At 42.8% G+C, this 71216-nt stretch overlaps 2 protein-coding genes and 1 long non-coding RNA gene across 8 annotated transcripts; 1 reads left to right on the plus strand and 2 right to left on the minus strand.

The window, feature by feature from the left end:
• Nucleotides 1-4160: 4160 nt before the first annotated feature.
• Nucleotides 4161-26061, minus strand: SLC16A4 (solute carrier family 16 member 4). 5 transcript variants are annotated; one of them, XM_059927514.1, is made up of 11 exons: nucleotides 24461-24540; nucleotides 24118-24239; nucleotides 23675-23817; nucleotides 23275-23376; nucleotides 20080-20212; nucleotides 19211-19354; nucleotides 18872-19033; nucleotides 17070-17585; nucleotides 14936-15147; nucleotides 13774-13867; nucleotides 4161-4780 (listed from the first exon to the last, which is right to left on the minus strand). In XM_059927514.1, the coding sequence occupies exons 5-11, from the start codon at nucleotides 20195-20197 to the stop codon at nucleotides 4620-4622; spliced, it is 1407 nt and encodes a 468-aa protein (XP_059783497.1). In that variant the 5' UTR covers nucleotides 20198-20212; nucleotides 23275-23376; nucleotides 23675-23817; nucleotides 24118-24239; nucleotides 24461-24540; the 3' UTR covers nucleotides 4161-4619. The 5 variants fall into 5 exon arrangements, with proteins under 5 accessions (XP_059783497.1, XP_059783503.1, XP_059783508.1 ...); XM_059927520.1 differs by lacking the exon at nucleotides 24118-24239 and having other exon boundaries at nucleotides 24461-24550; XM_059927525.1 differs by lacking the exon at nucleotides 23275-23376.
• Nucleotides 26062-34780: 8719 nt separating this feature from the next.
• LAMTOR5 (late endosomal/lysosomal adaptor, MAPK and MTOR activator 5) lies at nucleotides 34781-39175 on the minus strand. Its single transcript, XM_059927529.1, is given in 5 exon segments — nucleotides 34781-35109; nucleotides 36033-36150; nucleotides 38065-38126; nucleotides 38981-39064; nucleotides 39066-39175. Coding segments are annotated over 5 exon segments (420 nt in total). The 5' UTR covers nucleotides 39161-39175; the 3' UTR covers nucleotides 34781-35048.
• Nucleotides 38910-52578, plus strand: LOC132368800 (uncharacterized). Of its 2 annotated transcripts, none has more exons than XR_009504165.1 (4): nucleotides 38910-39523; nucleotides 44765-45132; nucleotides 51515-51819; nucleotides 52452-52578. It is a non-coding gene; the product is annotated as an uncharacterized LOC132368800 (long non-coding RNA). The 2 variants fall into 2 exon arrangements; XR_009504164.1 differs by having other exon boundaries at nucleotides 51515-51798.
• Nucleotides 52579-71216: the final 18638 nt, after the last annotated feature.

A 71216-nucleotide genomic window follows, 5' to 3' on the forward strand; every position in this document is an offset into this window, starting at 1 on the left:
GTAAAAATAAATTGAATTTGTGACTGTTGGTAAACATGGATAGAAAAAACTTTAGTCTCTAGCTGCCTGCTGTCAAGTATCCAGACGTGCAGATGTGTCTTTACTCCTTAGTAAGGGTGGCCAGCTTGTCCTGGTTTTAAAACGGAGAGTCATAGATCCCAGGAACTCACTGATTTCCAGGCAAGCCAGACAGTTGGTCACCCTGTCTTATTCTCTGCATGCCTGAAACAATGTCACTAGGTTGTTATTGATCATCGTTTTGGATAGAAGTAGATTTTTACGATATGTTAGCTTCTGTTGGAATGTACCAGAGAGTAAGTTCTTCTTTTTAAAGAAATGATAGTCTTATTTGTCTCAGTGATCCTAGGTAATGCCAGCTTCCCTCTCATAGAAATAAAACATGAATTTTAAACTGATTGATTTAAAAGGTGTTTACAAGGACTGTTGTTGTTTTTCATTTGTGTCCCCATGTTAAGACCATGGGTGATAAATGTGAGACATTTAGGTAGATATTTGTGGTGAATGAGTAGCCAAATGAGGCAAATATATATGTATATATGTCTTAAAGCCTTATACAAGTAGATTCTGTTTTAAGAGAAACACTCAAGGCTTTTAAGAAGTATTGGGCTTTGGTTTTATAATGAGGTCCTCAGAGAAACTAGGTTTGGATTTTTAAAAATTACATCTAAAATCAAATATTAATACACGGTGTGCTTTTTTTTTTCTCATGGAAAAAGCCAGTTTTACAATTAGGCAAGTTTATGTGCTAAGGAGCTAATTTTTTGCAAACAAACATAGCATCACATATGTTAATATGTCTAGATTATTTGAAAAATATCACAAATTATTTCAGTCCATTTAAGTATAATTGTTGCTTTTATTAAATTTTAAACTTTTAGAAAATCATTAAAGAAGAAAAGCCAAGGGCTGTGATCTAATCAGCGTTGTTAATTAGTTTTCAGAATTGGCTCCATTAGGACTAGCTTTGTAACTTTAGGCAAATAACTTGGTCTTAATTTGCTTTTGTCCTTAGGTGTAAGACAGGAATATTAATACCAATCCATCTTCCTCACAGGATTGACATGATGCTGATGAGGTAATAGGTGGGAAAGAACTTTAAAAACGTAAAAGTACTATAAGGTGGAGTTTTATTTATTTATTTATTTATTTATAAATTTATTTATTTAATTTATTTTTGGCTGCATTGGGTCTTCATTGCTGCATGCAGGCTTTCTCTAGTTGCCGCGAGCCGGGGCTACTCTTCATTGTGCGTGGGCTTCTCATTGCGGTGGCTTCTATTGTTGCGGAGCGCTGGCTCTAGGCGTGCAGGCTTCAGTAGTTGTGGTGCGCGGGCTCCGTAGTTGTGGCACACGGGCTTAGTTGCTCCGTGCGGGTAGAGTTTTAGTATCAGAAATAGTATTTCATGAACAACGTATATAGAAAATTCCTTTTCCAGTGGTGGTATGACATTTTCTTAGAGTTAGAGCAGCAAGAAATGGTCTCTTAATAGTTTTAAATATCTCAGCGAGTAACTGTGAAGAAAGTATTACTGAACTTTTATGTTCAAATTATCATGGCTCTACTAAATATGTGTATTTATAGATAATACTTTATAAACATTTCAACTAATATTTTAGTATTGAGGAATTATAAGTGGCACATACTTAGGCATTACCTTCTTTGGTCAGGGTTGGTGAATATTGGAAGACCTAAAAAAGTTCATTATCTTTAACAACTACATTCTTATTGCATTGTAGCAGATGTGTTTTGTGGCTTTAATTTGTTTGTTTGTTTTGGTTCTTAGGTATTTTGCATCCTCTTTTTCATTTCAATCTAGATATTAAAAGTTTTTGCCAATTTGAGTTAGAACGAATTTATTATAAGATAACTGCTTAGAATTAAATTAGCTTCGTAATCTTGTGACACTGCCAAGAAGCCAGGGTTGTCTGAAGGGGAAAGTGTAGGGTTTTCTGTCAGTTTGTGTTTGAGTTATGACTCCTCTACTTACTGGGTGTTTAATTACTTTGACCTTAAGTTTATTCATGTGTAAAATAGTCATCATAGTATTTTCTTCTAAAGTTTGTGAATATTAAATTAAGATTAAATGTAAAATGTATCTGCCTCAGTGACTAGTATGTATTAGATGTTGAAATAAAGTTCTTCACCAGCCTACTTCTCCAAACACATGCTAAGCCTGTTTGTTTCCTCTTTGTCCCATGGGATATCTTCAGGGGGAAGGAGATAGAAAATCAGTGTACTCTTGCTTTTCTTGAAACCCTGTATCTGTCCGAGATAGTATTTCTAGATTATGGTTACTTAGAAATGTGTTAACATCTTATACTATTGTTCAAGGGCAGGAGTAAATGAATAGGAACATTTAAAGTTAATTGTTAATATAGTGAATACATTAGTTATGAAGTCTTCAGCTTCCTGTAGTCTAGGGAGTCAGTCTTTCTTGATTCACACCGCCCAGGTTTAGAGGGGCTATTAGCATGGAGTAGGATGAAGAACTGCTCTGTTGTGTAAGAGTCATAAAGCCTATGTAAATCAGAATTCAACTTGGAGTTCTTTAGTTGGTTCTACTTTTACTGTTTTGTGGGTTATTTTTATTTTTTATTTTTGGCCGCGCAGCTTGCGGGATCTCAGTTCCCCAACCAAGGATTGAACCCAGGCCATGGCAGTGAAAGCCCTCAATGCTAAGCACTAGGCCACCAGGGAACTCCCTGTAGTTGGTTCTGCTTAAAATGTATAGTTTGCTTTCATAGGAGGAAAGAATCTAGTTGCCCTAGGTAGTTAAAGTCTTTTGAGAACAGTTATTGCTCAAGAGGGAAGGGGGGACGGATGAGAGTGGTTCCTAGTAAATCATTGATTTTCTTAATCTTGTGCTTTGATGTAGAAAGAAGAAGAAAGGAAATTATCAGCTACTGTGTATGAAGGGTATTTTGCTTGGTACAAGTATGTTTTCATTTAATCCTCATAGTACAGCTGTGAGGTAGCTTGGTGGTATCCTCATTTTACAGAGGAGGAAATTGGGACTCAGAGAGGCTAACTTTCACGAGGTTACATAGTAACAAGTAGCAGAGCTTGGATTTATTATTATTTTTGCTGTTTGTGTGAGGGGGTACTGTTTCTGCTCTATTCATATTGTCTTACATCTGAAATGTAAAAAGAATGTTAGACATTTACATTTAAGTGTAAAACCTATACATTTTAAATGGGACCAACTACAGTTTTTAAGATAACCCAGATTTGAACCCAGATTAATTTGGTTCCAGAATTGGTGCTGGCCCTTGGGACATACATCCATCTTGTTGATCTTGCAGACTGATGGAAAAGATTGACATGTCAGCTCATATAGTGCTCTGTTAAAAGTTAGATGAGATTACAGAGGAGAGAATGACAACGCTGGGGGAGGTTTTCCAGAGGCTTTTGGTGCGTCAGATTGTGAAGGATAAGTGAGACCGTGCCTGGTGGAGAATGGCAAGCCATTGGGATTGTAACTGGTGGCACAGCTTGTACAAAGGCACACGTAGAGAGTGAGAGGGTGTGGCATTTTGGAGCTAAAACCAGGCTTTCAGTTAAGGATTTTTCTCTATAGGGAATTAATAGATATTTCAAAGCAGAGAGGAATGGAAAGATGGAATAATAATAGTAATAATAGTCTTGAGGACCATTCTGAAGGAGATTCTAGAGGAGGTTGGTATTGCAGAGAACTCTAGGGTGGTCTTTTTTTCCTTTTAAAATCACCCAGATAATGAAGAGCTCTCTATCCCCATGTAGTTGCTTAGTCTAAGTGACATTAATTAGTTAACATAATTATTCCATATTTAAGAAACATCTTTTGGTTTATCTCCCGTTAAGAGCCACCTATTCAACTTTCATATAAAACTTGTTCTAAAGATATGTCTAGATATTTAGCTTGAACCTTTCAGATAATTAGATATAGTGAAAAAGTAACATTGGATGAGCTTTGTGCTTTGATGTAGCACATTGTTTGGATGATCATACTATTCAAATGATCTTGCAATAAAGGTTTGTTGTTTGTGGGGTTTTTTTTGTTTTTTAGCAGTTCTTATTTATTTTTTATTACATAGCAATGCATGTTTATTATAGAAAATTTAAGAAACAAAATAATGAAAAGAAAACAAAGATTATCTCTAGTTAAGAAGCAAAGATAAACTATTTGGGGGTTGTATACTCTTCCAGTCACTAAACAATGTTTCAATGTTCATTCAGATTTCAGAGTTCAATGGCTCTGTTTAATACTGCTTTATATGAAGGAAAATGGTTTTCTGTCTTTACATATTTTTGCAACTGAATTACCATGGCACAACTGAGAGTTTGGTTAATTTATTATTACAGTACATTCTGATTTTCATTTAATATCTAAAGTAGCTGCTTCAACTGATTAAAATTTTAGCCTCTTTGATTAAATACTAACAAAGAGTTTAATTTAAGTTGCTATTACTCTTTTCTTCCCACCAGTTAGACATTCTTCAGAGTGCTAAAGCAAAAAGGAACCTTAAAAAATTATGTGGTTCACCTTCTTAGTTTACAAATGCGGGTACTTTTCTTCCATGCTTTTGTTTCCAGTGACTTTTAGTTTAGACTTTGTTTTGTTAAGCTCTCACTTGATTGCAGTCCTCTCTCTTTCTGGTCAGACTGTTTTTCCATCTCTCAGCCAATGGTACAAAGAAAAGGGAAACTGAAGAGAGGAGATAGCATATGCCGGAGAAGTAGAAGGAGCCGGTGTATGTCTGGGTATAATCATATAACCAGCCTATAAGGAAGGAAGGATTTCTGTTAGTGATGCAAACCTTTCCATTAGTAGTTCTCAGCCATGAACTGTTCCTTGAAGGAAGGAGCCTCCTGTACTTACTAGTTTGTATTGTGACCCATTAGAAAGTTAGTCAAGCTGCTTACCTGTCTTATTTTCTATTGATGAAGTTAAATCAATTCCATCTGAGTTAGGGGTTTAAACCTTGGGTTAAAAGTAATTGTGAACCCAGAGCCCATCTCCAGTCTTGTAATGGAAGTTGGAGAAAATTAGGAACACGTACCATTTCATTTTAACAATGAATTTTATTAGAAGACCACTATTCTTATGAAGAAAAATATTGTGAATTATTATTTTCCAAAGAAAAAAGTGAGAACTGATTATTATCTTTTTTCCTTCACTGAACAGACATTTGAATTCTTACTATGTTCCCAGCAATGTGCTAGGTGTTGAGGATATGATAATGAGCCAAAACAGACATGGTCCCTGCCCTCATAGACCATATAGTTTACTGGGGATTTGGTATTAACCACATAAATTACACCTGCGATAAAGGCTGTGAGGGGATGGATGGTTCAGGAGGTTATGAGAACAAATGAAAAGGAACTGACTTACTTGGCCAAGTGGGTTAAACAATGACGATAATTCCTCCTGAAATCAAAGTGCTCTTTTAAAGCAAGAATTGGGAGGGTCCTCAAATCATTGGGCTAATGGCACATACTAGAACTTCTTAAGTGAAACGCTTTTTTAAAAAAAAAATGTGAGTTTGTGGTGGCAAAGAATATTTGTGCAAGGCACCAACGTTTATACATTATTGCAAAAGTCAACCCTGTGGAAAAGGCAAATAATGTCTCAATATTATTATGAAAATAGTTTTGACCTCAGGCTCCCTAAAAAGGGCTCGGGACCTCTGGGGGGGGTCACATTCTTTTCTAGATTATTGTATGCATATTATGTTTGTAGATACAAACTTACAATATGCCTTTTATAAGTTTTTATATTTAAAATCTTGAAAAACCTTAAGTCAAGGATGTTATTCTGATCATTTATTCAAAAAATTTTGGTACTCTATGCCAGCACAGTTCTGGTTACTAGGGATAAACCCATGGACAAAAATGGATGAAAATATCTGTCTCCATGGAGCTTACATTGTATCTTTTGATTTTCACTTGTATCTTGGAACATGATTTCTCACTGGATGTGTAGAGTATACCCTTTTTTTTTGTCTGATTGTGTATGTCTTTACCTCCTCTCCTTTTTATTCTCTTACTTGGCTCTGATAGAGACTTTCAATTTTTGTTTGTTTGCTTCATTAGCTTTTTGTTTCCTTTTCTTAATGTAATGGATGAATGGAATGTTTTATTTAAATTCAGCTAACTTTAAGTTGCTTTTGTTTTATCAGTGAACTCAATTAAATGTTTCTTGGAGTTAAGCAAAATAGTGAAACCGACTGGGACAAGTCTTTGTATTATGTTGATTGACCTTTAGATATCTAAGAAACGGTTGACCAATCTGTCAGTTTTTCTAGAAATTTCTGTGAAGGAGGAACTGTGGAAAGCAGCAGCACCCCCTCTTATCCTTTGTCATTCTTGCCTTCGTCCCTTAGTATAGCAATTTACCAGTTTATATATAACCTGTGAATTGTAAGACACGGGTATTTGAAGCAACACTCTAGGAAAAGACTACAAATTCTTGGACAGGGAGGTAGATAGTGCTGCTAAAAGGTCAGGAGGGTAAAGCTAAAAATAGTGAAACTGAGTTGTTTTATAAATCCTGGAGGGACTAAAACAGTTTAAGAGAAAACTGCTTATAAGCCTTTCATTTCACACACATTTAAAGTCAGAATGTTGTTTCTGAAACGTGAAAGATTAAGATATATTTAGTGTATTTTCTTACCAGGGCAGGGAGTTACTTAGCATGCTTTAGAACAGTTTCCATGTATTTCCATGGAAAGTTTTTATTTATTTATTTATTTATTTTTGTCGTGTCGCACAGCTTGCAGAATCTTAGCTCCCCAACCAGGGATTGTACCTGGGCCCCTGGCAGTGAGAGCGCCGAGTCCTAACCACTGGACTGCCAGGGAATAACCAATGCAAAGTTTAATGAAATAATTTGTTTTAAATCTGTTTCTCCCATTCATGCTTGATTATTGAGAGATTAGTATATTTTAAAATTCTGTCTCTAAGATCTAATTGCCATTCCGTACGATAATAATGTGAAGTTGAGTATTTAGTTTTAAGATGTTATTTATAATAGCAAATATGAGGTGAAATGTAAGATGCAGGACTATACTGTACTATTATTAATTAATTGTCCTATGAAAATATTAGCTTCATAATCAAGCTTAAATTTAAGTGGCTACTAGGTAAGTTAAATTCATAGCTTTGCTGCTCTAACCAAACATCTCTATTTGGTTGGAATAATTAGCCTTTCCCCACCATTGAAAGTAAAAGAAGACTGTATAGGGAATTCGCTGGCAGTCCCGTGGTTAGGACTCCTCGCTTCCACTGCAGGGAACACGGGTTCGATCCCTGGTCAGGGAGCTAAGATCCCACACGCCACGCGGTGCGGCCAAAAAAAAAAAAGACTGCATATTTGATCTGATTTTATTAGGTCTTTGTACTTTTTTTATAATAGCATGAAATAGATGTATACAAATGCACTTTCAACCCTGAACAGTTTCAGGGTTATTGTTGGTAGTTCAGAAACCACTGCATTCTAATCATTTTCAAATGGAAATACACGCATAAGTTGACATTCAAAAGACTAGGTTTCTTTGTGGTCATAGCAAAAGCATTGTGAGTGGCAGAGAATACCAGCCACAGTCCAGGAAAGCGTGCAATGGATCTGAGCCTCCACTCCATGCTAAGGAATACTGTATGTAGCCAGCATTCTGAGGAGTACGCTGCCTACTGGTGCAGACTTCCTAAGCTGAAGTCCCCTCTAAGCATTTCCTCGGTGTCTCCAGACTACCTGCATCAGATTCACTTAAGATGCATGTTAATTGTGCAAATTCATTGGCTTCCTAAGCATACTTCTTCCTAGGTGGCACCCAGTTGATTCTTACATACAATAAAGTTGTTGTCCAAATTACTTCTTTATAGCTGTAAACCTTGTTCTGGGTAGGAATATCTAATAATGTTTCCTGTGATAATTTAAAACAACTAAGAAGATAGGCCTCAGCCTATCTTAAACAGCTTTGCAAACCAGTTTTCTTACAGTCAACAAAAAAGTGATTGGAATAATCTTTTAAGTTTGATGTTTAATATAGAATCTAAATTCATTTTTTTAAATGTCAACATTTTAAAAATGATACTCTATATCATTGTATGGGTTAAGCCATACACGTTTAAAAATGAGATTAACATCTTGTCTAAAAAGTATTCATATCTGATATCTCAGAAGTTGATATTTAGCTGAGTTATGAATCCTTTTCAATAGGATTACTACTGTAAGTTTATTATTGGTCATCATGTTAAGATTTGAAATACCCCTAGAAGGCCCTTAATTCCAAAGTTCCTTGATGGTAGTTCAAATTAGTTTTTGAGGATTCTGTAAGTGGCTAGCCAGTGTTGAACCAGAGCTTCTAGCTGTTAGGCTGTAGAATAGTGGCAGACTTCCAAGGTGTGCAGAGACAATGATCTTCTCACATTCTTGGGGTCACTGGAGCTGCCGCCTGGCTGTTAGCAGCCTTGTCATTTTGCTTTGGGTGTGCTGTATGTGCCATGAAGGGAAAAATCTTGGGAAACATGGTTTAGCAAATATAAACCTCAGTGCCTTTTAAGACAGGAACTCTCTAAAGGCCTCATGATAGAAATTTGCCGTAAGATTTACTGGTAGTGCTATAAGTATTGGCTCTGTGTTGTAAGTTTTATTAAGAGGATTGTGGTCTGTGTTAGGATTTTGAAACTTGATTCCTTGGCCTTGCAAGGAAAGGACTACCTCCCCTCTCTCCTTTTTAAACCACAATAGAGAGCTATTTGGAATTTATTTTTGATGCTTTTGTAGGGATTCATTAATCCTAGGAATGCTGTGTATCAAAGTAAAATTCTGTGGGGTTTGTTGCTTATAGGGAAAATAACCTCTGGATAAAGAAATGATTTACATTGTTTCCTTTTGCCTCTTCAGGGTATATAATATATTCCTCAGGATTTAAAGGACAGAGAACTTTGTTCTGCCTTCTCACTTGTCCCCCATACCCCCAATCTCCAAAATGGATTTATAGCAGACCAAAAGGTTGAGTTGCTTGTGTGTTTGTTTTCCAAATAAAATTTCAGGCCGTAGAGGAATCTCAACTGATAGGCCAAGATGACTGATAAAACTGTAGCGGGCATGGTTGATAAAAGGTGGAGTGAGGACTGGGTGGAATATTTGTTTAACATTGTATCTGAAATGAGGATGGAAATGACCTGTCATTTCATGAGGAGATGAACTTGTCTGTGTTAATCGGACAGAGACAAGCTTAGATGGATGAATTTCCATTTTAGCCATTGTCTTTTCTTGTAAAATGCAGATAAAGAGTTAATGCAGGACTTCCCTGGTGGCGCAGTGGTTAAGAATCCGCCTGCCAATGCAGGGGACACGGGTTCGAGCCCTGGTCCGGGAAGATCCCACATGCCGCAGAGCAACTAAGCCCATGTGCCACAACTACTGAGCCTGCGCTCTAGAGCCCGCAAGCCACAAGTACTGTGTCCGCGCGCCACAACTACTGAAGCCCGCGTGCCCAGAGCCCATGCTCCGCAACAAGAGAATGAGAAGCCCACGCACCGCAACTAAGGGTAGCCCCTGCTTGCTGCAACTAGAGAAAGCCCGTGCACAGCAATGAAGACCCCACTCAGTCAAAAATAAATAAAACTAAATAAATAAATTTATAAAAAAGAAAAAAACTTGGAAAAAGAGTTACTGCAAAATTACCAGTTTTGCTCCATGGTGTTTCTGATGAATTGTGAGGTTGAATAATAATAGCAAGAGAGAGATGTACTTCTTCTTTAGGAACTAGTTACCTTTAGCTTATTCTGGAGTACAATCAACTTAGTTATTTGGCATTGGAAATAACTTTCCTTGAATTTATTGAAAAAAATTATTTTTGTGAAATATCTGCTTGATTGAGTGAAGCTTTACTATATTTTAAGGTCGTTTTTATTATACGAAAGCTTAGGATGCCTTCATTTAAAGGTAAGAAAATGGAGACATGGGTTACAGTGGCTCAACCAAATTTTTAATTAATGAAGTGGAAGAAGAATGCAAATTCTAACAATTCTCAGTTTTAGACATTTTAGACTAAGTCCTAATGTTAAGCAATGTATGTGGCTGACAGAGTGAATGCTATACCATGATCCAATAAGGTATGAAAGAACATTGAACAAATAATTTTGTCTTCTCTGTGTCCATGTGGCAGCTAGTAGAGTTCTCTGCTAATAAGTTGCTTAATAATTATTGAATGAATACTGAGTTATAATCAAATAATTATTTGTGAACCAAACAAAAACCAAATGAATGAACAAACCAAACCAAACAAACATGTAGATACAGAGACTAGAGTAGTTGTTATCAGAGGGGAAGGGGCAGGAGGGAGGGCTAAATGGATAAGGGAAATCACCTGTATGGATGGAAAATAAATTTTTGGTGGTGAAAACAAAAACAAAATTATTTATGGCATTTTAAGGGAGTTTTCAGAGATTTGTGATTTAAATTTTTTATATTAAAAGAAATATTAGCATAATATATGCACTCATCAGTTGGGAAAGGGAGTTGTATGTGGAAGAGAGGGGAACTACATTTGGTGGTTTTGTTTTATAGGCAACTGATATGGGCTGTTGGTGGTTTTATTTTTAAATGAAACTGAACAGCCCTTAGCATTTTGAGCTCATACGTCAAATACCTCGGGTACAAGACTAGGAATTTCACATAAGTAACTTATATCTGTCTTGTACATTGGAGAATATGATGATATACTTGGCTTTTTTTGCCCAAGGCACTATTTTTTTATTTAGATTGCTTTCTGCAGGTGTACTTTTGTTAACAGGGGTCTATTAGAAATGTATATTAAGTTTTAAAAATATTAATACTTTTTATTTTTCCACAACCTTCCAAGGCTTCCGTCTTGGTGTCAGTGTATAGTTCTGGATGCCATCTACCAGCAAAAAACAGCATTTGGGTTTGGATGAACAGTGACATTTGGCCTACCCTTGGGTCTACTGACCACCTAGGTCAGGAAACCTAGAACAACCCCGAAACTGATGCAGTCTGAAGCAGGCCATGTTATTAACTAAAATTGAATTTGTTGCTGAGTATTGGCAAGAATAGGGAGGGCTGTGGGGTGGAGCGGGCAGGGTGGTCGCTTGTGGGGAGTCGAGGGGGATAATTTTTAAACTATTATTTATTTCAATACCTGTCAGTTTTAACCAAGATCTGATGAAGAATTTTGTTGCCACTATATTTCTTATCATAATCACCATTACAAAAGATGTATAAATAATTTTCTTGCCCATATGCTCTATTTACGTTTTTTTAAAGAAAAAAGTAACTTTAAAATAAATCTCGGTTATATGATTCCTTGGGTTTCCTATGCTTTATTTTCCCCTTTCCTTGAATTTTTAAAATATGCTGTATAGAACTAACTTGTTTTTCTTTTTCATTTCCATACAGGAAGGAGAAAATTATTATTCATATACCATTTTTAACTAGTCTTTTGACTGAGGATTATTGTGAAACATTTTACTGTTTGCTAGATTTCTCATTTTAAATGCCTGTAATCTTTTATAGGAATTTCAACTTTTGTAATTTGGTAATAACAAGTCTAGGTAAGTAAAATATGAGGATCTCATACAGTTCGGAAGATCTAAGTTTGGTTTAGAATTTAATATTTTATAACTAGTAAGCGTTTCGATTTAGTTAAAGCTAAAGACAGTGACATAACTTGCCTGTACCGGTTGAGGGATGAGTGGATCTGTAACTCAGTATTTCTGATGTTCTTTAGTAGTTGCTGCTGGAGTCAGAAGCTAGGAACAAATCTAATGGCCTTTGTAAAACCCTCTTGTCACTTCACAGAGCAAGGACCTACAGGAGCAAGGGCTCTCCCGAAGTCTCCCTTCAGCAAGAAGCCTAGCACTACATTGTAGTCAATGAGAGACCATGGTACAGAGCAGGAAACTTAACTGAATTATATATTATTATCATAATCTTGTTTAAGATACTCTGAGCAACTCCCAGACTAAAAACCTGTGCTTAAGATTTCAGCAATAGCCTTATCACTTCCTTTGACTTTTGTAGAACTTAAAAAATTTATGATTGCCTAAATAATATTTTCAGAGTTAGCAGGTAAAAATTCTACCATGAGCTCTGTCTTTATCCTCACATACAGTGCTAGGGTATCATGGACATTGGGTAATAAAAGGCTTGTAACTTTTTTTTTTGACTCACTAATAGTAAGAAATGTGTTTTACATCACATATGTTTTCTGTTACATAGGTGTGTGTGCGTGTGAAATAAGTTTCACAATAAAGTGATGCACTCTGATTTCTAATCTGCTCGTGGTCCTTTTTTATTAAAAAAAATTTTTTAAAGATCATGACCAACAAATTGGTTTCAAGACCCACACATACATCTATAGCTTTTTCCTTTTAAGTAATACTCCTCACAAAACTTGCTTTGTCTTCTCATACATTGAACTCTCTAAACATTTTTAAATGTATACAAAAACATTTATCTCTAAACATGTTGTAGTTTTGTTATTTGCCTTCATCATTTGAATAAGATATTCTGTGCCCTGGTATTTGTTACTTCCCTACACTTTTGGCCTAATAGGCTTGAAAAGTTCCAAGGCGTCGTTAGGACAGCCAGTGAAGAAGGGTCAAAATTGAAAAAATTCATCAGCAAACTGTATTTGAACTCTGTTTCCTGTATTTCACTGACCTGGATACTAGCCATAGAGTAGCTCTGCTAGCCGCCTCTGGTGCTTGGTCTTTTACCACTCCTTGTATAACAATTCTGGGCTATAAAATTCTAGCCTGTTTTCCAGTTACGAAGTATTGGCTGAGTTAGACCTCATGGGAAGAGGTGTGTTCATAAATGCAAATAAGGACTTAGTTGTGTATTTGAGTAATTTTTTCCTTTAGATAGGTATACCTAAATTGAAACTCAGATAGTGGTACATTATTTTACCTTCAGTAATAATTTCTTTTATTAAGTTCTTATACTTTTGATATTTGCCTTTGTAAGTCTTAAGTTTATAGAGGTGCAAATCTAACATCATTATAAAACTTAGTTAAAAAAAAATGATAGTGGGACAAGATCAGACCCTTTTTCTGTCTTACTTCAGGACTGAGGGAAGCAGAAGCAAGTTTTAGGCTGAATTCCTTTTTGTGGATGATTGGAAATGCTGTAGTAATTTGTAATTCAACTATATTGAGAACCTATAGTGTAAGATACTAAAGCTTAAGTCTGTTTACTAAGGAAATTTGTATGAGTAGGCAGTCTTTTAACAGTCTTAGATTAAATGTTCAGCAAGCACAAAATGTCCCAATAGGTGAAAAGTGAATGTAAAACAATGCTTCAGTCTTAAAGTTGACTTAAAAACAGAACTCCCCCAAGTTTTACTCTACTTGTATTTAATGTTCACCAGTGGCCCCACATATCCTCTCCAGATTCTGGCCTTTAGTCCAAGACAGCTTTTGTTTGTTTTTGTTTTTAACCATCATAGGTCTTTGGGCATCTGATAAAACTCTGGATTGTCTCCCCAGAGAAGTATATACACACACAATCCCTGCTCTAAGACTCCCAAGAGAATGTAAGAATCTGCCTAGTGCACATCTGTTGAATTAACCCTCAGATTCTCCTAGATTAGTGATGGAGCTGTGAGAGTTGTTATAGGAACAGCAGAGATAATCATCAGTTTCTTTTAACCTGATAATGTTGTTACATGTTACCATTAATCATGGATCAGCATTTTGTTTCATTGCTGTTGAAGTTTACTCAGAATGTGGGTAAGCTGTTACCTGCTAAAGGTGGTCCAGAAAGGACAGCCATCCCAGCAAAGAAACTGGCAAGCCCCAAGAACCTGTGTACCATAGAATTCCCAGACAGATCAACCTGCAGGGATTAGAATCCAATGTTAGCCATATTGAGGGTGAAATTCTGTGGAGACCTTTGCCTACAGAGGGGCAAATACTGTGTATGTCATCTGAAACTGTGAACAGTTGACTTCTGAGGTGATTTGGATGGCATTTTACCCTGATACTATGAAAGAGCTGAGGCAGATAGGGAATAGTAATTTCAGTAGGCAGACAGTGTTTTCATTTTATTAGTAAGGAACGTTGGTTTTTGTTTCTTTTTTAAAATCTTTTAATTGGTTCAGGGATTCTTTTTTCCCCTGAACCTCACTGCTCTTCTCTGTTAGGAAATAGTATTTACAGTTGGAGCTGACAGTGGTATTATTGAATCCACCTATGGCTGAATACCAACCATCAGTTTATAAGAAATCAGATATCACAGGAGTTGATTTCAGCTTTAGAAAGTTTGATTTTTGCTTAAGCCTCATATAAGATCCTGCAGCACTTATGCTAATATTGATATCAGGCCAGAAGATTCCGGGGGATTCTGTTGCAGCACACTGGGGGCCTAGTTCTAAGAACCCATGGGGTTCCAAGAAAAACCCAGAAGTATTTGTATAACTCAGTTCCATTCAGGTCTAGGACTTTATGTCAATTTGGGGTAAAGATGGAGAGGAGTTAAAAACACAATGTCCTTATTAAAGTATACAGAACTTCTCTCAACAAGAGAGAAGCCAGTGCTGGTCAGGAAGCCCTTTTTTCTTTTAAGGAACTCTTCCAAGATGTGTCTTAGAACCAAAGAAATTTCTGGAGCTGAAGGAAAGAAGTGAACAGAAGTCTAACCTGGGAGACTGATAAGCAAAATGGAATCCTTCTGACCCCTATTTTGCTCTTCTTTCCTGTCCCACGTGGATAGTCCTCTCGCCCCCCGCCCCCCGCCCCCCCCCCAAGGTAAGATGAATAGCTGGTTAAGATACAGCTACAAGGTTTCTGAGTATGTTTGTTTTTAATTATAAAATTAATACAAAATATGTTTTCTCTTTTGGGGAGGTGATTGTTAACACTTTTACTAAATGATGTAAGAACATTAATGAGTGCGTCTACTCACCAGTACAGGAAGTATCAATGCCAGGTAACCACCGGAGAAAATGGCAAAGAAGATGGTATAGGTCATAAGTAGTGGAAATGTGGTGGCAAAAGGAGCAAGCAGGTTAGTGATGCCGCAGAGGATGAGGTAAGACTTGTGGTAATGATACTTCTTGATCCAGTTTTGATCAGCAACCCATCCGGAGATAATCTGACTGACTGTCTCAATGATACCTGGAACAATATTGAAAAAGGTCTTATGAAATCCTAATTCCATTTTCCTAGCCCCTTTGAAAACTGTAAATGCATAAGGCATCTTTTCCTAAGTAATATGACTTCATCCTGAGGCTGGGACATAAGAGAAAAAAAATGGTTCCATTTGTCTATCAATAGATTCTATCATTTACTTACCTATTCCAGACACATCAATAAAATACCAAAAAGGCTCCTTCATAGTTGGGTAGAGTACTCACCAGTTGTTTTTTCTGATTGTGTTTGGGAAACTCATACCACCAAACTGGGAATACCAGGTTATAGAGAACGCTGGGCTCAGTAGGCCTCCCTTGAAGAGGTGAGGAAGTGAGATTTCTTGAAGATTAGGAAACCCACAGGTTAGTGTCCTGGGGAAGTCATATGGTGGACGACTGGAGTATAAAAAAGTCTTACGGTGAAGAAGAAAAACATGTTGAGACTCATAATTGCATATGAGGTTTTGGTAATTAAGTCCTCCTCCAAAGGCTATTATGCTTAACTTGAAAATATGTAGAAAGTCTGGAAATGGGAGATCATCTCTTGAACACTGGAACTATGGTGTAACTTGAATAAAATTTAAGAATAACATTTTTCACTTAGTTTTATGATAACAGAACATTCTTATCCTTTATCCTAGTATATGTTAATGTAGCAGTTAAATACTGAAAGAGATTTTCACCAAGAGGAGCATGAGCTGCAGTTGTTTTATACTTAAAATTCTTGCTATGGTTCAAACATAAATTGCTCCACAAAAAGGAATTAAAAATTCATACTACCATCTCTATATCTATTTTTACAGTTATTTCCTAGGATACGTATTGAAACTTTATTATGTTCTTTGGTCCTGCTGTAAAGCCCTAATCTGATCTAAATTGATACTACCAGCCACTTCAGTGGAAAAAAAATCAGTTTAGCTATGTATCTTTTTCTTGTGTACGCAAGTTTTATTTGACGGAAGCAGTTGGAAATGGGGTGCAATCAGTTTTGCAAGGGCTTGGTAAATAGTCTTTTCCAGAAATTAGCAAGAGAAAAGTTAATGTTGAGCTACTGAGAATTTCCAGATAGAGCAAACCAGTTCCATTTCATTCATTTTCATTTTTTTAGACTCCCTATTTTGTCAGTTGAAAGAATCCCTATCTTCTAGATCAAGCATTCTGTTTCCATACATTTTTATAAGTACTCAACTAAAATGATTGTTCTTTTCATTCTAGTTCATTTTAAATGTCAGCCTACCCATTAATGACTAGCCTTAGTATGCTTATTTATCTTATCCTCTTACTTTGAGTTAAAGGGGGAAAAATTCTTAGCTACAAATACTACTAGAACATTATTGAATGCTTACAGTAGTTCAGATACTATTCTGAACTCTACATGCATTACTTGCTCAATCCTAATAACCTTCTGAGAGTAGATGCTATTATTCATATATTACAGACAAGGAAATTGAGACACAGAGAAGGCAAGTAACTTGCCCAAGGTCACACTGTCATACACTGCAAAAACTTGAAGCTGGAAAGTCTAGCTCCAGAACCAATCCTTTCAACCACTGCACCGTGCAGCCTACCTAGGATTGTTTTTGCTTGCTAAAATGGCTGTTGTCACTGAGCACCAGCTTTCTAAAGTTCGGTACCCAACAAATACTTAGATACTGACATAGGAAAATAAGACTTGCTTTGGGGTCCGCTGTCTGGTAGGGGAAGAGCCTGTGTGCAAGATGCAGTGACAGGTTGGAGGGAAAGTCCTGCTGCTCCCACCAGCCTCAAAAAACTTGCTTTTCTGGCCTTCCCACAACTCCTTTTTTAAAAAAATTATTCTTAAGCTTTTTAAAAATAAAATTTAATAAATTTTTGTAAAATTAAGTTCATTTCTCCTTTTGAGGGTGAAGTTGAAGTAGACTTTCTTACCAGCTACGGAAACGAGGTAGGAGGCATCCATGATATTAATCCCCAGTGTTTTGGCTCTGGCTACCAGGTGAAAGGTAGGGATGAAATATGCCAATTGACTGAGGAGAAAAGACCACGTAAATATGTAGAAAAAAGGATTCTTAAGAAGAGAAAAATCAAAGAGTTTTTGTTTGCAGCTCCACAAAATAGCCTTTTCCCCATAACTTTCTTCATGAGTTTTTCGGAAGAGTCTGTTCCTGTTGGGTTCATTGTTGAACTCTTCATTTTGATTTTGTGAGACTGTTAAACTTATACCAGGTTGTCCATCCTGCATAGTATTGTCCCTGATGGCAGACTCTTGTATCTCATTGCAGCATGATGTTTCTGTCCCACACGCTGCCTCTGGACCACTTGCAGACAAACTGCTACTTTTATCTTTAATATCGGAATTGCTCTCGCTTTTGATATGGATGGGTCTCAAGAGCATGCTAGAAGGCACCAAATGCAATGTGATTGCTCCAAATAATATAAGGGCACCTGAACAGGAGAGAGAGAAATTGAGAAGTTAAGCTAAAAATTACCTCTCTCATTTCACAATACTCTGTATGCTTAGGCTCAGAAGAGGCCCCACCACTAAATATTCAATCATAGTGCAATAATTCCTGAAAACACTGCTTTGTCCTTGTATTTAGCTGAAAGTATCTAAATCCATTGACTTAACTGTTAGCCATACACACTGATGTATCCTTGTGAAAACAGGGAGTCCTTGGAGATAGAAAAGGGGAAAGCTGTGCCACTAGGGGGCATGGAAGGAGAGTTATTTGTGCTAAAGGAGAAAAATGGTTTGGGGTGGGGGGAAGTCATTTCAAATGTTAGAAAATTACAATGTGTTTTAAATATCCTGAAGTGAGGGTGTAGATTTAGGTACAGAAAATACAGAATTAGGTAACGGGAATCATTTGGAAACTGCCTTAGAAGAGGAGATAGCCTTTCATCCCATGATGTTTTAAATTTCCTCGAAAGAAGACATGCCAGTGTTGCCTTTGAAGCTGAGTAGTTGCTTGACTTCAGCATGTCCTGACCAAAGCTGTGACTTGGGTGTGTTGCTTCTAGAGAGAGAATTAGCTGTAGGTTCTGCTATCCTGTCTTATGGATTTGTCAGCTGGTCTTGTTCCCCATGAGACTACTGGTGGTTTTTTTAATCAGGAAAGGAAAAGTTCAACAAGACTGCTCTGTAGATAGAAATAGGCTTATATATTCATGTATATGTACATATACATAGATTTTTTCCCCCAATACTTTGAGGTTATTTTAATCCAAATGTTTTATCTCAGGTATGAAGAAAATTGTGGAGTGAATGGTTTTTATTCATTTGTGAAAATTTATAGTTGACAGTATATAAAAGATTAAGTATTAAGGAACATAATCCTCTTTTCACTCAGTTTTTTTCCATCTATTTTAGTGAATCTGATGGAGGAGACTTTTATTTAAATGCAGATTTTTTTCTTAAAGAGAAAATTTGAAGAGAATGCTTTGAGTAGAGGATCCTTGTTTCCCCAGGAGTACCACTTTCCCTGCAAAGGTGTGTTTCCCCAGCCACATAGATTGCCCTCCATCCCCTCAGACTTGAACTCTATGGTGAAGTCTGAGTTGCCTGCGTGGCGGGCAAAGCCTGCAAGTAGTTCAGGGTCTCTTTTGCCATATATTCTCCAAGGAAGAATACTTTACTTTAGAATCATGCTCACTTCCTCTCTAGTCATCAGAGAGAGGGCTCAACATTAAATCTTACAGAGTTGATGGTTCAGAAACTTAGAATGACTCACCTGTCCAGTCATATAGATCTATCAGGACTTTTGTAAAAGGCGCTAACAGAAATGTCAGTCCCATCCCTGAACGGGCAATAGCTGTAGAAAGAGCTAATCGTTTTTTGAAGTATTTGGTAGTGACCACAGCAGCAACTTGGTACAAGAAAGCAGAACCCAAACCTAAAAGAAAAACATAATAGCTTGGGATCACTTTCACATTAAGTGGCTTGGTACTGGACAAGATATTCTCCTGGACCTGAGATAATATAAGTAGGCCTTTTGAACTCATGGAGAGTAAAAGGGAAGGTTCCTGGTTCCATTTTTTTTTTTAAGTCTTAACTTTTACAATGGACTCACCAGGTAAAAATCCCATAGTCACACAAAGAAAGGGAATGCTTGTAGCCCAGCTGCTGATCAGATATCCACCAGTAACAAGGAAAGCCCCAAGAATGGAGGCAGTTTTCTCTCCAATTATGTCACAAATAACAGCAACTAGGGGACCTTGGGAAAAGAAACAAATGCTAGTTAAATGTGCTCTGGCATCCCTTATCTTCTGGTGTGCAATTTAAATGGGCAACTGAAGGGAAATAAGAGGACTCTACATTTGTGTATCCTTCAAAAAGTTGTCTGTATTGAGTTTCTTAATATTCCCAGCCCCACACTATTTTGCTTTTAGGAAGAAGTTTTGTTGTTTTTTGTTTGTTTTAAAGAAAAGATTGTAAATAAGCAGGTTTGGAAAGGAAGCTTGCTGAAAATGCATTATGAAACCTCTGCAAAAAAAGGTTGCCTCTAGTGACCTATGACTAGAACAAAGTTCAGTTATTTATCTACACCATGTTCTTGCTCCAACTAGAACTAAAGGAAGAGGAATTGGTTCTATCTCTTAGAGCTTTATGGTCAGAGCTTTATGGTCGACATTCCAGTTGAGAGACTGGCTCACTGAACCTATATTAAGAGACTGTTGAAAGAAACAAGGCATGAAAATTGAATCATGGAATTAAATAGTTGGATTCTTCACCTTTCTTCGTTTAAGCACTAATTTTTCTAGTTTTTCCAAGTCAAGCGGAGGCTAAACACTGCAAGTCCTTTTCTCAGCTTTACATATTGATAAATGAACCTGAGTTTTAGCAAAGCTTCAGTCTTGAATGACTGACAGATGAGTCTTCTTGGAATTGCCCTTTGGTGGTCCTTTTCCTTGGACAGCAAGCTTATTGATGGCTTTATACCTGCAGAAAAACGAAGTGATGACATGATGGATCCAATCCAACCAGTTTGCTCTGAGGTGCCTTCAAACTCTTCTTGAAAAACCACAAAGAAAATTGCAAAAGTCTTGGTCATCCCCATCACGAATACATTTACCTAAATCAAAGCAGACCAAAGAGTCCAAGTCAGGTGGTGAGTAAGCCATTACAGGAGAGGTTGGAACTGCTGGAGGCTATGATTCTCTGTTCCACCTGTATTTTACCCGTTTGTTTGCCAGTTCCTCTTTGTAACATTTTATATTTTGGGGGGGGGGGTTGTCCACTTAGAGTGTCTAATCACTTTACATGAAAGCATCTCATTTAATTCTCATTACAAAGGCATGGAATAGGTGTGTCAACATTGTATTAGAAATTCAGGAAATTGAGATTTAGCTTAAAAGTTGCTCAAGATGGGGATGCTGGAGCTAAGACTTGAACCCAGATAGACTGACTCCAGACCAACCACTATACCATCCTGTTACAGTAGCATCTGTTAAAAACAGCTAATTCCAGTTACCTTTGTGAGAGATGTGTGTTGGTCCAAAAGAATTGTTCTGTCAGTCCTTAGTTAGCTTTGCTTTAACTCTGCTTTTGAGCTGAGTACCCTCCCTCACCTGGTATATAAATACGGCAACCATAATAATTTATCACCCAGTTGAAGCTCTTTGAGAGTGAAAAGTAGCGCTGTTAATTGATGCCTAGACAGCAAGGGTAATGAGGATGTATGGTCACCTTACGGCTGGGTCATGTGCCCCACCCTTTTTTTCCTGTCCCATCTAACCCTTTTGCCCGCACCACCCTCCTTCCTTCCACTAGGGGGAGCTCCTCTTTTGAGGTCAGGTTTTCTTTCAGTGGAGTACCAGCATTTGTTTTTTGGAATTCTGATTAGAAGGGGGGCAGTGAGGAGCAAGGTTCTGAGGGGAACTAGAAGGGAGGCCTAGCCAGGCTCTGCAGTCAGTCAAAGCCCAGGAGCCACATGTACTCACTTTTGTCTCTAGGGGCTTCCTAGTGGCCCCTTTCCTTTTTTTCAGTGGCCTTGGTGTTTCAAGGCCACTTTCTCTGCTTTCAAGCTGGCTATGCATTGTGGAAGGACCACAGATCCTGGGTTCCTTTTCACTGATTCTTCCTCTGTTCACCTGGTAAATATTTCCCCCTGTGGTTCTGCACTCATCTCATTTTATACCTGCCCCATAGACAACCATTCAATCTCATGGTTTTAATTACCACCCTTGAACTCGTGGTGTAGTTGTGAATACTGTGTTCCATCTGCAATCAGCCTGCCTCGGCCAGAATCCTGGCTCTGCTTCCTATTAGCGGTGTGACCTTGGGCAAACTGCGGAAGTTAAGCTTCCTCTTTTATAAAGTAGAGATAAAGTAAATGTCACCTAGCTCATAGAACTGTGAAGACTGAGAAAATTCTGGTAAAGTAATACTTAGCACTTAATACTCAAACTGTTAACTATGTTTTTGTTATCTTGTGTAACCACTCTGCTTTCCCAAGAGCTGGAGACTCATATTACTGTCTACCATATCTTTCTAACTCAGGTTAACTTATCCAAGACTAAACTCATCTTTCTCTTATCCCATGCCTACTCTTCCTTTTCATTTCTCTTGATTGGTACCATCCACCCACTCACCCAAATCAGAGACCTGCCTCCACTTAGGAACCTTCTTCCCTCAGCCTCTACCTACTGAATAAAATAACCAAGGCCTTCCCCTCCATCCTCACCGCTAGACTCTTACTTCAGACTAGTATTATTTCTTGTCTGGAGTAAGGGACTAGGAATTAGTGGTGGTGCTCCAAGGTTGCAAAAGATGGGGTGGTGAGGAGGAAGTCCCTTAATGTATTTTTTCCCATTCTGATTTGATAGAAGCTACAAGACTTTCCTTATTAGAGTGAACAATGCTATGGACACCAGGGCTATATATTCAAAAATGAAAAAAGCATTTTATCAAGCACTTTGTAATCATAACATGCCTCAAAGGCACCTCTATCAGGAAGCGAGGCTAGAGAATATACATGAACCTTAAATGACCCAGACTTGTTTCTTTTAGTTTAAAATACAGGGCGGTGATTGCCTCCTCTCATGAGCAGGGAATGTGACAGTGAGGCATCATTCTATAAAATTACCCTTCCTCTTTTTCTGTGGACATGGGTTCTGTGCTGGCATCTACAGGATGCTGGCCTCTACGTTCTTAGCCATCTGAGTTTGGCTAGCTACTGGTCCCCCCAATTTAGCACCTTTCCTCTCTGGTCTTTCCTTGGTGTCTGGGCATAGCAGCTGTAAGTGGATATGACTTGTCTCTAATAACTGGGTCTGTGCCTTCCACTGTGTATATCAAGAAGGCCAAGGACATAGCCTTTGTAGCCACCCTGCCTCCCTCCCTTAACTTGTAACCTTCCAACTTTGTTTCTGTTTTGACTCAGAGCTATTGAAAATCTTTTCCCCAAGGTCCAGATATTCCCTTAGTTAACTAAGCAGACTAGATAAATCTTTATTATACTATTTCATCTCATGTTTTGGACCAAGGTTGATGGGTTTCAGTCCTGTTCCAGAGTCCACATCAGACACTGTACATGGGCTTACCCCATCATCCATCCTCCCATCTGTCAACAGGTATTTATTGAGTGCCTACTGTGTTCCAGGCTATTTACTCGGGCTTACAGTAGTGAGCAAACAGACATGGCCCCTGTGCTCATGGAACATTCAGTCCTGGGACACAGGCTGAATACAGAGAACAATCATGCAAATACGTAGTTATAAAGTATGGTAAGTTAGAATGAGTCATTTTTTTAAAAAAGTAGGGAGCTCCTGAAGAACATGTTGTAACTGGGTTTTTCACTCACCTTTTCAGGAGCTCATCTATTATAGAAAAGTAGACTTTTAACTTATGCAGACACAAAAGCATCGTCATCTTAAGTACCCACATTACCACTGTGGGTGATTGGCCTGAGTTAACTGTTAACATTTTGAGGACCCAAAATGTTTTTTGTGTGTGTGTGCTTTTATAAGTAGCATCACACCCAAAAAAGTGGGACATTGTTTATTAATCTGGTTGTTAGACAACTTTTCTTACCAGCAACTAAATTGGTCAAATAACTTCCTATCCTCAGAGGATAATACAGGAAAAGGAAGGGTGGTTACTGGGGAGAAAGGTGGGAGAATTAGAGATCCTCACCAACAATGCCAGTTCTGCAAAGCCTGTGATGTGGGGAGGTGGCCCAGCAACAGGAAGGCTCTCAGACTTAGGGTGTCCTTAGTTTCCTTTTTAGTAACACTTCTGGGAGGAAAAAAAAGAGATTCCACATTCTTTGGTAATGAAGCTAATGTTTAACAAATAGTCCTGTGGTTAGGAGTTTTGTATTATGTATATCCTGGCTGAGGACTTCTTCCCCTCCTTTCCCCTTCTCTGTCATAAGGGAGGAGGTGTGGTATTTCTACACTGTGGGCCTCAGGGTAGTTAGTAGTCACCAGGACCTGCACTCCCTTCCCTGGGAGCTTCTTACTGTAGGGCTGGGCTGGGGAGGAGGATCAGGAGGGAAGGGTATCTTTGTGAATACATCTCAAAGTTAACTTACTTGGGAACACTTAAGAGGAATTGGGGAGCTGGTGCCATTCTCAGGGTTGTTTGGGATATGGCTGTGATGGGATTCACCAATCCCATCAGAATGACCATGCTGATTCACATCACCACTGTCTCACATAACGACCCCAAGAGCTTCTGGGAGGATGAAGGAAAGAAGTTAATTAAAAAACAGAGTGCGGAGTCCAGCTGCTTATGGATGAAGGAGAAAAATCAGGCTCCAGTTTCAGAATCCACATCATTCTCTCCCTTTCCAGACATGTCAGAAATATACATTGGGCCTAACTCTAGCATAAGTTATGGTTGGCGGGGATGAGTTGGGAAGTGGACAGCAGGCAGAACAGAAGAAAAGTCCCTGCCCCCTAGGAGAGAAGGAAGTTGCTTCCAGCAGGGTTACATCTATGCTGGGTTGAGCTGGGGAAGCCCCTCCCCACTCACCCGTGCAAAAGCACTTTTTAGCAGTTTGCAGTGCTGCTTCTGGGATGGTTAAATGTACGATTGTCCCCAAATCCTAATTGCCATGCAGCCAGGGCAGGGCTGCTGATGGTAGCTGGAGCACTCTGTAGGTTTAAGGAGGGGTAGGAGACAGGATGGAACGCTTCTGCTTTCACTCAAGGAGGACATTTTCAACTTTCTCTTGGGTTCATTGGCAGTTCCTGGCCTTGCTCTAACCCCCTTTCCATTCAAATGTCAAGGATTTCATAAGTGATCTTAGTCTGCTCTGAGCCTTTCTCAGGGAGCCTTCTTTCAGGCAGTAGCAAAGGGGAAAGTAAATTCTTACCAGGAAGAAATGAAACACAACCATCCATCCCCAACCTCCATCCAGGGTTTTCATGTAGGGTCGGACCTTCCCCTCCCTCTTCAGCATGATGCTTCGTTTGTTTTAAATGCGGAAGATCCCTGTGACGAATCCAAGACAGAGTTGACTCAGTTGACAAACTGATCTGAACTTTTATTTCCTCTCAGTATAAAACCACTTGTACTGTCATTTTTTTTCAGCCCACCTCTAAAAATAGATGATTTCTTCTCATTTCTAAAGTTTACAGACTCTCTGGAGTTTATAGACTCTCTGATCTCAACCTCAAAAATATAAGCAGGGCTTTGTACCATTTGGGGGATTTTTGTGGAGGTCTGCTGCCTGGCTTCCCCTGGAAGTCCACAGGGAGCTGACAGTTCTCTTGGAGTATGTCCTTAGTTACATATAAAGTCTGCCCGACTAGACTGTCCCCTTATCCTCATTTATTCCATAATCATGATCCAGGCAGAACCATGGGAGAAATGAGAAAAAGATAACAAAAGGCTGTGATGTGAGGGACATCAAAGCCACCACAGAAATCCCTCTTCCACCAGTTTGAATGGCCTCTGAAAGATGACCACTCAGTTCACTTCAGGCAGAAATAGCAAAGGAGTTGATCACAAAGCCTGACCTCACTGATTGTGGAGTGGCCATTCCTCGCACTGTTCTCCCCCCAGGTCTGCAAGCCAAATCCTAGGGCAAGCTGTGCACCACCCTCTGGTCCTCTGGGTAAGCTCTTGACTTTAGAGAAATAAAAAAGGGATGGGGAACTTCAGGTCTGGAAATTCCCTTTCACAGCACTTGCTAAAATGAAAATATTCTAAGGGGCTAAATAGACATGACAACAACATGCAATGACTGTTCCTCGAATGGATCGCAGGCCAGAAAAAAGTTGGAAAGGACTTTAGGAGCTGCGTTGGGGAAATTGGAATGAGGACTGTATAGCAGACCAGGTTAGATCTCTTGGGGGTGATGGTGGTCTCGTGGTTCCGCCGAAGAATGTGCTTGTTCTTAGGAGGCGTGTGCTAAGAAGCTCAGGAGTGAAGTGTCATTGAGTCTGCTACCTTCTCACAAGTGGTTCAGTAAAATAAATATATATAGGGAGAAAAAGCAAAGAGAAAATGTAGATATTCTGAGGGAGAGGGCGGCATTCTTTATTTGCCACCGGCAGGTAGGCAGGCAGGCTGTTTCTTCCTGGGAAGGAGAATCTGCCGGCACGGCGTGTGGTATGGCCGTCTGTCTGGTGAGCAGGCCGCGCAGGGAGAGATGCTGGTTGTTCAAAACATTATAGAGGACCAACCCCAACACACAGTCCCATTTTCATCCTACCTTTGATGTGGTGTGTAGCAAGGGAATCCTCCACAGACTTGAGGCAATCTGGGAAGAAAAAGAAACTATACAATTTTCCAGAATGTTGCTCTTTTTCTAAGGCGTTTCATTCTTCTGCCCTGTGAAAACAAGCAAGCATTGTGAGAGCCCAGGGTTAGAGCCAATTTAGGCACTCCTGCCAGTGGACTTTACTTCCTGAGGGGAGGAGGAAAGACTGTAATTTGACATCATCCTGGGCCCTCCCTCCACCCAAAAGCAAGCATCGGAGTAAACCAAGTAGAAAATCCTTTGGGTAACTGTTGTTGATTAAACCTGGAGGCCGTCACACTAAGGTGGCTCTAATGCCAAGTTGGCCTATGTCAGCAAACCAAAATCGAAACAGGGTTATGAAATGGAAACCAAAGGGTGACCAATCACAAACAGCCAGTCAGGAATTAAGCTGTGGCCCATTAATGACTTCCTTGCTTCGCTTCTGCCTTCTCTCTATAAAAGCCTCTCCCTGAGCTCCCGTTGGTGGAGCGCTCCTAACACCTTCCAGTTTGACACTGCCCGGTTTGAATCCATTTTTGTTCAAATAAACTCTTAAAATTTTTAATATGCCTCAGTTTGTCTTTTAACAGTTCTGGTGTCAGAAGAGGGAACAAAGGAAGGAGACCCCGAGCAGCCAGAGGTAGGTATCTGCTGAGCCCATTGGCTCGCTGGTTTCTAGCTGCCTCTGGAGGTGTGGGTAAGTCTCTCTCCCACCCTAGCTCCACAGCTTTTGCAGTATGAACTGTCAGACTTCAGTTGAGCATTTCTTTTTCCAGACTGGGTCCAGAAACTGGTTGGAGTCAGCCTGGGTCCGGGGTCAGACTGGGTTGGACTTAAACTGGGCTGGTCCTGTGTGAGGTCTCAGGTGAATGAAATTTTGCTTTAAGGGTGAACAAGTAGGCTAACCTTACCAAAGATAATCTTGTACTACAGTAGCCACAGTTTATCCACTTATGAGGTGCCCTAGAGAAAAAGGGATCCCAGCCAACACTTACAATAAGAGTAGAGGGAAAATTTTTCTTCCTCCTCTACAGTTTCTGGTGACCAGGATGACACCTGCTGGGACACCCCACTTGCTTTAGAGCCCGCTGATGGGATCCCGGGAAAGCTGGCAGAAGCCCATAAAGGGTGAGAATTCTTACCAAAGTCAGTTCTCCTGGACCTCCACCTGTGGTGCCTGGTTCAGAAAGGAAGGTACAATTTCACACTGTTCCATCCATTCTAGATTCAGATTGGTAGGAGAAAAATGTTCATAAGAATTAGATCTTTGGGGGCTTCCCTGGTGGTGTAGTGGTTAAGAATCCACCTGCCAATGCAGGGGACATGGGTTCGATCCCTGGTCCGGGAAGATCCCACATGCCGCGGAGCAACTAAGCCCGTGTGCCACAACTACTGAGCCTGCGCTCTAGAGCCCTCGAGCCACAACTACTGAGCCCATGTGCCTAGAGCCCGTGCTCCGCAACAAGAGAAGCCACCACAATGAGAAGCCCACGCACCGCAATGAAGAGTAGTCCCCGCTCGCCGCAACTAGAGAAAGCCCACATGTAGCAACGAAGACCCAATGCAGCCAAAAATAAATAAATAAAATTTATTTAAAAAAAAAAAGAATTAGATCTTTGAATGGTGGCTTGTGAACTTTCATTTAAGTCCCCACTGGTTCTTGGTCTTTTTCCTCCCAGGGACAGCTATAACTTTCTCATTTATCTTGTTTTATGTCCTGAGAACTTGGCTTGGCTTTCTGCCCATCAGGGCACACAGGTTGGCAGTTCTTATGTGTGCAGGCAGCTCAACTGTTACATTGGGGACCCCCAAAATATGGCTGGACAGAAATGTGGGTCACCAGCTACCAGGGGAATTGTCTAAGTCTTTCTTTCTTTGATTATCTTCGGGAGTGGCTCTGGATCTTGGGGCTGGGGGAGTAATACCTTTTGCACTTTCTTTGGGGATGTCTCTTGCATCCATGGTTAAACCACAGTTTTGTTTTTGAGTCATTTGATAGGGATACCTTTGGTTTAAAAGTAAAAGAAAAGTTTGTTCAGTATTGCCAGGAATAGTTACTGTTTGTCCCACCTAAAACGTGTTAATAAAATATTTAAAAGGATTTTTTTAGTGAACTTTGTGGTTAGAAGTTGGCCACTCTGGGGAGTTCCTTGATGGCCTAGTGGTTAGGATTTGGTGCTTTCACTGCGGAGGCCGGGGCTCGATCCCTGGTCGGGGAACCATCCCACATGCCATCCCGCTTGCTGCGTAGCGCGGCCAAAATGCAAAAAAAAAAAAAAAAAAAAAAAAAGAGTTGGTTACTTTGGAAGCTGATATTCAGAGCCTGATAGGAACTGTTTTTAAGGGCTTCTCCACCAAGCTGAAATGAAATTATGTACCCAGAGGGAAAGAAAAACATTCTGAAGCCACTGTGGAAGAATTCACTAAAACATTCAAAAGATGCACAGCTCCAAATCTGGAACATAGGAATCTTTTAATTTTCTTCTTAGTTGGAAATCTCCCTGACATAAAGAAGCAAATTGAAGATAATATAGTTGGATGGGTGGGTTCACTGGGCCTCTTGATATCATTCAGCTGGCAACCCAGTTCTTTGAGGAATAAAGAACAACTACTTGTCTTACAAATCGAGTTTTGACAAGAACAGAAATGCAGCTCTAGAAACAAAAGTCTGTCCTTTTTACCAATCTCAAAACCTTCCCTATTCAGCTCAAAAGGCTTGCAGATATTATAAAACATCTGGATTTAGGAAATAAGAGTCCTTCTTGGTGGAACTTGCATCCTTTTTCTGTGCCTTTGAGCTTTGAGATGTAAGCGTTCTGCATCTCAAGTGTTTAGAGCCATTTCTTTGAAATGTGGACTTCAGGGAGGTGATTCTTATTAGAAGGACAAAAGCAAAAGTATGTGGGGGGCGATTTGGAAACTAGGTGAAAGTTCTACTAAGTTAAATTATGGATATTCATTGACTAGATCATTTCCAAGTAAGATAAAATACTGAAACATTAAATACTGAACACAAGTTTATCTACTTTTGGTATTTTGTCTACTTTGGCTTCTTAAATTTCTCTCCATCAACAACCTCAAGAGAGTCTTTTTTTTTTTTTTTAACTTTTGGGTTTATTTATTTTTGGCTGTGTTGGGTCTTCGTTTCTGTGCGAGGGCTTTCTCTAGTTGTGGCAAGTGGGGGCCACTCTTCATCGTGGCGCGCAGGCCTCTCATCATCACAGCATCTCTTGTTGCGGAGCACAGGCTCCAGACACGCAGGCTCAGTAATTGTGGCTCACGGGCCTAGTTGCTCCGCGGCATGTGGGATCTTCCCAGACCAGGGCTCGAACCCGTGTCCCCTGCATTGGCAGGCAGACTCTCAACCACTGCGCCACCAGAGAAGCCCCTACTTTGGCTTCTTATTACAGAGGAACTAAAGATATTTGGGTTTATTGGTAAAGGTGTTTTATGCCACATTGAAAAATTTACTGTGAGGAAGAATATACTTCTGGAAATTATGAAATATATTTATAAATGTACCAATCCACAGAATGCTAGTGTAACAGTCCACAATTGCTTACTTCTTAGTTTTCACTAGAAAGTAAGGATTCTAAGGGTTATGAATTCTAATTGTTATATGTAATTTAAAACTACTAAAATATAGGGGTGAAAGGAAACAACAGTGTGTGAAAAGTAGGAAGGAAAGTAGAATGTGTCTAGGGGGTAAGGAAAGGTATGGAAGGACTTTATTAAAAGTCTTTTTGTCATTTGCAGAGTTATTGTTTTACTCTGATGCTTTCACAGAAGTGATTCTTTGTCTTTAGAGATTCATGGAAAGATCTAGAATACAGGTTTCTGATAAGTTTAAGAACATAAAAGTGAACTGGGTAATAATTTTCAGAGTTAATGAAAAAACTGGATTCAACCTGAACAAGAATTAATAACGTATGATTAAATGAACTGATGAGGATGATTATAATGTTTTTTACAACTTTTTCTTTGAAGCACTGCTGATTCCTTAATGTTTTGTTTTCCAAATTTAAGGAAACCTTTCTCTCTTAAGCTATTTATGACTTAAGGCAATTTTGGTAAATTATACCTTTGTAAACAAAAGTGAAACATTTTTTTCCCTACCTGATCCCTCCAGAATTTGGAAATTTGTTGTGTAGTCTTATTTTCATGGCAATATAGTGATTTACATAAGCCCAATAAGAATATGTTCTTATAACAGGACACAATTGGAAGCCTCGGTTATATTACCAAGGCTTTGACTGGAATATCATATTTGAGAATATGCATAAAATCAGATATGACCAGACAGTTTTAAGGAACTAAGGTTGACTTTATGGAGGCAATAAAGCTCCTAAGAAAAACTGGCCTGGCATCTTGTTTATAGGGTTCCTAGAAACCTTACCAGGTGAGTAAGGAAGGTCACTTCCTGGCAGGCCCGAGAACCTCAGGATATCTTGGGGACCTTGAGAAGAGAGGAATTCACCCAAATCTATAGGTATTCCAGATGAAGTCTGAAATGACAAATCCTTGGCTTGACTTCTTAATCTGGAGATTAATTAAGATTAATCTGGAGAGCCTTTAAAAGTTCAATCTAAGATTCCTTATGAAAAGTCCTAGCAAAACAGATTTAAAAAGAGCCTATATGGTCAATTACTCTTCCTACTGCACCTCTGTAAATAATCAGCCCAAGTTTTATTAGACTAGACTTATTTTGCAAACAAATTAGTCTTACTATGATTATCTTTGATAGAAATGGGGGTGATTATAAAAAAAATTATGTTGCAGTAGAAAATTATAATATGATCTTGTGGATATCAGATTCTAGTCCTATTCACTGTCTTTGAGCTTTTGTTGTATACCTGTAAACCGGACTGGATCCTGAATTGTTCTAGTTTTCTCAAATATCTGGCTACTCTCCAAACTAAGATTTCCAGTTTTCTCCTGCCCTTCTGATTTGAAATCACTAAGAACAAAGACTACCCTTAGAAGGGTAGACTACCCTCCTTAGAAGGGACCATACCAAGTCAGCAGTCAAACTTCAGGGCCTTAAACCTTGGGTCCATATCTCCCAGTTAAAAAGGGCTGCTCCAGACTCTTGGAACTGTACAACTGGAGACCTAAAATTAAAATTGGCTTATGGAGGTTCCTCCCCAGAAGCAGATAGCATCTTGAGATGGACAGCTCTCCTTAGATCACAGATCAAGATCTTTATTTCCTATTTGAAACCTTTATTCCTATTGCCTTTTCACTACTTGCTTTTTTCTCTCTGTTAATGCACGGCAAGGCAATGCTTCTCTGGCAACTATCGCTGAATCTTGCCAAGGCCATACCTACAGAACAGAAGTCCCTAGGTTTTCTTGGTAAGATGATTTGAGATAGAATTGCTTTAGATTACTTGCTGGCTAAACAAGGAAGAGTCTGTGCCATAGCAAATACCTCTTGCTGTAGCTGGATCAACACCTCTGGTAGTGTAGCAAATGCAAGAAATTAACAAGCCACTTGGCTAAGGCAACAGGAGGCCATTAGACTAAGGTGGCTCTAGTGCTGTGTGGCCTACATAAGCAAACCAAAAACCTAAGCCTGTAAATGCCTCAAGGTTATGAAAGTAAAACCTAAGGACAACCAATCACATATAGCCAACTAGGATTTAAGCTGTAGCCAATCAATAATTTCCTTGCTTTGCTTCTGCATTTTCTCTATAAAAGCCTCTCCCTGAACTCCTGAATGGTAGAGTGCTCCTAACCTCTTCTGGTTTGTCAGTGCCAGCTTCAGATCGATTTTTGCTCAGATAAGCTCTTATCATTTTTAATATGCCTCAGTTTATCTTTTAACATTATGCTCAAGGCAGGGAGTGGGGCCCCAGAGTTGGGCAATACATTTCCTGGGCTATAAATGGCAATCTGCAGCATATTTGTGTGACCTTCTGTGTAATGACTGAAGATTCTGGTTAGTACTTTGGAGTTCCAAGCCCTCTTATAATTACTTTTCTATACATGTTACCTTAACTCCAAACACCTCCCATGAAAGGTGTATACTTATATTTAATTTTAATGAAACTTTTTTTTCTATTGCATTTTGGAAATGGTTAAGGCTGAGTCTCCTAGAACATTACTGGGACAATTCAGTTTTCTTATCCCATTTCCTTCCTCTGCTCCACCCTCCACATCAAAAAAAAAAAAAAAAAAAGTCAACAGGAAATTGCCTTTCATCTCCCCAGCAGCAACGTTCCAGGTTTTAAACCAGAGTGTATTTTAGGCTAATGTGTGTTTTTCTGGTTTTATCTGGAAAATCTGCACATATTTATGCATGTTCCTTTTTAAAAAGGGGCTTCTCAGGCTCCTAAAACCAACTCTGTAGTATTTTTGATTCAAGCGCTAGCAGAAGCACAGCTTAGTGGTTTGGGAAGATGGCCTCTAAGTTAACAATGGAAAAGATTATGCAATTATGTGGGTCTGGTGGTAAGGATCAAAGAAACCTTCAGCAGAAGACAAAACCCAAAAGAGGGAAGGGGAGTGTTTTTCAGAGAGTTGTATGTAGTTACTAACATAATCTAGAAAGCATTTTTTTAGTAAACATCTGTAAGACTTTGTTTTGTTTTTGGTAGGTACTTGTTGCTCTTTTAAAGCAGGGCTATCTATGATTCTGATCACAGGATGACATGAGGCTAGCTTTGTATTGCTAGAGAGCTCTGATGCTGAGGGCTGGGTCAGATTTGAAATGTGGTAGAACAATGAGTCATTCCCAGAGGCTAGGAAAGCTGCAAAGATGCTGTCAGAGGTGAACCCCTTGAAACATGTCTTTCATACAGAAAGCTTTGAGGTATAGTGGGAAATGCAGACTTGGTTAGAATCTCAGCTTTGCCATTATTTAAGCCTGCACACTCTGGGCAAGTTACCCTCTCTGAATCTGTTTCCAAACCTGTAAAATGTGGCTAATAGTATTTACAAGTTTGTTGTGAGGACTACGTATATACAGTAACTGTGCATTAACAGACCTGCTATTGGTACTTAGTTCATTAAAAATGGTTCTTATTAATCATGTGGGGCTTTATATCAAGAGCAAAGAGTTCTTAAGCCACCATTGGGATATTAGTTAAATTTTGACATCTGTACCCAATCGACTTAATAAAGCTTATACGATTTTTAACTAAAATAATTCCCTCAACCTCTGACTTTCTAACTCTTGGCCCTAAAGTTATTCAGCAAGGATGCAGCATGATTTTTCTGTCACCACTATTACCCTCACCCCACTGATAAATACAGTCCATGAAACTTTTTGGCACTTAGGGACTTAGAGTATAATACAAGCACTACCAAGATTTTATTTTCCCTGTCCTCACTCTTCGTGAAGAAACGAGTTAAGATTTGGGGAGGGTTCCCACCATTCCTTAAATTGTAAGAGATCACTGTGCTTAAACTAGCACTTTATATTTGTAGGTGCTTGATATTTTTGAATAAATGATATTATTCTGGAGATTTCTTTGTATACTGTCAAATATTAAATTGCTAGAGAGCGATACAAGCTGCATTCAAATTCAACAAAATGAAGTCTTTTGTATCTTCTTATGCACCATTCTGTTGAGAATGATAAAGGCTGAAGAGAAGATAATGTCCTATACTTTGAAACTGGTAGATTTTCTGGCCAAACATACCTACTTCTGTAGTAGTCTGGCTGTTAAAAGTAAGGCTCTGACTTGGAGGCTTGGGTCCAAATGGTGACTCTGCTAATTCCTTAGCCTTAGTTACACAAATGCAGAATGGGACAAATTAGAGTACCTACCACACAGGGTTTTTTTTGACAACTATTTACGAAACTTTTATGCTTCCCTGTAATATTAGAAAAGTTTGTCAAGTTTACAAAAAAAAAATTCCTACCGCCATCTTTATTACAACACATTGAATTCAGGAAAAATTCTTTGCAGATTTGATATCCTTTTGTTACATTGTATTCAATATTTTGTATTTATTTAGTTCTCATTTTTTAATCCTTAAGAGTTTAAACTTTTTCTCCATACAGTTTTTTCATCCTTTATTAATTCCTAAATGCATTATTGTTTTTGTTGCTATTGCAAATGTTTTCTTATTTTCTATTTTATTTTGAGGTATAGAAGAATCTTTTTTCACTTTTGTAAGTTGATCTTCATCTTGTAATTCTGCTGAATTTTTTATTAGTTCAGGTGGTGTTTTTAGTAGTTCATGTTTTTTAATTAAAACTGTTTTATTGTGGTAAAATACAACATAAAATTTACTATCTTAACCATTTTTTTATCTTAACCATTTTTAAGTGTACAGTTTAGCAGTATTAAATACATTCATATTATTGTTGCCACCATCACCACCATCCATCTCTAGAACTCTTTTCATCTTGTAAAACTGAAACTCTGTACCCATTAAACAGTAGCTCCCCATTTTTTCCCCTCGCCCTAGCAACCACCATTCTACTATCTCTATGAGTTTGACTGCTCTAGGTACCTCATATAGGTGGAATCATACAGGATTTGTCTTTATGTGACTGGCTTATTTCACTTAGCATAATGTCCTCTAGAGTCCTCCATGCTGTAGCATGTGTCAGAATTTCTTTCCTTTTTTAACACTGAATAATATTCCATGGTATGTATATACATTTTGTTTATCCATTCACCCATTGACAGACATTTGAGTTGCTTCCACCTCTTTGCTACTGAGAACCCATATAGGGTTGTTAACGAGAACTGAATGTGTTCCTGGCATATAGTAAGTACTTAGGATATCTACTATTATGTTTTTATTATGGGGTAGGAGTATGCTTGACTTGTTTTGTATATCCATGGATGTTTCTGTGAGAATCTGTATTTCAGGAGCTTCTGAAACAGAACGGTTTGGAGCAGTTACCCTTTTAAGAAAAGTTACAATTTGATAATTGAAAAAATAAACATTTGATAAGAGTTTAAGGAATTCAGAAAAGATCCAAGCTTTCCTCCAACCAGTTTTATTAAACATAACAAAATTCTGTATACAAAGTGACCTAAACCTGTTGCTTCAAAACATACTTCCCTTAACTAGTATTTTGATAAGTCAATCCAGAGTGTCAAAAAGCAGCTTACTCTAAAATTAATAGAAAAGTGCCCAATGCACATTACATGAATGGCCTAATTACTGGAACTCTAATAGCTCTATAAGATAATTAACATAAGGTACGATTGAGTCCCCATGACAAGCTGCTGGAGAACTGATACAAGATGTCAAGAGGCCATTTTGTGCACTGCCACTGTGATGCCATCGTGTTTCTGGATCATAATGTTCCTGAAAGGCAAAGTGGAAGATATTCAGTAAAGTGTTGCAAGTGGCAGTCAATGTAAGATTAAAGATGCTGTTTGGTTTAGGACACAACTAAAAAAATAATACTTAACTTTTCTATGTATGAAAGCAATATCTAAACACAATAAAACATTTGGGAAATACAGAAAAGTATAAAATATAAAAATGAAATTAATTCTATAATCCTATCACTCAAAGACAACCACTATTAATATTTTCCTCTTTTAATCTGCACGTATACCACATATACATTTTTTCACTTTACAGAACTGTGATCATAATGTGCATAGTTTATTTATTTAAAATATTTATTTTTGGCTCTGTTGGGACTTAGTTGTGGCACAGTGGGATCTTTCATTGCAGCACGAAGGTTCTTCATTGCGGCACACGGGCTCTCTGGTTTGGGCACGTGGGCTCAGTAGTTGCAGCGTGCAGGCTTAGTTGCTCCGCGGCATGTGGGATCTTAGTTTCCTGACCAGAGATCGAACCCACGTCCCCTGCATTGGAAGGCAGATTCTTAACCACTGGACCACCAAGGAAGTCCCTGTGCATAGTTCTGCTTTTTTCATTTACTATTATTCGAAGGACCCTCACTTGCAATGTCTTTGGTATTTCTATTACTACAGACATTGTTCTGTTCTTTGTTTAGTCTTCCTCTGTGTTATTTATTGCTTCTTTTATTGATAGTTCATGACGACTCTTACTCTTCATTTAAATGTCTTTGTGGTCTGAACGCACATTAGCTTTAGAGATCAATCCATCTGCTCCTGTGGCCCAAAGGGTGGAACCTTCCTCCAAGTACTTTTGAGAAATCACTGATGAACACAGGGCAAGCCCCAGTCAAGTTTCCCAGGGATTGATTTTTCTGAATGAAAAGGAAAGGAAGGGATCTGCTGCCATCTACTCACCCATTATCTGATTCTAGACACACCACAGGAATATCAGTGGGGTCTGAGGTTAGCTTAGCTGCTTGCTGGGCTAAAACAGATATCACCCCAGCATGCTCATCTGACAGGGTTCCGCGGCCTGGAAGACAGAGATGATATCACACTGCCTGACTGTCCAAAAATGAGTATAGAGGTATAGTGGAACTGAATTGAATTATTCACAAAAAGAAGGTTCAGCTCATGGTCTCTTAGGTTAGGTACTGACGTAAAATGACTCTGCCCTGATACTCCGTGGTTACATCAGTGAGAAAGCCAATAACAGCTTTTAAGTCAGTAAAAGGCCATAACACTCAATTTTCCAAGTCATTCCCATCACCATCTCTAAACACCTTCTCAAGCATATAAGGAAGCTGTAATTCAAGTCAATCTGAAAGCAAACTGAAACCAAGAAGAAATTCAGAAGTGAGACTGACAAAAACCAGTAAGGGCAAGAGACTTGTTGAAGCTAATTAATTCCTCATGGAAAATCTGATTTCCTTTTACTGAGATCAGCCTCAAAGGATATAAAGATCTTTACTCAGGAGTTTGTAAGATCACCTTAACAGCACGTATAAATATTCTGTGAGCAATTATTTCCACTAGAATAAACTGGTTTTCAAATAGCAACAGAATTGGCTTTTTACTAATGTTTGTTTTAGCCTGTAGATAATAACTAAATCTTGGATGTCTGGTACAAAACGGAATTACTAAGTTTACAATATCTTTCTGTATAGAAAGGCAACACAAGCCCATCTGCCTGAAACTAACTCAGGTAATAGACATGCCAATATAGCAGAGTTGATGGATTTACTGTTGTTACATAAAACATTAACTGGACACACAGTGCAGTCTTTTGGGCCTTGAAGGTTTCTTGAAGGAATACATTTAGTTTTACATTTCCGCACTTGAATTTCAGCCTTGCCTTTGTGAGCCTGGCAAGTGCCTCAAAAAAAATCTGCCTTTTTTCTTCCAACTAAACTGATCAGTGTGTAAAACCTGAGTTACAGGCTACTTCCTTCAATTAACCTCCCAGCAAAAATTCAGAGCTTTAAAAAGTCCTGCAGTACAGAGGAGTAAGGAGCAAGGTGTCCTGGGTTTACTAGTTCTGACATTAGTTAGCTGAAGGCTTCCATTGTTTACCTTTCTGGATTTATTTTCTCATCAGTAATTGTTACCATTTATTGAGCATTATGTCTGGGTTCTGTGCTGAGTATTTTACATATATAATTTTATAGTATTCTGATTGAGAGGCTTCAGAGCCAGACTCAAATCCTAGCTCAACCACTTACTAGCTGTATGACCTTAGGCAAGTTAGTCAGCCTCTATGCCTCCATTTCTTTATCTGCCTAACAGGGTTGTCATGAGAATTAAATGACTTAGTATACTCAAAGCACTTAGAACGGTGCCTGGCACATAGTAAGAGCTCAATAAATGCAATTCCATAGTAATAATTATTATTAAGCAACAACTCAGTAAAGAAACTGAGGCTCAGAAAGGTTCTTTTTGGTCCAAGTTGACACCACTAGTAAATGCAAGAGCAAGGGGTTGAAGCCAGGTGTGTCCAACCCTGCAGCCCCCATTTTTACTACCTACTCACTTACTCAAGTGAAGTTGGACTAAAAAGTAACACCACCCATCTAGCAGGGTTATTGTGAAAATTAGAGATGATGTATACAAAGCTTCGCAGTCCCACCATATGGCATAAATTCAATAAATGGTAACTGCTGTCATTATCTGAAGTCCTTTCTAGACCCAATTTAAAATGATTCAAATACTACTTTAGTAGAAACGACTCTGTAGTGCTAGAATTGCAAGGAACATTTCTACCTTTATAAACACCAATTGAGAAGTTTCAGTTTTCTAATTTTGTTATTTGGGGCTGATCTCTACGCTTGCAAAAGTCCCCAGAAAGTGGCAGGGTAACAGGAGATAAAAACTAGAGAATTGCACACTAGGCTCCCAGTCAACATCAAATGCTGTGCAATCCACCAAAGGGTTGATGTGAGATACTTACAGCCCAAATTGAGTCCTTGTGAATCTGTGCACAGGACTCCAACAATGGATGGATTCTTCATTCTAATTCCAGGAACGCAGGAAGAAGAAAGCAAATGATGTGGGGAAATGAATTTAAATAATTATAACACAAATATCCTTTCTCTGTACCAGGCATTGTTGTACTACTTTAAATCAGTGTTAATCTTTTTTCACTATTGCCCACCCCTGCCCCAAGAAAAATTAAATTACAATTAACTGATTTAAATTAGTTAAACCAGTTTCTCTCTCATGAGAAAAAAGACCGTGCCATGTACTGTTGAGCTCTGGAAGGCCACAAACATTGCAATAGTTGGGATTTTGTTGCCTTCGTTAAAAATGCATATTTTAACATACTAACTCACTTGAAACAACTGTTGAAAAACTCACGGGCTGCCTCTTGTAGGGGTAGTGGGAAGCTGAGGGGCACTGATGCGAGGGAGGTGTTACCCTGTACGCCTTCTTTTATTTTTCCAACTTTGGATTTTTACGTAGATATTACTCATTCGACAAATTTAACGGATGCCTTTCAGCAAGTAACTGGTTACACCCGTAAGGAAATACGCGTGTGTGTTTATGTTTATAAGACAGTGCTCTGCACAGGTGGTACTTCCTTCCCCCAAACGACCCCGGTTCCTAAAACTCCCGAAGAACGACCGTGTCCAGACAGACAATTTCAGCACGAGAGTCGGGTGTGGGCTCGGGCCGCGGAGACCCGCTCGGGAGGGAGTGTGCGGAACCCTGGCGAGATTTAATTCCGGGTCATTTCGCACCCCTACCGGAGGCCCCGGGACAGGGCGTCCCCAAGACGCCCGGCCGGCGCTCGCAGCTCGCGCCCTCTCTCCCGTTCAAATCCCCCAGCCGCGACCCCAGGACGGGCCGACGAGAATACTACTCACGTGTCCTCCAAGTGCTGCTCTAAGGTTGCCTCCATCTCGCCGCGAGTCGCCTCCTTCTTCGCCGCTGGTCTCGGGTGCCCCTCGGTCGGTCACATGACGCGAGCGGGCCGTGGTCAGGAACGGTGCCTCCAAAGGGACAAACTTCGCGGCGCAGCCTTCGCGTTGTGTCCAGGATGACATCTTTACGCGCCCGCCGCCGCGAGCCGGGCGGAGGTTCTGCTGCCTGTGCGTCAGCGGGCGAGGGGATGGCGCGGAATGCCGCCGCGGGAGGGAGGTCTGCAGTCGTCCCTCGGAGCCGGCCTCCTGGCCTGTCCCTTTGTCTCCTCCATACAGACCTTTGGATTCCAATTCCACCGACTCCAAGAAGTCGGGCCAGACCCTGTTGAAGTTTTACAATAACCCGGCCGGTCCGACGGGGTCTCATCCAGGCGGTGGGGCAGAGAGAGACAAGAGAGACACAGGACCCCGGTGAAGGGTCCCCAGGCTTGTCGGGGAAAAGACTGGACACAGGGACTAGAGGACGAGATGGAACAATGCTAATAGGTATGGGGAAAGTGTCGGGATTTTAACGAAAACGTTGGTTCTTCCCCTTTGGCGAGGGCTCGGGAAAGTTTGGGAAAGAACGTGTCACTTGTGATAAAGACTAGTTAGGACTACTTAAAAATAATCTTAAAAAAAGTTAATTACAAAAGCAGTTTTAAAAATAAGGAAAGAAAGCCCACCCATAGCCTCTGTCCAGAGATGACTGTTAATCCCTTGGAGGATATTCTTTCAGCCAGTTGTCTTTGCAGATGTATGCTTTTAATGTTGTTGTTGTTGTTTCTTTTTTAAGCAAAATTGACACACATACTGGACATAAAATTCTGTAGCTGACCCTTTCACAGAATTTAGCATAAATGTCTTTTCTTGTCAGTAAGTATTCATTTACGCAACCTCTGTAACACTTACAAAATAGTCCATATTATAACTGTTACTTAATTGATTTAACCAACCCATATCAATGTGCAGTTAGGTTGCTTATAGTTTTATTGTTATTTTGGGTTCTTTGGCTATTACAAATGCTGGATGAATATCCTTATAGCCAAATATTTGTGCAGTTTAAAATTTTCCTTATAAGTTACTAGAATGGAATTATTGGATCAAAGGATATTGACATTTTTAAGGCTTTTAAAATACACTTACAAATTGCCCCGCAGAAAGGTGGTAACAATTTAGTCTCAGATTGGTAGCGTTTTGATGAAAATGGGAGTATGTCCAGAGGTCACCCATCCCCCATAAGCCAATACCCACTCCCTGTGCTTAAGTCCTCCTAACATCACTCCTGGATCTACCTTTTCTCCAACCCTCTCACTTCCAGCTTTTACTCACAGCCCACCTTCTGTTCGGGGGCCCAGCTTCAAGGCTTCTCTCGACTTGAATTCAGAGTCCCTCTTCATTCCCCAGCTGTGATGGTGAGAAACTTGCAGCTGCCTTAAAATTCCAGTCTTGAATGTTGTAATTCAGGAGTTTTCGACTCCTTCCCTAGAGAAATGATTTATATTAACCTCGGGGTCACATAATATGGGCCATTTAAATTTTAGAAAAAGCTGTTTAAAACTACCCTTAAAAGATAGCATCAGAAAATGTGAGGAGCCGGTCTGCTTGCTGCTGAAGTCCTGCCCCAGGCAGCTCGGCACCACAGTGCCGCCCCCTTGTGGTCCCAGTGTGGTGTAAGCTTTGCTGGACTGGGGCATCTCAGCTCTGGCTTTCTAACCCTCAGGGCAGCGACGTCCAATAGCAAGGGAATGTGAGCCACAGCTGTAATTTTAAATGGCCTGGTAGCCACGCTAAAAAAAGTAAAACAGGTGAAATTAATTTTAATAATATATTTTATTTGTCCAAATACTATGTCCAAAATATTATCATTTCAACATGTAATCAATTTTAAAAATACAGAGATGTTTTGCATTCCCCTGCCCCACCCGCCCCCCGGACTAAGTCTTCAAAATCCGGTGTATATTTTACACTGACAGCGTGTTTCAATTCAGACTAGCCACATTTCAAGTGCTCAATAGCTATGTGTGTGATGGGTGGCTACCATTGGTTAATGCAGCTCTAGGATATCTCTGATTATCTCAAAGCCAGATCAGTGATTATAGGATTCCCGGAAAAGCTGGTGATCACTTTTTGCACTGCTAAGGAAGGCCTCCGAAGGGAAAATGAGCACATAGGAAGAGGATGACCGCTGGCTCAAACATCCTTGTTGCTCTGGAGGTGGGAAGGCAGGCTATTCCACACCACTCCCTCTTTCTGTGTCCTCTTGCTGTTTTGTCCCTGCAGAAGGAGCGGTGGCTTATATAAGCTGGGGAAGTGCTGCGGGCTGGAGTGATGGTTAGTTGGACAAGGTGTCTGACCCCTAATTGTTTTCTACTTCAGCTTGTGGGGTATTTGATGATTCTCTATTCTCAGTTTTGAGTACTGATAACCATTTTGGGTGTGACAGGAGAAGTCCCAGGACACCCATATCAGAGTACTTGCCTCATTGCATTGTAATTTTTTATATGTTTACTTTTCAAGACAGAAAGGGTGTTTTCTCCATTTCTGAATCCTGAGCGCTGCGGAGCACAATAGGACTCCAGTAATATTTACTGAAGAATCTTGATGGGTTTTTTGAGAAAAAGACTCTGTGTTATGTAAAGAAGCTTTAAGTCCTCAACTTTAACCACCTTTATCCTCTTCTCCCTCCCCCCCTCCATAAACAAGCTCTTGGAAAATGGAAATCCCAGGAGGGTGCTACAGAGAGTGCCCATGCCCACATGTCCTCACTGGGAAGGGAGAGATGAGAAGCTGGGTGGTGTGAACCAGACCTTGTAGGTCATCTCACGGCTGTTGGCCTGAGACCCTAAGCGCTCTTCTTTGACCTATCAGGACCAGAATCCTCGGGGTGGGGGGCGGTCCATTTAAAAAGTGACACTCTAGTAGAGGCTCTAGCACTTCCCTGGGTGCAGAGGGCCCCGCTGCGCCAGGGCCAGCCCCCTTGGTCACTCTTTCAAGTGCTTAGGGTCGCAGGCCTGCAGTGGAATGAGCCTGATGCTGGGCTGGGAATGAGCCCTCACATGCCACCAGGGGGCACCAAGGCCATGGAAAACTCTGCTCAGGCTGGAGGATCCTAAGTGAGTTACAGGGACCCATGAGCCTCCTGAGCTGGTACAGCTTGCTGAGGACAGCACTAGGCTAGCTTTGTGGCCTCGGAGTCAGGCGATGTAGAATTGGATCCTGGCTTAACCACTGCCTACCCCAAGCCTCAGGGGCTCATCTGTGACATGGTAACACCATTACCTGCCTCATCAGGTTGTGGGGAGGATGATATGAGATTTCTCATGTAAGAGGGCCAGTGCATTGTGGGAGTCAATCAGTAAGGTTTGCTAAATCTCAGTAAGAAGACCCATTTGTCTCCTCAAGTTGCTTACAGTCTAGGCAAGGACACACATGAGCAGATTAACTAACAGTTCAAAGAAGATAAGAGCCGAATGACCACTACAGACCTCAAGCAATCTAGTGTTCATGTGGGTGTGAGGTCGCAGGGCTGCATTTAAATAAGATGATGAAATATGTTTTATTATACTTTTCTAGGGTGTGTAAAATTAATAAAACAGTGAGAAAAAAAAAATCACCTGAAATCCTAGCCCTAACCCTAATGACATGAATGTGAAAAGCTAAATGGAATGGGATGGGATTTGGAAGTGGGGATGGGGAAAGGCATGTCACAAAGTTCACAGGAGTCCTGCCAGCTAAAGCCTCTCACTCCACATGAGCTACTGGATAGGACACTGGGGTGCAGACCCCTGTCTTCCAATCGTGGACACCGCCTGAGAGCTGAGTCCTAGATCCAAAGCCTAACTCCTGATAGTAATAAGAGCAGTAATGCCCTTAGCAGTTTGTACACATGGAGTGACAGCTACGTGCCAGGCATTTCACAGGCCTTATTAGTCCTGAGAACCTTTTTGAAGTAGCTGTTGTCACTGTCCTCACTTAAGAGTTAAAGAAACTCCCTGAGGCTCAGAAGATCAGTCCTTGCTCAGGATCAGCCTGCTTGTGAGTGGTGGAGCCTCACCATTAACCTGCCCCCTGTGCTGCCTCAACGTCTCTTACTTCATCAGCAACACAGTCCTGGCGACGTGAGAGGGTTTTGGAGGCCCAGTCCAGCTCTCTTATTCTCTAGAGAAGAAATCTGAGGCTCAGAGAGGGGAAATGGCTAATTTAGAACTTGAACATGGAATTCTTAACCCTCCATGCAGTGTTCTAACTATATTGTGTTGCTACAGGTTGTCTTAGAGCTTTAGTTAAACCAATTTTAGAGACACTCGTGTTGAATTGTGTCTCCCCAAAATTCATATGTTGAAGTCCTAGCCCCCAGTACTTCAGAATGTCACCTTATTTGGAAATAGGGTCTTTACAGAGGTAATCAAGTTAAAATGAGGTCATTAGGGTGGGCCCTAATTCGATATAACTGGTGTCCTTATACAAAGAAATCTGGACACAGACATTCATAGAGGGAAGACAATGTGAAAAGACAGAGGGAGAAGACAGCCATCTCCAAGCCAAAGAGAGAGGCCTGGAGCAGATCCCTCCCTCACAGCCCTCAGAAGGACACCTTGATTTTGAACATCTAGACTCCAGAACTGTGAGGCAATAACTTTCTGTTGTTTAAGCCATTCAGTTTGTGGAACTGTGTTATGACAGCCCTGGGAAACCAATATACTCATATATCCATAAAGTCTACAAGTCAATGTCTGTGATCACAGGCGTTTGGCAGCCCTTAATTATAGAGAAACTGGTTGGGAGGCTCACCCTCTCAGAGGCAAAAGGATAGAGCAGATAATCATTCCAGCTTGCTCCCAGCCTTGATACTTGGCTAACTAAGATGTTTTTCTTGCATTGGCCAACAGTGGTGGCATGACCCATTTGACTGTGGCCTTCTAGAGCCTGTTTTATATCTCCCTGAACCTGGCCTATAAAAGGTGCTCAATAAATGTGTGCAGAGGGAATAGTGGGAAAATAGGCTTCTGGCCACTCTGGTCTAAGCCTCTCCAAGCAATGGGTTGGGCAGTGGAGTAGGGTACAGGCTATCAGTGGATGGAAGTTGAAATTGAGCACTGTCTCCTAAAGTTTATAGCTAAGCCCCAATTTTGGAAGACACAAAATATATTTTAGATGACTCAGGGTGGGCCAAGGACATTTCAGTTCAGGAAGCTATTTTCCTGCTGCTTTATTAATTTTGCTACTGAGGATAGATGAGATGCAGACTTCCATATCCAAGTCTTCATTAGATGCCCAGTTAATGCAGCCATGACAAATGGGAATGAAACCCTTATGAATAAAAAAAAGATCAGCCTAGTGTAAAAAATTGTAGACTAGAGAAAAGGAAATTTAGAGGAACTGATAAAATACGCTATCCTTAATTAGACTGTCTGCATCACACATCAAATCAGCCTTAATGCCAAGATTTATTGGCCTTGGGATTGCGTAAATGAAATAAGTGCTTGAAAATGAATGGGAAAGAAATTACCTGTATTAAAATGTATTTGCAGTGCCGACCTGCACACTGATGCTTTTAGTTAAATGCAGACTTTCAGCTTCTTTGGCTACCCCTCACTGTCTACCCAGCATGGACTCCCTTAGCCCCTGGGGAGTTTCAGAAAACATGCTTGTGGGGTAACAATGTGTTCCCTTGTCAATCATCTCTGCCACTGTCCCGGAAAAATCCTTCTTGGGCAGTGAAATATCTTTGTGTCTTTATTTCAGCATCTACGAACTTAGTGAAGTGTTACTGGTCCTTACTTCAGAGTAGAGAATGTCGTGAAGACAAGAGGACCCACCTAGTTCTGCACATCCTGCCATGAAGAGCAGAGCGAGAAGCTTTTTTGTTGGCTGCCACCGTCTCTCTTGGAATCTGAATTTAACTTCGGGAGCTTACCTGTCGTTACAACACTGAATTACCCTCTTGTAAGACCTTGGACAAGTCCTCTAATGCCTTGATGTCTCAGATTTTTTTCAATTCTCCCTGAAGATAAGAATAGTATCCACCTCATAGCGGTGGTGTGGGAACTCCATGAGACGACGCACGTGAAGCCCCTCACACAGTCTCTGGGGCCACCGCAGACAGCGAACAGGTGAGACCTGCTATTGTTGCCACGACCTCAAGAAATGATAGCTGAGGCAAAGCTGAACTAGACTGTCATTCAGGGCTCTTAGTTGCAAGCAACAGAAGCTGTCTTTGGCTTATAGAGTAGGAAAGGAAATTTTAAAATGACACTGGGTAGCTCACGGTTACCCAGTTGTTGGGAGGGCTGGAGAGCTCAGTCTAAGCTTCCAGTGACAAAGCTCCAAGCCCACCATGGCACCACTGCCACTGGTCTTGTGGCAGCCCACAACAGCTTGCGGCACCAAGGCCATTACTGTGGCAGGAACCTAACCCTATACCTGCTACGCCCCCGAAGCCAGACCCCTCTGCTGCTGCCCTTGCCAGCAAAGTGGAATTTTCCCAGAGCCTCTGAACTGAAGTCTTGTGTGGGTAAGTTTAAGCGATGCAGCCTGGATCACGTTCCTGGCTTTAGTTGCAAGGGAGGCTGAAGAAGAAACGTCTGCTTTCTATATCTGTTCTGCAAGTGCCTGAGCAAAGCAAAGGCATTCACCTGGGGCCGGGCAGCAAGAGAGCATTCCAAGTGTCTCCTACAGGGAGGGGGCTTCCTTCTTGGCGTGAGGGAGAGCTCTTAGGCGAGGCGCCCACAGCTCCTTCCACACCTCAGAGAGCAACTTTACCGGGCAGAGTTCCACGCCCTGGCAAGGGGAGGGGAGAGCTATCTGCCCTTTCTTCTGCTTGAGTATAAGAATATGGAATTCGAGAGGTTGGTCATTTTGCTTTGTGCTTCTAGAGATAAGGGCCATAAAATGCATCTCAGAGTATGTATGTCCGCCAGCTTCGTGCTGTGTCCTCACTGTAGATCTGTAGTTTCATTTTTTAAAATCGATTTCTCACTCCTAGTTTGCCAAATTCCATGTGGGTAGTAGTAATAAATCAGGCAGAGCTTCCTCACTCAAGGAGTTTATGTTCTATACAGTAAATAAGCTAGAGATCATGGAAAAAAACCAAAACAAAACCCAAGTTTTATTTTGGGTAAGAGAAACTGTTCAAACCAATGATCATTACCAACAACAAGCTGAGTGTCTGGCCCAGCCCCGAGTCTGGGGCCACATTGTAAGGAAAGGACTCAGTGGGGCAGGCAGAGCTGCTTCTGGGAGGGAGAAGACGCACAAACGAGTGAGCGAGAGAGAGAAGGATGAAAAGAGAAACACCAAACCCTCAAGGTCGAGGGCTTATCAGAACTTGAGTGTGTTGTCTTTGCCCTCCACGGTCCCTAGGAAAGCATCTAGCACACAGAAAGTGTCCAGCAAATGTTCTGTTAAGCGGGGAATCCCTTTGAAAATCTCAGGAAAGTGACCCTCTCCAACCCTTCATCTGTCCATTATTCTAGCTCCCAAGGAACCAGTAGAAAGTGTGGGGCAGGGCCGCAATCACAGTGTCAAAAGCAGTGAAGGCAGTGGACAGTCTTCCTAACTTACCTGACTGAAAATAGATTTCATCTCTCTAGGCCTCAGTTTTAATATCTGTAAACTTGGTTGGTTTCTCACTCAAGAACATTGCATTTACTCTTGTACTTAAAGATAAAAAATTAACATTTACAAAGCACATCTCTTCACACACATTATCTCTTGTTAATTCCACAGTCATCCCATCAAGGATCTCCATCCTCATTTTGTGGATGAAGTAACTGAGGTCTGGAGAGGTCTATAGCTTGTCAAGGTCGTAGAACTTGAGAGTGTCCATGGCTTTGTGACTCCAGGGCTAGGGCCGGCCAGTCTCCAGGATGTAGATCCCAGGTGAATCAGTCTCTCTGCAACTGTCTCCTCAACCAGTCTAGACAACACAGGCCTGTGAGTCAGACCCAGAAAGTGGCCAGAGGCTGCCGTCTCCCCATCTCCCCTCCCAGCAGTGGGAGGACTTGTCTTGTGCCTTTAGACACCAGGAGTAGATCAATTGCCACATTAATTCTGGGCCGTCAGCATTTCCCCCAGGAGAATGTCAGTCAGGGAGACTAATGTCTCATTGATCTTTCCAGTTGCCAAAGGGGAAGGGAGATGAATGTAATCCCATCTGTCAAGGTGGAGAAGGGCCCATCTGAAAGCAGGCTGGATTACTTTAAGGAGATAACAGTTTATCACTCTCTGGACAAGCAAATATGAAAGTAGGACAGCCTTCTCTATGAGTTGGTAGAAACATTGGTCAGCAAAGAGAAGGCCTGGAGAAATGAGTGGCACGATCTCTGGCCTTTGTTCCACTTGTCCTTCCCCTAGGACTTCGTGTTCTTTGTGTACACACAACCGCACAAGTGGCGCAAAACCCACCCCTGACCCCCAAGAAGTAGTTAACATTTGTTGAGGATTGATTATTGCCAGGTGCTGCACTAAGTGTTTTATATTTACTATTGAGCAGCTTTCTGAGGTGTTATTATGAGCACCATTTTATGGATGTGGACACTGAGGCTCGGAGAGGTTGAGTGAGTTGCCCAAGGTTGCTGAGCTAGTGAAGGGTAAAATCAGGTGGAGGCTGGCTCACCCTGAGCCTGCCCTCAACCACCCACAGAACACACTGGTTGCCCAGCCAGGAAAGTAGCCCAGCAGCCCTGCTTCGAGATCACTGAGTCTTCACTCCACTCACTCCTTCCTTGGTCAGCCCCTTAGGGAGCCCTGCTGACCCCAGCAGAGAGGTGTCTTTACCAGTGGTAGAGGCTGAGCCAAGGCTGAGGGGTTGGGATGCCTCGAGGCCCCGGTCAGGGTGTCTGGACAGCTGAGGCTCCGGGAGGGGTAGAGGAGTGGGCAAGCCCAAGGCCATGGGTCTCAGCAGCACGCAAGGCACAGGCTCTGCTGAGGCTCCTCTGGGCTACCGCTGTGCATGGGTTCCCATGGAGGAGGGGGAGGTCAGCGACAGCCTCTCAGCAAGCCAGAAGCTGGGACATCCAGTGTCAAGCCACCGTACAGGCTGCTGTGGCCGCCGAGAGCCTGAGGAGCTGCCACGGCCATGGGCTAGGAAGCTCAGGTGGGAAAGGCCTGGGGACCACAACAATGTGATCTCAAAAACCCAAGGAGGAATGTGCACACCTGAGATCCTCAGGGAACACAAGTCTCAGCGTTAATTCAGGCGGGGCAGAAGCACCCTGCAGAGTAAAGATCCCCCAAAGGGAGGGGCTTTGCCGCCAGCCGTGGCTGGGGACACGCTGCCAAGGCAAAGGTCACTTGAGGGCGGCAGTTCTCATCCTCTGTGGCCAGAAGTTAAGGTTTCTAATTAATACCACTTTGGATCCGACAGAGGTGGCTGCTCTGTCCCGGGCTTGTTTGCGGTTTATCCCCGTGATTGATGCTGGTAACATTTAGAGTCTGTCAGGGAGATATTTCATGGATGCCCCACGTGGTGGGATGGAGACAGCCAGGAGATGCACTTCCCTCGTTAAGGCAGAATCAGAGATGAATCTAAAGTATGGATGGAAAGGCCTAGGCCCTTTCTAGCCTCTTGTCAGGTAGGGGAAGGGGGTGCGGTGGAGGTGGAGGCTTGAGAGGAAGGCGCTGACCTGGAGCTGTAGCAGGGACCTGTTGTGAAGAGAAATGACATATGAAAGAGGCAGGAAGCTGTTTTTTCCCTGAGGCTTTCTCATGAAAAGTGTCACATCTGTGTTGGCCAATAAACTTTGCTGGCTAAGACACACAAGAAAGGAAGCAAACAGGAAGGAAAAGACTCTTCCTGCTGTTTCCGTGGTCTTTAATGTTGGCTCCAAACCACCATATCTATCTGCCAAAAGTCTACCCATTAATCATAAGGCTGATTTCAAAAGTGAAAAGGTGTTTGAATCCCTCGACTAGAAATGATCTTCACCCTGACACCCACAGCACTTTGTATGTTACTGTCAAAGCATAATGTTCAAACATTTAAAAACATGGCTCTCATAAAATATGGAATGGACAGGTGTCAAAGATTTAGTAGTTCATGAATGAGGGAACCAATAAGATGGCAAGGCTGGTTCAAAGAGCATTTTGAGGAACTGGGTATTTATAAGCACTTAAAAGGAAATGTTCAAGTAAAATATCTAGGTTAAGAACAAAACTGGTTGCCCTCACATGTATGGTCAAATGATTTTTGACAAGCATGCCATGACCATTCAATGGGGAAAAGACGGTCTTTTTTAACAAATGGTGCTGGGAAAGTGGAACACCCATGTGTAAAAGAATGAAGTTGAATTCTTACCTTATACCATGTACTAAAGTTAACTCAAAGCAGATCAAAGACCTAAATGGAAAAGCTAAAGCTACCAAACTCAGAAGAAAACATAAGGGAAAAACCTCATGACATTGGATTTGGCAATGATTTCTTGGATATGACACTAAAAGCACAGGAAGCAAAATAAAAAAAATAGATAAATTGGACTATATCAAAATTAAAAACTTTTGTGCATGGAAGCACACTATTAACAGAGTGAAAAGACAGCCCATGGAATGGGAGAAAACATTTGCAAATCATGTATCAGATAAGGGGTTACTATCCAGAATATATAAAAGAACTCCTACAACTCAACAACAAAAAACCCAAACAACCTGATTTTAAAAATGGGCATAGGACTTGAATTGACATTTCTCCAAAGAAGATATACAAATGGCCAATATGCATATGAAAAGATGCTCAACATCACTAATCACTGGGGAAGTACAAATCAAAACCATAATGAGATACCTTATTAGAATAAAAAAACCAAAAAGTAGCAAGCGTTAGGAAGGATCCGGAGAAATTGGAACCTTTGTGCATTGTTGCTGGGAATGTAAAACAGTACAGCCACTGTGGAAAACAGTATGGTAGTTCCACAAAAAATTAGACGTAGAGTTATTATATGATCCGTCAATTCCACTTCTGGATATATATCCACAAGAACTGAAAGCAGAGTCTCAACAGATGTTTGAACACCCAAGTTTATAGGAGTATTATCCACAATAGCCAAAAGGTGGAAGCAGCCCAAGTGTCCATGGACAGACGAATGGTTGAGCAAAATGTGGTGTATATGTACAGTGAAATATGATTCAGCCTTAAAAAGGAAAAACTCTGACACATGCTGCAATATGAATGAAACTTAAGGACATTATACTAAGTGAAATAAACCAGTCTCATGGACAAGTACTGCACGATTCCACTCATATGAGATATGTAGCATAGTCAAATTCATAGAGACCGAAAGTAGACTTTGGTTGCCAGGTGCTGGTGGGAGGGGAGACTGGGGAGTTATTGTTTAATGGGTGTAGAGTGTCAGTGTTGCAGGATGAAAAGAGTCCTGGAGATGGATGGCGGTGATGGTTGCACAATGTGAATATAGTCAATGACACAACTGTACACTTAAAAATGGTTAAGATGGTAAAATTTTATGTTTATTTTACCTCAATTAAAAAACAAAACATAACTGGTTAATGTCTTACAAGGCAGTTAAAAAAATCAGTCTTTAATGTTATGCTTTCTGTTGACTAGACATTATTTATATCTTTACTGGACATGATCTACAAGCTAACATGTAACTTCACAGAGTCTGAGCCCTTAATTAATGGTAAATAGCCATTAAACAAAGATACCTTCCCCTGGGTGATTAAATAATCCTTGGGTGGACTTGCGAAACAATGACCAAATGACGTTGGAAGGACTTACTGTCCTCTTGTGGCCTTATTTCCAGGTTTTGAATTATTAGTATTATTTCTGAACATCACAGTCATGTACATCCTTGCTTTTCCCACCAGTCCCTCGAGGGTAGGGGCTCTGTCTTATTCAGCTTTGCCTCCTCACTGTGTGCTCTGGTTTGCTGAATGGAACTGAAGAAGGACCAATGGGATGGAGCCACTTGGGAGCAGAAGGCCTGCGTTTAACTGTCTGTGACCATGACCATAGTCTCACCCATCAAATGAGGACATTGCACCTGAGTCCTGGGTGCAATGCTGGGCACTGGGGGTGCTGTCTAATCTCAGGGTTTCCTTCCAGCTCTAAAATGCTCGGATCCTGGTTTGGCCATCATCACACAAGAAAGGATGCAAACACATAAATGAAACATATAATGAACACACACAAGAGCCTTTTTCAGGTGCACGTAATACACAGAGGCATGTTTTTTCTAGCTTTTCTTAGAAGAGCCATCCTTGATGCCACGTGATGTCTGTGGCCCTGGCTCCTGGGTTGGGAGGTGCACAAAGATGTGCTGTTTGTAGCTTTGCTAGAGAGGGAAGAGCTACAGTTTGTTGGAGGCAGGAGCACCTCCTTCCAGCAGCTGGGGGGGGGAGCCCTGGGTCAGCAGGCCTCAGAGGGTCAGTACCCGACCTCCAAGGCTGCCCTTGAGAAAGGAATTATGTTGTCTTATATTGCTGTTTTCAATTAATTTCTTGACAGATTCTGGCTGTTCTTCTTCTTGTTTTTCTTAGGACAGGAGGACTGCCGGTGATTTATTAAGAAGGTGAAATTATGTGCCCATTTGGGAACTCTGGGGAGCTCTCGCTGAAATTAACTTGAGCGTTTTGGAGCCAGATTTACACGGCAGAATGGACCTGGGACTGCTCCTTTTGGCAGAAGCTGCTGGGCCACTGTGGATGATCTTTCCCATGTTGCACAATGTCCCCAAAGCCCTTGGAGCCATGCTCAGCCCCATCCTGGCATCCCCTGTGTCCCTCGTGCCTCTGCCATGGAGGTCCAGCCACTTTACTTGGCTGTGAGTCTCATCAACTTGTAGGTGAATCCATCTATCCCCCCTCCCAGCCTGACTTGGCCCCCTTCTCATAAGCATCTACACAGTATTTCACAAAGAAAATGTCTGCTGGCTGTGTCCCGGACTCTTGAATGTCAGCTCACATTAGTCATGGCCACAGATGCGGCTGGAATCTTGCTGACTGGGTCCCAAAGGTCTCTGCTGGTCTGCACTCCCCATGCTTGGGTTGGAGGCACTGCGGAGGGTTTGGGTGGTGAGTGTGGGCACCTCCCAGCTGCACCATTTCCTGGCATCCACCAGGCTGCCTCACGTCCACTCTAGACCCTCGGTCTCAGCAGAGGAAACCAAAAATCTCTCCCTAGCACCACAATCATCTTTTGCTGGCTGCTAAGCACCCTTGCTCTGAAAACAATAACCAACCACCATAAAAACAGTAGGTCTGCCTTCTCTGTCTAAGCATGTACTGTGTAGGTGCTTTAGGGAGAGCACCAGAGGCCAGGGAGGATAATTTGTCCAAGGACACCAGCTAAGATGGGACAGAATGAGGATTATTATTAGTTCTAAATAATTCCAATACTCATGTTCTTTTTTATTTTTCCCTTTCCCACCCTTTTGTAATTATTCTAAAGTAACATTTACTTCATTTTCTATTACAGAAAGAATGTGTGCACAAATAGAAAACAGAAAATGTAGAAACGTATGAAGACAAAAGAACCACCAAGACAAACCAAACCCATGGTGATTAGCAATTCCTCCTTGCCAAGATAAAATGTGAACATTTTAGTTCCTTTCTTTTCCATCTTGTTCTTTGTGTGTGTCCATGCATTCACACACACACACACACACACACACACACACACACACACACGTAAAATGGGGATTACATTGTATATTCTTTTTTGTTTCCAGCTTTTTCCACTTAGCCATATAGTGTTAACATTTCACCACATCAATAAACGATCTTCAGTCCTGGGCTCATTAACTCATCCAAGGCATGTGCTGCCCAACTTTGTTTTCTTCTGTGTCCAGTCACATGCCTCCTCTCTGGGCTGCACCCCAGGGGGACACTGAGCCTTTTCCAGCAGATTGAGCTTGTTGGTACTGAGGGGCTTGCTTTGCAAGTGACACATGCTCCTTTTGTCTGTAAATCTATCGAACTGCATTCAGGATGGGCCTGTTATCTTGTTCAAATCCTATGAGAGAGAGAAAGAGAGAGAGCGCCTTTCCCACAAGGATGCTCCAAGACTGTGTGCACTCGCCTCCGTCCACACTGGATTTGGAACCAGAACAGCAAGAGCAGAGAATGGGGCACAGCCCCGTTAGGATGGCTGACCCCTTCCAGCCACTCCAGTCCTGTTTCCTAAAGGGAATTAGTTGTTGGCCTCGGGGAAAGAATTCTCAAAGGACTGTTGCATGGACATGGTAGGAACTGTTGACCTTGAGACCTGAACATGCTAGGTCTTCTCTTCAGCTGAAATGAACCACTAACTGAGGGAAAAGAGGAGTATTTCACTTTGCGGTGAATCCTCTGAGCCTATGGGAATCGTCTTGGCCCATGTGTATGTGTCACCTGGCCTCCGCCCAGGATGGCCACCCAGGGGGCCACCTCCCTAGAAAGGACCGGCAGTCCAGGAGGCAAGGTTCCTGCGCAGCCTTTCCAAGGCTCAGCCCTGACCTCTTTGCCAAAAGGTGTTTTTTGTTTTTTGTTTGTTTGTTTTAAGCAGTTTATTTCATGAACCACTAGAGCTGGGGGAAACGTTGATGAGTCATAGCACCAACAATCTATAGCTCTCAGAGGAAGAACTGTAATTCCAACGTGTTGACCTGAACCAGGAGGCTAAATGCACTGCTCGAATTCATTTCTGTGATTAGAGACAAAAACACAACTGGGGCCTCCTACTAGGAGTTGAAACTCCCTTGATCCTGAGCCTTCGGCTGTTACCTCATTGATATTTTCCAGGATAAATCCAGTATAAATGGATTATTTCTGAATAGAGTCCCGTGATTAGAAAATACATGGCACGTGTGCCAACAGTTTCCCATCCTGTACGCATGACAGACATCACCAATCAGTGCTGGCGCTCTCTCCCACGGAGCCCAGAGACGACTTCAGACCCAGTTTCAACACATTCCTCTAGGCAGCCATTATAATCAATCGGCATTGGCGTATGGAATGAAATCATTTGACTTTCCTGAATTAGTTTATAATCATAGGCAGGATTTCCTTCTTTGTTTGTTTTTCCCAATAAGAATGAGGGCAGAGTATGGAGGTTCCTTAAAAAACTAAAAATAGATTTGCCATATGATACAGCAATCCCGCTCCTGGGCATGTATCTGGAGAAAAGTCTAATTCAAAAAGTACATGTACCCCAATGTTCATAACAGCACTATTTACAATACCAGGACATGGAAGCAACCTAAATGTCCATCAACAGATGAATGGATAAAGAAGATGTTAGATATATATACAATGGACTATTAGCCATTAAAAAAAGAATGAAATAATGCCATTTGAGGTGACATGAATGGACCTAGAGATGATCATACTAAGTGAAGAAAATCAGAAAGAGAAAGACAAATATCACATGATATCACTTATACGTGGAATCTAAAATACGATACAAATGAACTTACTTACAAAGCAGAAACAGATGCACAGACATAGAAAACAAATTTATGGTTATCAAAGGGGAAAGAGTGGGGAGGGATAAATTAGGAGTTTGGTATTAACAGATGCACACTACTATATATAAAATAGATAAACAGCAGGGTCCTACTGTATAGCACAGGGAACTATAGTCACTGTCCTGTAGTAAACCATCATGGAAAAGGATATGAAAAAGAATATGTATACACTTTGCTGTACATCAGAAACTAACACAGAAAGGTGGAGGAAGATAGAGGAAGTTGGGTTAAGGAGAGCCACACGTCTTTTTCTGCTCCTACCATTTTCTGATCTAAGACTTGATATGACTCTTCTCACGTTGCCACCGGTAGCCTCTGTTCCTGCCTGTTCCTAATCCAGCAATAGGTCTTTTTCCATCTCTAGGCAGGGCAGCTTGAAGTGGGGCTGGGGTTTCCTTCTTCCTGAGGGTAGACAAGGGGCAGAGCTCTGTCTCTGGTGATTTGTAGCTGGCCCATGCCCTCGGGTCAAGTAGTGACCCCTGGCTGGCTGTGCTTCCCAAGAACCCCTACTTTAAAGGATTCAACTGTGCCACTGCATACCCTGCTGATCTCAAAATGTTCTCAAGAAAAGTTATGTTCAGTCGCTAACTCTTACATGAGAAAAAAAATAGAGGGAAGTAGAAAATGTCCCTCGGCTGAAGAGGGTAGCCAATATGCCACCAAGAGAATTATTTGTTTTTAATTTAACTGCTTTTATTTAATGAAATATTTCAACATGGGTTGAAGAATAATATTAAAACAATCACCCACATACTCTCTGTGGCTTCAGAAATTGAAGGATTATTCTTTAATGAGAAGAAGAGAGTAATGCAGGGCCTGAACTGGGCCAGGGGCCCCCCGGGGCTCTCCAGGAGGATGCAGCTGACTTATTTCAGGGGGAAATTGGCCAGCTCAGATTTACGACCCAATATAGAGCAGCTTCCATTTATTGTCTTGTTCAGTCAGCACCGGCTGGAAATGATACCTGCTTCCTTTCTGTGAGGCCCTGCCTCTGTGTCCTGACGGGCCGCGTGGGCGGGTGGCTCCTGCAGCTGTCTGCTCTGATGCTCCATCATCGCCGTGTTCAGACCATCCTGAGTTTTTACTTTCCACGTGTTTCCATGGCTCATCCTGTGTGAGGGACTGTGACGCTCACTCTTTTCCAGGGACTGGTAAACAACCATTTGCTTCCTCACGGCAACTCACAGACCGCAGCCTTTTGGGTTTTTAATGGCAGAGCACAGAGCGGGCAGGAGGGCTGTGTTGGATCTTGGGCTTATATTAGCTCTTCCAGGTGGATGGGTTCCCGGTAGGAGAAGATGAACTGTTTCATTTTTTCTTTTTCGTGTTTTTGCCCTCACCAGGGACCTGGACTTTGCATCCCAGCCAGGTGGGTTGGGACCTTGCTAGCATTTGCAAGTACAAAAGCTGCACTCAAAGAAGCTTTTCACAGTACTTATTATTTATTATAAGGACCATGTGGATGATGCTTACTAACCTTCCCTCTGCAGCAGTCCACTCCAGAGCACACCTGACTATGTTCTTCTCCTCTCAAAACACTTCAGGGGTCCCCATTGCCTTGAACTTGATTAAAAGTCCAAGTTTGGGCACTCAGTTCCTTCATGAGCTCCTGCCTGCTTACCCACCGAATCTGGTCTCTCACTCCTTCTTGCATTGAATTTTTAACTAAATTAAAAAAAACCTTTAAACTAAAGAGTAAACTGAGTTCATTTCTGCACATTCCCCTGCACGCTCCCCCCTCCCTCCAAAATCAGGCTCTGCTCATTCCCAGGATGCTTTTCAACTTCCCTCACCTTCCAACCTGCCTAATCCTCCCCCCGCCATCCCCCTAACAACGGTCTGCGCTCAGTGAGGCCACGTAGACGGCTCTGTTGTGGGGAACTGTCACGCTTACCCTGGTGGCCATCTCTCCGAGCACAGATCAGAGCCTCTAGTCTTGAGCACAGTGCCGGTCACGTGGTAATCTTATTGCACAATAACCAATATCAAGGCTGCAAAGAACGAAGAACTTTATTTGGGGTCTTAAGAATTGCAATTTGGGAGACAGATTTGGGTAAAACTGAAAAAGTGTTCTGGGGAAAAAAAACAATCAGGGGCTTATAAAGGCAAAAGCCATGAGGCTGCCTTCTGACACAAGAAAGGAAATATTTGTCCTTCAGGGATAGACCATCACGGGTTGTTTTAGGGTAAGGGTCTGATAAGCATCTTGAGTTTCTGGCAGAAGTTCTGGATGTCTTTGTCAGGACACTAAGTGGTCAAAAGGTCAGCTTCCACCCAGGCTGGGACATGCATAAGTCACACTTCCTCAGAGGCCTCCTGGCTCTGTTTTAGAGAACTCTCTTACCAAAACCGACTCCATTCTGATTTCCTTTTCACAATCCCTAGTAGGTGTCCATCAAGTGGACGCAAGGTCTTTGGGTCATTCCTCAGCCTGAGATCCTGACTCCAACCCCAGGTTGTCTTTTACCTTCTGTTGGAGCCCACTGACCAGCCCCCCAGTTCTCAGAAGCAGATTCTTCAGTGTTTTGACTTAGTCACTCAATCCACGAGGACTGAGCAGGTGTCAGCCTAGTTGGGCTGGGGGGGTGGGGACAAAGGTGCTCACACTTTGACGGGAGCCACGTGGAAACAGTGACAACAAAGTCCAGTGAGAGAGGTTGAGGGATAAGTGCTGAGGAGCCCAGAGGAGGACGTTGCCCACTCTCTGGTTGCTCCTTCCCTGGGCTCCTTCCTCAACCTCCCCCAGGTCCCCAGTCTCTCTGCCCCTACTACACATTCTCTAGGAAATGGCAGCCACACCAAGGTGTCTACCTTTCCACTGATGACTCCTAAGTATTCAGGCCCAACCTCTCTGTGAGGATCAGAGAGGTTCAGTGACTTGGCCGAGGCCACACAGTGACGAGCAGCAGAGACGGGGCTTGCTCTCAGGCAGAGCGCTGCACCCCTCGAATCTGCTCTTTGCTCCTCAGGTCCACTCCCCCACTTCTTTGCCTTGCTTTGCATCCTGGAGGCTGACCTGGGGAATGGCATCCGTGGGCTCCTGTGCTGGCTGGTCTCCAGCTGGCTTTGGCTAGTAGGGCCCTCACACCACTGGAGGAAAGGAAGAAAATGGAACTAGGCATTTATTCCTCTGGCATGCTCCCGGTGAGGTCACCTGGGTTGGCAGTCCCTTGGCCAAAAGGTTGCAGAACTGCTCAAGAGAACTCCTCTACATGGCTCCCTCCTTCTGGTCTATGCAACTGTCTTCTCCCTTGTCTTCTGGCCTGGAACTCCTCCCCTCTGCCGTTACCAGCCCCAAGTTGCTGCACTAGCCCTTGTCTTTCCCCTACACCAAGCCTACACACACTTTTATGAGAAAACTCTCCCTGCACTATCCTAATTTGAGTCCTTCCCCATTTCTTGTGGGGACCCTGACAGATGTGTGTTCCTTCTCCTGCACACCCTGAACTGGTGAATTACATCGACTTCTACACAGTTCTCCAAACCTCTATTATCTGCTACTCTTCCTGCCCCGTCACCCTACTCTCACACCCACAAGTTTCTCAAGTCTGTCCCATGGTCCCACCCCACCTCTGCCACCTAAGGCTGGGCTCTCTCCACTCTCACCCCATCTACTGACATAGCCTCCTGGTTGACACAGCATCTCCACACTTGACTCCGCTCATCCATCTCGTCCTTGCTGAAGATTCCTTCAAATATAATAGTTGTTCATCATCCACAAGAAGAAATCTTCCTGTATCAGCGTGCCTGACCAGGCTCCAGCCTCACTCCTGCGGCTCACCACTTCCAATCCATAGCCCCCTGTGCACTGCCCCCAAATGCACCGGGCTCTGCCTGTCTTTCTGCCGTCATAAACATGACTTATTCTGGCTGGAGCTTCTTCTCTCCATGTCTGTTGAGTGAACTCCACTCAGCCTCTGGCTCCAGCACCCCCTCCTCCAAGGGGCCTGTTCATTTGGCCGCCGCTGAACCTAGTGCTTTGATGATAGCCTGTCCATTTCCTGGAATGGACCGTCTGTTTGCCCACCAGCTTCTCCACCTGATGTATGGCAGAGCAGGAGTTGAATCCAAGAGCTGATTCCCAAGCTTACGTTCTTTCCACCACCCTGTACCCTGCTCCCCGCAAGAATAGCTACTTCATGGGGTTATTGGGGATAATGCCTGACACACAGCAGGAGCTCAATACATACTGTCATGAATGAGAGACCAGGCTGGGAGTCCCCCTATCTCATCTCCTATTTTCTGTGCATCTCCTGGTCCTTCTGGTCTCCTGCCTCCCCCACCTAAAGTACGTTTCTGGACAAATTGCCGAGCCTCTAGTCAGAGATGAAGCTCCGTCAGGAAGATTGGATACTGGGCCAGCTGTCAGGAAGCCTGGCTTGTCAGGTCCCAAATTGAAAATGTTAGTGATGGGCAGCACTTCGGGTAAGTCTGTGTGTGTGTGTGTGTGTGTGTGTGTGTGTGTGTGTGTGTGTGTGTATGTGTGTGTGTGTTTGCGTCAACATGCTGAGGAGGTGCTATCCATCAGGGTCAGGAAGATGGATCTTGGCCCCCAGCAGTCTTGCCTAGCTGCTGGCCTCACTCGACTCTATCTCTAAATTCCTACTTTCTTTGGAAATCCCACATGGGTCCTTCCCAGAAACAGAAAAATTATTTTTCTTTCTTTCTGAAATAGGGCACCTTAATTCCATGACTCTACTTGCCTAGCATTGAGAGATCTCAACCACCTCCAATGTTTTGTTATATTGTGGTGGAATTTCATTTTTAGGGGAAACCCCTACAGTTCAGCCTGTAGAAGCTGAAGGAAAGAGCAGACAGCCGGTCATTATGGGGACATAGGGAATTACAGGGCTCCTTCTCCTGCTTAGTGGGGATGTAGTTGATGAAAGGGACAACTGTTATTAACCTCGTCTCCTCTCTCCTCCCAAATACCAAGAACAGAGAAGAGCTGCTTCCTGAGCTCAGCCTTGCTGCTCACACACCAGAGCCCATCCCCTTAGAGACCCATATTTGCCAGGCTGGGCTGTTGGGTGGAGCGAGGGGAGATCGTGACTTCCTCCCTTTTTTCTGATGTTCTTCACAAGCATCAGTATCTGAGTAAAACCAGAGAGCCCCTGCCTCAGATGGCTGGGACCTGGGCACCCTTTTCCTCCTTCCCTCCTCCTGGCCCTAGTAGGAACCTGCAAGTTAGAGGTGGAAACAAGTCAAGGGCTTTGGTGAGCCTGTCATTTTTCTTAGTCCTCTCCATCCTCCCTGCCCTTCCTGTCATGGCGCCTGCTGACAGTAATTGCCCAATAGATCGTTCCTCCTGGATAAAGAAGATGTGGTATACATATACAATGGAATACTACTCAGTCATAAAAAAGAATGAAATAATACCATTTGCAGCAACATGGCTGGACCTAGAGATTATCATACTAAGTAAAGTGAGTCAGAAAGAGAAAGACAAATATCACATGATATCACTTATATGTGGAATCTAAAATATGATACAAATGAACTTATTCACAAAACAGAGATAGAGGCACCGACATAGAAAGCAAATTTATAGTTACTAAAGGGGAAAGAGGGAGAAGGGATAAATTAAGAGTTTGGGATTAGTAACAGATACACACTACTGTATATAAAATAGATACTCACCAAGGGCCTACTGCATAGCACAGGGAACTATATTCAATAGCATGCAATAAACTATAATGGAGGGGCTTCCCTGGTGGCGCAGTGGTTGAGAATCTGCCTGCTAATGCAGGGGAGACGGGTTCGAGCCCTGGTCTGGGAGGATCCCACATGCCACGGAGCAGCTGGGCCCGTGAGCCACAATTACTGAGCCTGCGCATCTGGAGCCTGTGCTCCACAACAAGAGAGGCCACGATAGTGAGAGGCCTGTGCACCACGATGAAGAGTGGCCCCCGCTTGCTGCAACTGGAGAAAGACCTCGCACAGAAACGAAGACCCAACACAGCCAAAAATAAATATAAAAATAATAATAAAAAAAAATAAAAATAATAAAAAACTATAATGGAAAAGAATATGAAAAAAGAGTATCTATCTATCTATCTATCTGAATCACTTTGCTGTATACCTGAATCTAACACAACATAGTAAATCAACTATACTTCAATAAAAATAAATACATACATACATACATACATACATAAATAAATAAATAAAAAGGATGCTCCTCCTGGCCTCCCAGTTCATGGCAGTGTTGGTAGGGGTCGGGGTGTGATGTGGAAGCCTGGGGCGTGGGAGAAAGAGGCCTACTGGAAGGGTCTGGCTTTGGTTGCTGCTACTGACTCAGCCCCAGGCCTTTCCCCGTATTTCCAGCTCATCAGCCTAATGTTCCCAGAGCCAGTCCCCACCCAGGCCTTCCTGGAAATGAAGTCACGTCAACAGACTCACAGGAGCATTTCATGGCTGCCTTTCTAAGGAGGTTTTGTAGGATGTCAACATGCTGTCTCCCTGCCCTACTGCCCCCCTGCCCTGTTGCCCTCAGAGCCCCTCACTTATCTCTTTTCCCTGCTTCTCCTTTTTCTTTTTGGTGGTAAAATATACGTAACATAAAATTTATCATTTTAATTATCTTTTGAATGCACAATTCAGTGGTGTTAAATACTCTGTTTTAGCCTTGCTCTTAGCAGCCTGAATGAGAAACTCTTTCCCGGGTCAAAGGGGAGAGTCAGCTTGGATGTCCGATACCTCCCATTTAAATTAAGAGTTTCTATTCTGTGTTAAAAAGAAACCGAGGCACATTAAAAATTTTCGAGCGTATTTGAACATATATCCATCCGAATCAGGCAGCACAAAACCAAGGGTGGTTAAGAGCACACCACTGACAGGAGCTAGGGGCAAACTTTTTATAGAGAAGATGCTGAAGCAAAATGAAGAAATTATTTGCTTGGCTGCAACTGAAGCAGTTGCCTTACTTGGGAAAGCTCAGTTGGCTGTTTGTGATTGGTTGTCCCTAAGTGTCATTTTCTCAGGTTCGAGTACATTGATTCTGATTTAGGCTTGGGGGTGCTTATGTAGCTACCAAGGCATCAGAACCACCCCAATCTAGTGGCCTCCTTGTTTAATTACCCAATAATAACCCGTTTGATAGATGTAAATTTCCTGCTGAACCTGTCTTTCATCAGCTGAAGGCTAATGGGAGGCCTTTTTATTTTTTCAAATAAAAAATTGAAGTGAGTTGGTTCTGATTTCAGAGTGTGCCAACCTACTCTTCCCAGCATGTGTAAGGGAAGACTCAGAGCCTACAACGCCCTGAAGGCCACTGGTTTCTGTAGCGCGGGTCCCCCTGGGGGAGAGGGGCACTGGTCCTTGGATGTGGAGGCTTGAGGCCTCAGCTGCTTAGAGTGAGGATGGGTCTTTCGCCAGAAGCTTGAACCTGTTTGGAATGGAACAAGGTTCCATCTGTGGATGGGGGCCCAAGCCCCCTGACGGGCAGCCCTGGTGTCAGGATACTTTTGGCCACAAGAAATAGAAAGCACTGACTTAAAGCAGCTTAACATGTGGTCAAATCAGGGATCCAGATTCTTTTCATCTTTCCGCTCTGTCATCCTCAGCACTGGGTTTTTCCGAAGGCTGGTTACCCTGATAGGCCCAATCCTCCAATCCCAATGACAGGAGAAACAGGCACCATGCTCCTGGGTATCATCTGGGAGAAGGAAAACACTCTCCAAGCACAGACTTTTCGTCCTTCTCGTTCGGCTGATTGGGCCAACTTAAGTCCTGCATCCACCCTGGAGCTACAGTGGTTACCGGGTGAGTGATGTGATGGGCTGATTTGACCTATGAATACCCAGTGCTGGTACAAGGAGTAACCGTCACTTTCCTGAGTCACAGTTTATAAGCTCCCTGGGGGTTGTGCTACATGGAGAAGAGGTACACACTGAACGAAATTTGGTTTCTGTTAGGAGGAAAGATGTGGGAAATGGTCTCCTAGAGCAGTGTTTTTCAAACTATGGTTTAACCCATTGGTGGTCATGAAATCAGGTTAGATTATGGCCCACAGGCCAAATTCAGCCCACCACCTATTTTTGTAAATAAAGTTTTATTGGAGCACAGCAGGGCCCATTTCTTTCCTGTTGTCTATGGCAGCTTTCCCACCACAATGGAAACCTTGAGTAGCTGCAGCAGAGATTATATGGTCCTCAAAGCCTAAAACAGTTACTAACTGGACCTTTACAGAAAAAGTTTGCTGATCCCTGACTAGAGAGTTGCAACAAGCATTAAAGGATGAAACAGACTAGAGTATCAGAAGATATCAGAGTGCATTGCATGTGACAAGAATGAGTATTACTGAATGAAAGCTTTCAATTTTATATAAACATACACCCATACTTGCGGGAGCTGGGCTATAATGTATTTCTTAAGGTAGATCATGGTAAAACAGTTTGAAAAACTGCTCTAGAGCACTGATCATTTTCCTTCTTTCCTTCTCCTTTCTTTCTTTCTTTCTTTTTTCTTTCTTCTTTTTCTCAAGGTATAATTGACATATAACATTATATTAGTTTCAAGTGTACCATGTAATGATTTGATGTTTGTATACATTGTGAAATAAAAGCACCATTCATTTTTCACATAGAAATAGCTTCTTAAGGAGGTCTGTTTGTAATAGTGCTGTCCCTTGGTTTGGGTGTCACCTACCTACCTGAGAGGCTACGTGCTGAGAGGCTAGAGCAGATGCCTTGAGTTAACAAGAGGGGCCATGAAACCAGTTTTTGGTAGTGACCTGGGAGTGCCGGCTGAACAGGCAGAGGCTGAGCAGGAGTCTGGCAAGAAGAAAGCTGGCCGGCAGAGTCAGACTCAGGAGGGTCCATGCTGGGAGGCGGAGCCATGCCGGACAGGGGCGGGAGTCCCGGCCCTCAGTGTAGGTTCCACCACAGCCCAGCCCAGCAAGTCCCCTGCCTCTTGTCAAAGTGAAGGAAGACCTCTGAGCTGCTTCTGTCCTAACAGTCTGTGACTTTCAGAGGGACGTCCACCTCATTCCATGGATGGAAAACCAAGGACCAGAGGAGACCCCCTCCGAGAACTCAGGGGCAGGGTTAGGGGCTGTAGCCACTCAGGGGCTTTCTACCCACCTTCCTCCTGACCCTGAGTTTTCTTTGGCTCAAGCTCCATCTATGCCTAGGAAGTCGCTTGTGTGGACTGGACCAGATGGGAACTGGCTGGGAGTACTGATCGCCGGGTTTTCCTCTCCAGAGAACCCTGCTCTGACCTGCACAAAGGGGAGGAAATCTCTCCAGCTGCCCAGGAAAGGGGGTCTGGCCCACCACAGGTTTCCCTGTTTCTGGGCCTCTGGCTGTGAGCAATTGCCCTTCTTGTCCTCCATCTCTGGGCCATCCTCTTGCTGAGCTGGGAGTAATTAGAGTGCAAGCAGGCTGAAGTCGCCCAACTGTCTCCCAGACCTCCCTGCCCTGCTGTTAGCAAGGCAGCACCAGCCTGTTTATGGCTGCTGCCACTTCAAAGACATTGCTAGGCTCCCATAGAGGGGTGGCTTTGACATTTATAGGGGAACCAACCAGTTAATGAACCAGAGAGATTTCTGGTGCCTGGGGGATACTGTTATGGGAAGAAGAAATCCATCCCAGATAGGAATGTTCAGAAATTTTTTGGAACTATCCAGCCAAGGGCACATACTAACCCCATGCTTCTTTTTTTTTTTTTTTTTTTAACATCTTTATTGGAGTATAATTCCTTTACAGTGGTGTGTTAGTTTCTGCTGTATAACAAAGTAAGTGAATCAGCTATATGTATACATATATCCCCATATCCCCTCCCTCTTGCATCTCCCTCCCACCCTCCCTATCCCACCCCTCTAGGTGGACACAAAGCACGGAGCTGATCTCCCTGTGCTATGCGGCTGCTTCCTACTAGCTATCTATTTTACGTTTGGTAGTGTATATATGTCCATGCCACTCTCTCACTTCGTCCCAGCTTACCCTTCCCCCGAAGTTCATTCTCTACATGTGCATCTTTATTCCTGTCCTGCCACTAGGTTCTTCAGACCTTTTTTTTTTTTTTTAAGATTCCATATATATGTGTTAGCATACAGTATTTCTGATGTAAACTTATGACTAGACAGGCAGAGGGCTCTGAGCATGTCCATGGAGAGGAGGTCTCAGTAATGCCCCCCAGATGAGGGGGCTCCACCTCAGCAGGTGTCCTGGGGGACTGGGCTCTCCTACCTAGAACTGCCTCTAGGGCTTGGAGGGAATATTCAAGACCAGTTGCCCAGTGGTCTTTTAACAAGTCAAAGCACAAGTCCTTTGAAAAAGCGAACTGACATGGAACCCCAGGATGTGACGGCTGAGGGTAGCTGCTCTTCTGGACAGGGTACGGGCCCTTGGCTGGACCTCACTAGCCGTGGGAGCTCCCCCTCCCCCAGGAGAGTCCCTGAGGCACAGCGTCTGCAAACTCCTATTTTGTGGAGGATGCAGATGAAGTCTGAAGATGGTGAGTGGCATCCTGGCTTGGGTTTCCCCGGAAGCAGAGGCTGAGACAAACATGTAGTTGCTGGTGGTTTATTCGGGAGGTGATTCTAACAAATAGGAGTGAGGAGTGGGGGAAAGGAGGCAGGGAAGGAGGGAATGCTAATGAAAAATGTGTTCTCTCTGATGGGGCCTGGATTCTTCCAGGGTCTTCTAGGTTGGTTGGAGCATTTATCGGCTGGCTCCCATCCTCTTGGTTGAAAGCTTCCTGGGTCTGGGTGGAAATTAACTCCCTGTACTTGCAGGCTGAGCTCCTGCAGGGCAGAGAAGATGTTGGGGTCTCAGATGGGAAGAAGTGGTCTTCCGGAGGCCGACCCTGTCAGCACAGGTAAATCTGAGCTCGTGTGGAACTTTCCATCTCAGCTGACCCTGCAATCAGAGACGAGCCCAGGAGATGTGACATCCGTCATGAGGCCCCAACAGAGCCTGCTATGAGGGACTTGTCCAAGGTCAAGAAAATCAATGAGCTGGGCCTAGGGGCAGGGCTCACCAAGCAAGAATAACAGGAGGTTTCTGCGTATGTAACTGAATATGCACCATCGAACACAGACATAAAATCACAGACACATCTCTCTCCCTGTCTCATACACATCTCTCTCCCTGTCTCATACACACACTCACACATTTGACCCTTAGCATTTGCAAGGACTATGGAAATGAACAAAGTCCAAAGGAGAAAAGCAAAGGCTGTTTATTCTGAGCTTACTATTGCAAGGGCGTCAGCCATCAGTCTTGGGTTTTGGCAGGGACTCAAAGGCAGGCAGAAGAGTGGGAAAGCTCTATAGTGGGAAAAAGAAGGCTTCAGGTGTGCCCTGTTTGGAGACCTCTGGCTGAGGGAAGCTGTAGGTGAGCCGACGGGGGGCATCCTGTGTGATCGGCTAGGAGAGTATATTTGACTTTCTCTGGTTGGTCAAAAATTAGGGAAGCTGTTTGTTACTAATCCAATCCTGGGCATTTGGAGCTGATTGTTTATGCAGGTTATCGTTGGGCTTCTTGGACTATTGCTAGAGACAGCAATCACGCTTCCTAAAAACCTGACTTCTAACCGGCTTCCTGGGCCAGTTACTCTAGCTAAGGGGTGAGTTCCTGGGCTGGTGGCTTCAGATATTGGGGGTCAGCTTTCTATTTTTATATATGGTCTGGCCACTGCCCATTTGTATACTCAGTCTCTTAGGATCTTAAAAGCTACCAAAGGCAAGAATTGTCTCTGCCTCTCTCCCAGACAGTAAGCCATGCTCCTGTTTCGAACACATCTGGAAACAAGAGGCTCCCTGCCTCTGTGCAGCTCATATCTCTACCTGCTGGAATCGTCTTCCTTGTCCTGGGCTCAAACCTTCTCCCAGTAACTTCCACACTGTCATCCCACTTTCGCCCTCTGAAGCAACGCAGAGCGAGCTTCAGCCACCTTCCTTCTAGCAGCCTTTCTCCTACGTAAGAGGCCGCGTAGCATGGTGGTCAGGAGCAGGCGTTTAAAGTCAGACTTGGGGTCAGATTCCAGCCCTGTGACTTACCATCTGTTTGACTTGGATGATTACCAAGCTTCCATTTTCTCAGCTATGAGGCGGGTAACGATACCTCCTCAGGACTGTGGTAAGAATTAAATCAGGTGATACTGTAGACGGCTCAGTAATGGAGCATTACTGAGGTCACCTTCCTGCCTGCTTTTCCAGGCTAAGCATCTAAAACCCCCTCACCTCTCCCTCACTTGGTTGCTTGGTTGCCATTTCAAGACCTGCCCTAAAACAGCCCACCCACCCGCTCTGGCTACAAATGGGCCTGTGGTAAGACGGGGAGCCAGCACGGGTTCTGGGACTCTGCCATCTAGGGCTAGAGGGTCTGGAAGCTGAGGGGTGAGGGTGGTGGGAGAGAGGACAACTCATGGGCTGTCTGGGGAGACAGGTCGTCAGGAGATTAGCAGGCAGCACTTCTGGGTGGGACCCAAGGGCTGTAAGGCAAGTGGGGTAGGAAACTGTCTTGCCCATCATCTAACCTTCAAACTCACCCTGGATCCCCACAGTTTGGGAACACAGTCTAAGAGAGAAGGGCCCCCAGGCATTCTCCCCAAGTCCAGACTGTGGAGCAAGACTCTGGGCTCAAGGCCCCTTGCTGTCCTGTCCCTCTTGTGCCCCAGAGTCCCTCAAATATGAACCTCCATGGAGCAGGGAAGGGGCTGGACTGGACAGCAATAAGCCTGGCTTTGTGGGTGGGTGGGAGAGCCCCAGAGTGGGAGAGGGGAGGGGGCATGGGATGGAATAATGTGGTGGGGCTGGGAGGAGACAGTGGAGTTTATTGATCTCCTCTGTGTCCCTTCTTCAGTCCTTACTGGCTGATCTGCCAGTCTGGAAGTTCCCAAGTGAGCCCGCATCCTGGGTCTGATGTTGGCCAGGCACTGAGGCGGTACAAGCACTGCTTATGATGGGCGGGCCTGGCTGCCTCCTTTCCAGGCTTCTGCCAAATCAACACGGATTTTCTTTAACAAGAGTCCCAACCCCAAGACTTGAGAATATGGTCATGTTACTGTCATTTTCGACTTTAGACCTAAATGACGGGGGCTCCCTCTGGGCTGAGGACCGATGTCCCACTTCTGGGAAAAACATCACAGTTGGCAAGTGTGTTAGCACGCCCTCTCCCTCTGGGCGTCTCAGAAACACGGGAGGGGAGGAGTGAGGGAATCCTGGCTAATGTAAGTGGCGGAGCCAGGATCCAAAACCAGGCTTCTTCGTTCTACACCTCCTTCTCTTCTTCCTCTGCCATAGCTGGGTGGAGAGTTTGGGCTCTGCTGCTGTCTTGCGATGTGGCTTCAGGAGATTCCATAACCCTTCTGAGCTGAGCTCCTTCTCTGTGGAGTGAGGAGGTAGGGAGACACTAGGTTGCCTTGGGACTCAAACTTGAGAGTGAAAATGCCAAGTGGTACCTACAGTGGATGCTGGTGAGAGTGGAACGAAAGGCCTCTCCTTCCCATAGCTGGCTTCTCCCGGATGCCGTTGGCCAGCCCAGCCCTATCATAACTCTGGGCAGTGACACCAGTGTCCTTACAATGCCTGGGACTTTAAGCTCCTATGTAGACCCTGAGGAATCGTGATGGAGGAGTTTAGTCAAAATAATCAGATGCCACTGGGCCCTCAGATTTCCATAGGGAAAAAAGTGTTCCTTTTTCTTAGAAGAGGTTAAGAAATAAACAAACAGGGGCTTCCCTGGTGGCACAGTGGTTAGGAATTCGCCTGCCAATGCAGGGGACACGGGTTCGAGCCCTGGTCCGGGAAGATCCCACATGCTGCGAAGCGGTTAAGCCCGTGCACCACAACTACTGAGCCTGCGCTCTGGAGCCCGTGAGCCACAACTACTGAAGCTCACGTGCCGCAACTACTGAAGCCTGTGTGCCTGGAGCCCGTGCTCCACAACAAGAGAAGCCACCACAATGAGAGGCCCGCACACTGCAATGAAGAGTAGCCCCTGCTCACTGCAACTGGAGAAAGCCCGCATGCAGGAATGAAGACCCAACCCAGCCAAAAATAAATAAATAAGATAAATAAATTAAAAAAAAGAAAAAGAAATAAACAAACAAACATAAACTGTAAATTCCTGGGGCGTCTTCAAGAAGCCAAGATAAACGAGAACTAGTCATCCTGCCCGGCCCCTGAGTGGTGAAGCTGGTGGACTATCTGTTTGTTTCTGGACCACTGGGTTCACTTGCTCTGGACCATCTGAGAAGCTGTTCGCTTCCTGAGGTGAGGGCAGAGCAATGTCTCTATTCAAACTTGCTCTTCAGAGAGGCCATCTCTGTGGCGATTGCTTGTAGAGGAAATGGGGTGTTTTGATGTGCTGTTGGGTGGCCAGAACCTGGCCGTGTGGGTCCCCATTCCAGGAGCTTCCCTGATGGGACCCCCGCTGGAAGAGATGAGGAACAGGAAGAGATGGATAGCCTTTGCGTGAGTGTCTGTGCTAGTTTCCTACGGCTGCCTAACAAGTTGCCCCAAACCTGATGGCTTAAAACAACAGGAATGTATTTTCTCACAGTCCTGGAGGCCAGAAGTCTGAAATCAAGGTGTTGGCAGGGCCATTTGCCCTCAGAGGCTCTGGGGGAGAGTCTTTCCTTGCCTCTTTTAGCTGCTGGTAGCTCCTAGCATTCCTTGGCTTGTGATAGCATAACTCCATCTTCACATGGCCTTCTCCTTTTTTCTCCCTGATAAGGACACTTGCCATTGGACTTAGAACTCACTGGTTAACCCAGGATGATCTCATGTCAAGATCCTTTACTTACTTACATTTGCAAAGACCCTTTTTCCAAATAAGGTCACATTCACAGGTTGGAGTGGGATGGGGTCATGTCTTTTGGGGGCCACCTGTCCACCTGCAATAGTGTCTAAGCACTCTGCCCGGTTGTGTCATGTACTTTTCACAACGCACCTGGGAGGAGGGTATCATTCTCATTTTTCAGAAGAGAAAACTGAGGTTCAGAGAGGTGTGATAACTTGTGCAAGTTTATACCCATCAGTAAGTGGCTGGACCGGGATGGAAACCTAGGGCTTGTGCACCCAGACAAGAAGGAAGGGGACCAGCATGTGGAAGGTATGGAGGAACCAAGCAGATTGGCCCAGGGAGGAGCTGTGAGCGGTTTGGTGTTGCTGGAAAGGGGAATGTGTGAGGGTGGGGGTGATGGAGATGAAGCTGGAGGGGGAGCAGGGCTGGGCCATTCATACCCTTGGCTGCCGGCCCGAGGAATTTGGGCTTGATCCTGAGGTTGGTGAGGACTCCTTGGAGAACTCTGAATCTCTGAGAGTGAAGACCAGATCTCTGGGCTGTGTGGAAGATGGGGAAGCCTGGAAGGAGGGGGCCAGTCAGGAAGATGTTAGGAGACGCTGGTGGTGAAGACGGAACTGGTGGTAGAGTCTGAGGTCCAGGGGAGGGCTGAGTGACAGGATGACATGACTGATGAAAGCAGGGAAATTCAGGAATCTAGGAAACTCCTAGGTTGGACCACTGAGTGTGTTGCGGTGTCACCATTGGAGAAGGGAACACAGCAGGAAGGATGGGGCGGCGGGCACCCATGCTTTGTAGCTGCCCGAGAGCTTTGAACATCTTCCCTGTGTTCAGTTATGAGTTGATTACTTCCCAGGGTCCTTGCAGAAGGGCACGTGTGGGACCTGCGCCCTGTAACCAGCCCACGCGTGCCTTCCCTTCTGTAGGAACGAAGCAGCAGGAAGAAAGTTGCTCTGCGTGGGGCCTGGATGACAGCAGATCTGCCCCGGGGGAGACGCTTTCCTTGTTAGCCGATTCTGTGGTGTGGATCTGGGCACTGTTCCTGGACGTGAAGCTCCATCCTGTTTCTCCAGACCCCAAGCCATTCAGTGAACTACTTACTAATCTTTATTAAATTCCCTTTTGCGTAAGCCAGACGGACTGATTCTATTATTTGCAACTAAGAACCCTGAGCAATATGAGTGGGTTTAGGCGTGAGAGTGATTGATAAAGGATGCTGGAGGACAGGAGTATGTGAAAGTGGGGTGCCTGAGTATCAGCGTGGGACATCCAATGGGCTGCTGGCTAGACAGGCAGGAGCTGGGGTGGCCGGGGTGGGGAAAAGTCGGGGGTCATCAGCACGTAGGTGGCTGTGAAGCTCCCTTGGGTGCGGGTGGAGGGACAGGGGGCTAGTGGGAGTGCAGCCCCAGGGCACCTCTGGAGGAGATTGAGAAGGGTGGGGGGACCTGGAGAAAATGATGTCATGAAAAGTAAGAGAAGGATTTAAAGAAAGAATAGGTGCCTGTGTCAACACCTGCAAGTGTGCGAGATGTGGATTGAAAATGGCGCTTTGTATTTGGCATTTTTTTTGCTTTTTATTTTTTATTATTTTTATTTTTATTTTATTTTTTATCTTTTTTTTTTTGGGCCGTGTAGCATGCAGGATCTTAGTTCCTTGACCAAGGATCAAACCCGCACCCCCTGGATTGGGAGTGTGGAGTCTTAACTGCTGGACCGCCGGCAAAGTCCTTATTTAATTTTTAAAAAAATATTTTATTGAATTAATTAATTTATTTTGGCCGCACCTCGTGGCTTGTGGGATCTTAGATCCTGGACCCTCGGCAGTGAGCATGGAGTCTTAACCACTGGACCACCAGGGAATTCCCTATTTTTTATCTTTTAATTAAAAAATTTTATGGAAGTGTAGTTGATTTAACAATATGGTGTTAATTTCTGCTGTGTATTTGGCATTTAGAGGACAAGGGAAGCTTAGAGGAAGTGGCT

This window comes from Balaenoptera ricei, chromosome 1, assembly GCF_028023285.1.
Source record: "Balaenoptera ricei isolate mBalRic1 chromosome 1, mBalRic1.hap2, whole genome shotgun sequence".
NCBI lineage: Eukaryota > Metazoa > Chordata > Mammalia > Artiodactyla > Balaenopteridae > Balaenoptera > Balaenoptera ricei.

What these genes read in the sequence shown, in the direction of transcription:
- SLC16A4 (XM_059927509.1), bottom strand. Translation starts at nt 24,547, where the DNA reads ATGCTGAAGAGGGAGGGGAAGGTCCGACCCTACATGAAAACCCTGGAT. An exon ending in TTGTGTTTCATTTCTTCCTG is followed by an intron (nt 20,213 to 24,460) that starts GTAAGAATTTAC and finishes GCTTTGATTTAG; the next exon opens with GTAAATGTATTCGTGATGGG. An exon ending in TTCTGGACCACCTTTAGCAG is followed by an intron (nt 4,781 to 13,773) that starts GTAACAGCTTAC and finishes CCTTCCTTATAG; the next exon opens with GCTGGTTATATGATTATACC.